The sequence below is a fragment of the Sciurus carolinensis genome, chromosome 6 (genome assembly GCF_902686445.1).
Source record: "Sciurus carolinensis chromosome 6, mSciCar1.2, whole genome shotgun sequence".
In the NCBI taxonomy this organism is placed as follows: domain Eukaryota; kingdom Metazoa; phylum Chordata; class Mammalia; order Rodentia; family Sciuridae; genus Sciurus; species Sciurus carolinensis.
In genome coordinates, this window is record NC_062218.1 from 97,810,112 (window position 1) to 97,881,113 (window position 71,002).

The window sequence follows — 71,002 nt, forward strand, 5'->3', positions numbered from 1 at the left end:
CAACTGAGCGTCCTGTCTGCTAAGAGCTTCGCAATCAATAGGATAGAGGATGACTATTCTCCTCAGGATGCCCTTTTGAAAATACACCCTCCCCAGAGAGTCTGTGCTGGGCCCCAGAGATTCAGAGATAGTTTGTGGGTTGCAGACTCCAGCTCTGGGAAGCTTAAGAGCCACGAATTTAGAAAAACGGAGTAGACCCAGCTATCCCACTCCTTGGTTTATAGGACTTAAAATCAGCATACTACAGGATGCAGCCACATCAGTGTTCACAGCAGCTCAATTCACAATAGCTAGATTGTGGAACCAACCGAGATGCCCTTCAATTGATGAATGGATAAAGAAACTGTGGCATATATACACAATGGAATATTAGTCAGCCATAAAGAAGAATAAAATTATGGCATTTGCTGGCAAATGGATGAAGTTGGAAAATATCATGCTAAGTGAAATAGGCCAAGCTCCCAAAACCAAAGGCCGAATATGTTCTCTGATAAGTGAATGACGATACATAAGGGCGGGAGGGGGGGGGGGCGAAGAATGAAGGAACTTTGGATGGTGTAGAGGAAAATGGGGTGGGAGGGGGTGGGGGAAGGGAAGATAGTAGAATGAGACAGACAGTATTACCCTACGTATATTTGTGATTACATGAATGGTGGGAATCTACATTGTGTACAACCATAGAAATAAAAAGTTGTACCCCATTTGTGTACAATGAATCAAAATGCAGTCTGAAAAATTTAAAAATTTTTTAAATTAAAAAAAAATGAAAATGCAGCCCAACTTCAGAAAGCATAGGTTCTGAGCTGCTTTTCCAATAGTGAGGATAATATGGTATTATCCATTATCTAAGTCAAGAATAGGCAAACTACAACCTATAGGACAAATGTGCCTATTACTTGTTTTTGTAAATAAATTTTATTCGAACCCACAAAAAAAAAAAAAAAGAAAAAGAAAAATGAAGTAGAAGAGCACCTGTAGTCACAGCTATTCCAGCTGGTGAGGCAGAGGGATCTCTGATCTCTTGAGCACAGGAGTTTGACACCAGCTTAGGCAAACGTATTGAGACCGGTGTCAATTTTAAAAACATGGAGCAAGGAGCAGGAAGAAGGCAGAAGGCAAGTTTGGGGACCAGCATCAGAACCTTCATTCTTCTGTTCCTTATCCTTATTCTATGCCATTCTACTCCAGCGACCCTCTGGCGTTTCTTTGAGCCGTTCCTTTTCCGAAGTACCAAATCTTAAAAAGTTGATAAAAAGGAAATGAAGGATCCTGGTCTGCATGGAGTCTAGAAAAAAATAAAAGCAACTCTTTCACCTCATTCAAAGGTGAATGGCTCCAGGCATGATAGCAGCACACCTGTAATCTCAGCTACTGGAGAGGCTGAAGCAGGAGGATTTCAAGTTCAAGGCTAGCCTCAGCAACTTAGTGAGGCCCTAAGCAACTTAGTGAGACTCTGTCTCAAAATAAAAAATTAAAAAGGGCTGGGGATGTGGCTCAAAAGTTAAGTGTCCCTGGGTTCAATCCCTGATACCAAAAAACAAACACCCCCCCCCAAAAAAAACACACACACAAGAACAACAAAAATAATAAAATAAAATTTCAAAAAAAAAAAGGAAACAAAGAAAAAGAAAAAGGTGAATGGCTACAGTATCCTCACTCACTGACTCATGCATGCAGGAAGATGTGGGTGGGTTGGAATGTCCAAAGATCAGATCTAGGAAATGGCAAAATTATCATCTCAAAACAAAACAAACAAAAGCACACCTGAAAAAAAAGTTAACTGGAATTAATTTAAAGTTTCACCCAAGGAGACCAAATCAATTATGATAGCAGCAGCTGCTTAGGCTTTTGGGGGAGTTGGGTGGGTGTGATGATGATGTATTGCCCTGGACAGGAACTGGAAAAGTAAATGCCCCAAATGCCATGCAGTTCCAGCCCTTCCCTGCATAGAGCCCTAGCACCACTGGTGTCATGCCCACTTGGAACTCCAAGAGAATAAGACCTCTCGGTGGAAAAAGCACTGGCCTAGAAGTTAGATATAGGTAATAGTTGGAATTCTGTCACAGATCACTGTGTGACCCTGACCAACTCCATTCTCCTTTGGCCTCAGTTTTCTCACCAATGATTTCCATCTTATAGAATTTTTTGGGTGGGGGTGATATTGGGGTTTGGACCCCCACACATGACCTCACACACATCTCACCTATAAAATGAGATTAGATTTGACTGGTAGTTTCAATTTTATTTCTATCTATCTATCATCTATCTATCTATCTATCTATCTATCTATCTATCTGTCTGTCTATCTATCTATCTTATTTTGCAGTGTGGGGGATTGAACCCAAGGCCTTGCAGTGCTGGGCAAGGGCTCCACCACTGAGCTACACCCCCAACCTGTCTCTGGGATCTTATATGGAGAGTGGGTAGGGGACAAAGGCACATCAGGGAAGGCTCTAGCACCTTACCCTTCTTTGCTTCTTCAGTCAAAGCAGCTCTGCTTTTTTCTGGTTTATATATTGTGATCTACTAAAGGAAAGAAAACCCCACATATTTGAAAACTACTAAACTAATTGACCTCTAAATGCTTGTGTCATTTGTAGCATCAATTACAAAACAAGCCCTTAAAACGTTGCTCTGCAGTACCCCTTTCCCAATAAGCACTGATATTTGATCGTTTTCATTTGATTTAGAAGGCAGAATTTAGCATAGTGTTTGAGGGATCTGAATAAGTTTGCTGTAGGATATAATAAGATAGTGTTTGTATTTAGCACCTTATCTTGCTTGTAGAATGTGCTTAATAAATGCTAGCCAACTATTATAAAGTAGTTTGGTGAAAGAGAAACTTTTGTGTGTTTGTGAGGTACTGGGGATTGAATCCAGGACCTTGCATATGCTAGGTAAATGCCCTACCACTGAGTTACTTCTACAGCCCCTTTTTAAATTTTATTTTGAGAAAGGGTCTCACCAACTTACTTGTGTTGGCCTCAAACTTATAATCCTCCTGTCTCAGCCTCCTGAGTAGCTGGGATTGCAGGACCTGCATCCCTTCACCTAGCTGAGAAATTTTTTTTTTTTTTTTTTTTTTTTTTTTTTTGGTGCTGAGCAGCACTTTTAATTTTGAGACAGGGTCTCACTAAGTTATTTTGGGCCTCACTAAGTTGCTGAGGCTGGCCTCGAACTTGTGATCCTCCTGCTTCAGGCTCCCAAGTCATTGGGATTACAAGCTTGTGCCACTGTGCCTGGCATGAAATCATTTTGTGTGTGTTTTGACATAGGAAATAAGATGTAGGAGCATATACTGGGTGTGTCATAAGGTCATGGATATGTCTAATAGATTCCCATGCCAATATATCTGGCAAAATTACTACAAATAGGAAAGAAGCACAACATTACCAAAAAGGGCTGGGAAACAGCTTTTCCCTACACCCTAGCCCCTGAATCCAGCAGCTAAAGCTGATGATCTTCCCCTTCTTTCAGAAAGAGCAAAGGATGGCAAAAATATGAGAATTGTCCATCATAATCAGATTGTTATATTCTTAAACTTGAGTGACAAGGGAGGCACCCACACCATAAGATAAGTCAAAGGCTTTGTGCTGCAACCCTGTACTTTTGACTAGCTTATATATTCGAGGCAGCAGTGTAATTACCTAGATCCTTAAGGAACCAAAAGTGATCTGTGGCTCAGGAACCTAATCAGTGACATCCATTAGGTAGCTGTATATAAGAAGGAAGTTTTTCTGGTTTTGGGAGACACCCTGCTCTAGAAGATGACCAGCTGAGATGGAGTGCACCTTGGAGTCTAGAAGCACAAGGTTAAAGTCTATAGGTACTCAGAGATATCTGAATATCATGAAGTCAGAGATATCTGAATATCATGAAGTCAGGGGTATCTGACTGAGAGTGAGGGTGCTGGATTGAGAAGTGGTACCATGAATAAAGAAACTAGTTAGGAGCAGAATCCAGGTACAACAGTACTGGGCAAGGCTGGGTATAGTGAACACACCTGTAATTCTAGCTGCTGGGGAAGCTGAGGCAGGAGTATTACAAGTTCAGGCCAATTTGGGCAACTTAGTAAGATCTTGTCTCAAAATCAAGTAAAAAGGCCCGGGAATATAGTTCAGAGATAGAGCAGTTTCCTAGCATGTGCAAATCCCTGGGTTTAACCCCTAATACTGAAAAAAAATAAAGAAAGAAAGAAAGAAAAAAGGAGGACATCCACAAACCCAGGAAAAGACTGGTGAACAGAGTCACAAATGTTTTCTAACAGATTCACATAGAATTTGGGGGGAGTAGCTTGGTTTGGGAAATTATGCACCAAAGTTAGGCCAAGGAGGCCTGCAGCCAGGTTTCCATCCATTTTCTACACTTACTTTAAAAAGTATTTGTTGAACTGTAGTGAATTTTTCCTGTTGATACAGAGGTTTTCAGTGTGCCCTATAAGTCTGAAGTCTGCCTCATCCAAGCCTGAAAGAAAGATACTGGATAAAGGGTCTTCCTGTCCAATGGGGCCTGTGTGCCTGAGCTGGTGTGTTGGTTGCCCTCCCATAGGATTGGGGAATAACTGAGAGGACACTCTGCACAAGCCCTTCCACCCACCAGTTGCTCCTGCTTTAGGACCATGTAGTGCTGTATAGAAAAGGGAGGAAGTCATTTGTAAATGACCACCATCCTGTTGTCTAGACAACAAGGAGGAGATGTGGTCTCAGGGAAGCTGCAAGGGCAGCAGAAGGCTACACTCGGATTTCCTGTTAGAGGTGGGGTCTTGTATTTGCATAAATAAAAGGATCCTCCCCAAAGAACCCCCTCTACATAATTTGCTCAAGAGCAGAATTCAGCATTGAGTTTGTCTTCAACCCCTTCCCAAAGTACAAAGTTACTTAGCAACAGGAAAATCAACATGGCTAATGTGGTACTGCAGTGTCAGCAGTAGGGTGAGAGCCTTTTAATCTCAAAGATATTAATACCAGTTCATCCCTTCTCCCACACATATAAATACCTTATGACTAACAGCTCATATTTGCAGGACATTGTCCAGAGTCAGGAGAAAATTTGTGGCCTTATAATGGAGATGTTAACTGAGTTACCTGGAGTGAAACCCACACCCTTGACCTGATTTGTCCAGTATGTTAAGCATTTGAACTAAATGTCCCAAACAGAATCCAAGACTTCTAGACATTGTTATGTCACCTGGAGGGTTCTATCCCAGTGACAGATTTTTGTATTGGAATTGACTAGTAAGTCATGTGCCATTTGCAGTGTGGTGAAAATCAAATATATATGAATTATATTTTTAAAATGCTGTAGTATGGGCTGGGGTTGAGGTCAGTGGTAGAGCGCTTGCCTAGCACTTATGAGGCATGGGGTTCAATCCTCAGCACCACATAAAAATAAATAAATAAAGGTATTGTGTCCATCTACAACAAAAAATGTTTTTTAAAAAATGCTGTAGTATTGCTACATAGGTTGGATCCTCTAGGAAATGACTGAAATGCTGAGATTTGCATACTGAAGGTTTATTGGTGATGCTTCTGGAAACTACAGCTGTGAAGAGTAAGAGAGGAGGACTGAGCAGGGGGAGAAAATTGAGGCAAGGGGTTCAGGTTTTCACCCCTCCTCCCCTCACTCCCACCAGCTGTTGTCAAGCAACCACACGCATTCAACGACCGACACACTAACGCCAACTGGGGAACAAATGTCTGAGTCCTAAAGTGGGGCCTGGGTGGTACTGCTTTAGGTTGCCTGCTACAATTGTTGATGAGTACTTTACTTCCCAAGTATCTCCGCTTGTTATTTCATTTTACCCTCCCAGTAGCTCGTGAGGAAAGGAGGAAGTCCCAAGTATGTTAAAGACTTGCCAGAGCCACCTAGGACTTGTCTCTGGCTCTCACCAGAGCAAACTCTGTTTAACAGATTTTGTTCATTTTTTCGTAGATCTAGGGTTTACAGAACTGTGAGATATAGAACAAAAGAAGATAGTGAAGGCCAAGTAGTCTAGCAACCTCAGTTCATTATTTATTTTTGGTGCTAAGGATTGAACCTACAGCCTTGTGCATGCGAAGCAGGTGCTGTACACTGAGTTACCTTCAGTTCCCAACCAGCTCACTTTAGTATCTCCCTCCACCCTCCCTCAGCCTCCCGAGCACTGGGATAATAAGCATGTGCCACAGTGCCCAGCTGACTTTAATAGTTTTATGGAGGAGTATTGGGTGCTAGGGATTGAATCCAGTGGCACTTACCACTGACTAAACTCAGGGCCTAGATTTTTCTCTCTCATATCTCTCAGACCACTGAGCTACACCCCCAGCCCCAAACAGCTCTCTTTAAAAGGAAGAAAATGGGCTTTGAAAAGGGGAACGATTTTGTCAAAGTCAAGCTGCCACCTTGTGGCAGAGCCCAGCCTTATAACCAAATTCCCTTCACCCAAAAGCCAGTCTTTATTACCTAAGATGTGCTTGGTACAGTATGCCACACAGGAACAGTTTACACACTCTGCCCTAGAAAAATTGTAGAAGTGGTAGGTTTTTTCATTTGCCATTTTTCCTCCCTGTACTAGGAATTGAACACAGGGCCTCATACACGCCAGGCAAGCACTTCACCACTGAGCTACATCCTAGCTCTTAGGTATCTTCTGTCTCATTTGAATGTTGTTGCTTTGTTGATTTGTTTTGTGGTGGTGCTGGAAATCAGACCCAGTGCTCTGTGTGTGCTAGGCAAGGGCTCTAACTCTAAGCTACATCCCCAGAACTTTTTTTTTTTGGGGGGGGTACTGGGGATTGAACCCAGGGGTGTTTAGCCACAAAACCACATCCCCAGCCCTTTTAATATTTTATTTTTATCAGGGTCTTGCTGAGTTGCTTAGAGCATAGCTAATTTGCTGAGGCTGGCATTGAACACCTAATCCTCCTGCCTCAGTCTCCCGAGCCACTGGGATAATAGGCATGTGCCACTGTGCCCAACTCTCTTTAATAGGTTTTTGGTGCTAGGGATTGAATCCAGTGGCACCTTACCACTGAGTTACATTCCAAGTCCTTTATATTTTTAATTATTATTATTATTTTTTTTAATTGACATTGCTGAATTGCTGAGGCTGACTTTGAACTTGCAATCCTCCTGCCTCAACCTCCTGAGTTGCTGGGATTACAGGCATGTGCCACTGTGCCCAGCACTTTATAGTTTTATTGAGACAAATAAAATGAAACTTTTTGTTCTAGACTTTCTCTCTCATATCACATTGTGAAGTCAAAGCCAGAAGAAGAAAATAGCACATTGTTGCTGCAGATGCGTAAACTCTGTTCTCCCTGTGTTCTAAACTGCAGATGCACAGATGATTAGACACACACAGATGACGTCCCTTGAATTGTTTCCAAACCAATAACGTGGTAGACATGACTATTACTAAGAAAACAGGTATTTCCTTTCTTTTCCCTTCTTTTAAATGCCTTCACAGTATGTCTGCAATCCTTTATTGTGTTTCTAGATCACAAACGCAATGTCTATATAGGGTAGAGTGGGTGGGTTTTTGGTCCCTGAAGACCTGTCCTTGAGGCAAACCTTGCCAGTGCTCATCTCATGCCTAGAGCCAAAATGATACCTATCCACGCTGGCAGAGGACACTTGTATTTCATTCAGCTCTCACACCTGGAGCTTCCTAGTCAAAATGGGTTGTGCTTCCCTTGATTCATTCTACAGATTTCAAACTTGGTTATTGCCCGGGGTTGTGGCTCCGTGGTTGGGTGCTTGTTCAACCCCCAGCACTTCAAAAAACAAGCAAGCAAAACACAACCTTATTATTGGCAATGATTGGTCACTGTTTACAGTTCTTCGTGTCTTTCTTCTGTTGAGTAGATCAGTCTGTTACTTCAACCCCACTTAATAAAACAGGTGAATGTAGGCAGACTGAATAAAAAGTCTCCTCTCCCTCATTTCTTAGAGAGTTTCCCACAGAAGCAGAAAGAGGTATGCATACCTGGCCTAGAAAAAGAAGGCCCCAAATCTTCTAGAATGTTAAAAAATGCACAAGGGAGCCAGGCATGGTGGTGCATGCTTTTAATCCCAGCAACTCAGGAGGCTGATGTGGGAGGATCACAAATTCAAGTCAGCCTGGGCAATTTAGGGAGGCCCTATCTCAAAACACTGAGGATGTAGTGAAAACACTGGGGATGTAGCTCAGTGGTAAAGTGCTTGCCTAGCAGGTATGAGGCCCTGGTTTTGAATTCCAGTAACACACACACACACACACACACACGCACACGAAGAAATGTGCATGGAAACAGAGACCTTAAAAGAAATTAGACTGCAGACCAGAAAATAATTTTAATGCAAATGTAAAGGATCAGTCCACCTTGGTAATTTTCCTCCCTCTTGCTTTATAGGCTATTCCTTCATGTGACTGTAGAAGGAGGAGGAGCAGGTCATACTGCTGTCTGCGTGGGAAAAAGTCTCTCATACTAGAAGCTTGCTCCTGGATCTGGAAGAGTGCCAGTGTCCTTTAGATGTGGGAGCAGAAACAAAACAATAAAATGATTTTTATGTGGTCTGTTGCCTCTACCAATTTCATCTCTTCCTCCTCATGGTCATGGGGCAGCTACATCATCCTTGGACCCATGAGGACCAAAGTCACTTTTAAAGAACCTGCAAAAAATAAATACATAATGAGAAAGGGTGAACTTCTTGGGAGGGGCAGGGTAGGGAAGAGGGGAGAAGAACATGGGTCTTTGAAAGTTATCTCCTTGCTGGCTAGGGAACCAGGCCTGAAAGTAGGAGCAGGAGGAGGCAAAGATGAATTTGGAGAAGGAAGGAAATAGAAAAATGTACCTTCTCTGCTGAGGGGCAGCTTTTGCTATTATTCATGTTGATATTCTTCATGGAGATGAGGGTGATGCTGTCTTTTTCTCCATTGGCTGTGGAACAGCTGGGGCGGGAAGGAAGTTTGGGTTACAGAAAGAAGCTGGGAGGGCCATGGGGAGGCAAGGAACCTGGCGGGGGGGTGAGAGAGGATAACCTTAGACCTTTGCTTCAAAAACATCTATATTTAGGGGGTACGCCACAGTGAAATGAGAGTGAGCTTTGAGGCTCCAAAGACTTGCATTTAAACCTCGGGTTTACTACCCACTACTTATTTGATCTTGATGAAGTTACAACTTCTCTAAAGCCTTGATTTATTTTATTTTGCTTTTTATTTTTTGGTATTGGAGATCAAACCCTGGGCATTCTACCACTGAGGTACACCCCCAGTCCTTTTTGTTTTTTAATTTGAGACAGGGTCTTGCTAAATTTCTGGGACTGACCTTGAATTTGCAATTCTCCTGCCTCAGTCTCCCAAGTAGCTCAGATTGTAGGCATGTGCCACCCTCAATTTTTTAATTATATAAAATGAAGCTATATTTACTTTGAAGAATTGTTGCAAGGATTTGAGATCATATTGCATATTACATACTATTGTGTGTGACCCATCCAATAAGAGGTTCCTAAACTTAGAGGAGAGGTCTTATCTTAGAATCTGCATTCCTATACTTGTCAGTAAGGGGTTCCAGAGTCCTAGTCCTGGAGCTGAAGAGTTCCCATCGGGCTAGGCATGGTGCGTGCCTGTAATCCCATCAGTTTAGGAGGCTGAAGCAGGAGGATCACAAGTTCAAAGCCAGCCTCAGCAACTTGGCGAGGTCCTAAGAAACTTAGGGAGAACCTGGTCTGAAAATAAAACATAAAAAGGACTAGGGATGTGGGTCAGTGATTAAGCACCTCTGGGTTCAATTCCTGGAAACAAAACAAAACAAAACAAAACAAAAAAGAGAGAGAAAGAGAGAGAGAGACAGAGAGAGAGAGAGAGATAGATAGAGAGAGAGAGAGAGAGAGAGAGAGAGAGAGAGAGAGAGATAGAAGAGTTTCCATCCAACTCTTGTCACCTGGTTGTTTTCAGGTCTGCTCCTGGCATTCCCATACCTACCCCTGGCCTCAGGAGAGAGGCTTCAGGATTATGGTGTGTGTGTATGTCAGTGGTGTGTGATGTGTGGTTTGTATGGTGTGTATGTGGTGTATATATATGTGTGAGGTGTACATGATGTGAGGTGTGTGGTGTGGGGTGTTTGTGGAAGGCAAAAAGTATTTTCCTCTTGGATAGGAGGAATGGCTTCAGATAGAAGATGGTTTCTGACAGTCTTACCTTTCAGATAACCCGGAACTCCCTGGTTTCTGGGGATCTGTAAAAGTGCAAGGACATAGATTAGGGTCACATGCTATAATTCAGAAGTCCAGCCTTCCCTTCAAAGCCCACCCAAGGGAACCTTTCAAATTCATCCATGGTGCTTATGTGCCATTCCTTCCCTCAGCCTGAGCTGGGTGTCTGCCTTGGCCTCTGGCTCCAGGTCCCCCATCACAGGGGAAAGACATATACCTTCTGACTCCTTGTTCTTCCGACACTTAAACCGTAGACTGACCACACCGACTAGGATGATCACCACAACCACCAAGATGACAATGAAGCTGATAACACCTGAACAGGGAAAAGAATGGGGTGAAGGAGAGATGAGGGGGACAAGAGGCAGCAACAAGAGTCCAGAATACCCTTACTGGCTAAGTACTATATAGACAGGCTCCAGGAGCAAAAGGACTTTCGCATCTCTGCTAAACAAATGAGCTATCGGCCTGCTACCTCTGGCTGGGGTGGACTTTGCAGCCTAGCTCCTTCCTGTCATAAGAATGTGGAGCCCAGCAGAGCCAAGAAGAGCTGGCTAGAGGGCCAATGGAACATTCCTTCCATTAATGCCTTGCTCATCAGCCAATCCCTCCTGGAACAAATGGGTGAGATTCGAACTTGTGTGCTCAGACCCAGATCCCACCCCCACATCCCAACCTTCCCTTCCTCTCTCACCAAAGGCAGCCACAGTGAGCACCGTCTCAGATGTGGGGCTGGGCAGGATGCTTAAGTCTTCCATTGTCCTCGGGTTGATGGTGACTGAATTGGAAGTAGCATTTTGAGATGTTTCTGAAATAGAGTGGGTTCGATGAATTGGTGAAAGGTGCTGACACAGCCTACCAAAGAGAGCTAGTTTCTTACCTGCTCCCCGTGTAAAAGGCTACAGAGCCACACCTTACAAAAAAGGCTTCTTTCCTGCCACTCTGACCAGATATCATGAGGATAGAGGTTGGAAATGTGGACTGTGAAGATGAGGACTCATCTGAACAGTACAGCTAATTCTCACAGTACTTGGTTCCAGAGGATTCCAGAAGGTTCAGGATGTTTCCCATCACTCCTTGGAGCCAAGAGGAAAGGGATTTATGCTTCAGAGATAGGAAGCCAGCTCAGGCTAGGTAGAGTTGTCTGTGTTTTGCCAAGGGTTGGAGATGAGAGGAAATGAGGGCAACAGAGGCTTATCTTCCAATGCTGATCCAACAGGTTGAGTTGACAGTTAAGGAGAAGTACATGTGCTGGTCCTCCTAAAAGGTGGCATGTCACTCCACTCCTCCCCTGTTCAACTAATTGTGTCTCAGATCAGACTGCTGTCCCATTTCCTTATCTCTCCTCACCCCCCTCCCAAATCTGGAGAGTAAACTATCCAAGAGCCCAGGGACAGTTTGAGAGAAAGGGTCACAAGACATCTCCAACACTCCTCTTTGCTGTGACCACATACAAGACATACCTCCCCTTGTGCTGCTGCCGCCGCCACTTCCGCTACTGCTGTGTGGAGCTTCCGTGCCTGTGCCTGAAACAGGTGGCCACAACAGAGGGTGTCCACCCTCCCCAGCCTTCTCTGAGAAGAATAGCCCTTCCCAACCTTTTCTGCCCTCCAACCCCTTCTTCTCTCCATCTATGCCTTTCTTGGTCCCAAGTCCGGTCTCATTTTGCCTTCTCTGTGACCATGCCCAACTTCCTGTCTCTACTCTCCTCCAGCTCTTTTTCATTATTTCCAAACTAAGGTGCAACTAATGTGGCTCCTGACCTTAAGATTCCAGCACCTGCGCCTCCCAAGGAGGGAAAGAAGAACCCCACCCCTATGTAACTCAGGGCTCTTCACCCCCTGCCCCTCCACCCTGGGTACTCACCAAGTTCTGCAGTGTGCTTCTGTACCTGGGACTGAGTCTGACCCATAAAAATCAAGGAGTGCCCATCTGTGATGCTCGATCTCAGCATTACAGGGTTACTGGATCCAGGGGGGCTTTGTGAGGTCTTCTGTGGAGCTGCTGTGGATTAGGAAACACAGATGGCCTGCTCAGGGCCTCAGCCAGCACTTGCACAGAAAGGGCTGGTTAGTTCAAAATCCTGCTTTTCTTTACTGCTTACAACTCCAGAAGGGGTCGTTCTCTGGTTCACCTCTGGACCTTTACCCTTGATGTTCATTCTGCCTAGAATATGCCCTATCACCCTCCACCCCACAAGCTTCATCTATTCATCTAAGTTCTTATTGGTTTCAGTTTTGGAGGACAATCCCTCTGGGAATCATCCCTGGCCCCCCAAGTCTGAAGTGACTGACATTTGTCTGGCCTCTACAGCACCTTTTACTCCTGTCTATGAACCCTCCCCCCTGCTTTATAATTGCCAGTGTGAGGCTTTGTAGGCTTGTCCCTTCCTCCACAGGTCTACAGTCTCCTATAGAGCAGATGCAGTGTCTGGGTCCTCCCAGTTCCTCTCTGGGTAGCATCTGTAGTCTCAAAGGCAGAATACCTGTGGTACTGGTGCTGGTAAGAAGCTTTGGGCTGCCAGACTCTGAGGAAGATTTTTCTCCTGCAAGGAAGGAGGCAGATGGGAAGTTGGGGGTTGGACAGGTTTAGTGACACTCCACTCCTTTGCCCATCCAAGAACTCTCAGGCTTCAAGAAGGTATGAATGGCTGGTGGAGGGGGAAGGGGAAGGAGATGACCTCCTAGGCGAGCACACTCACTCACCTGTGTTGGGAGATGTTGGCTCTGTGGTCAGACTTAAACCGCTGAAGGCTCCTGAAACAGATGATCTCAGGCTGAAGGGTCTGGTACCTCCTATTTCCTCTGTGCCCTTCTCTTTTTCTCTATATCTGCTATTTTCTGGTCTTTCTTCCTACCCATCCCACCCCCAACCAATCATCTCTCTCCTCTTTCAAGGCATATTAGACTGGGCCAAGCTGAAAAATAGCCCTCTGTGAGCTTAGCCTTAGATGAGTCACTAAGAACTGTGGTCCCAGCCCCAGAGCCCTGAGGTCAGTGCTAACCTGGCCTAGAGCTCCTCTCACCCTTCCTAAGCTTCTGGGTCCAGATGCTGCAGTAGGACCTACAAGTTGGGTCCTACCCTGTGCAATCTGGGTTTTCATAGGCTGGAAGGAAGGTGTATTTGGCAGAGGGCTAAAAGATGAGGGCTTGAGCTCATGGTGCTGGCTTCCACTGACACTGTGACTCAATTGCACCCTCACCACCACCTCATGGCTCAGAGTCTCAGAGTCCCAGAGTCCTTTCCTGTCTCTTAATCCTCCATGGGTATCATGCCAACCTGACACAGTCAGGGGAATAATTTTTTTTTTTTTTTTTTTTTTTGTGGTATTGGGGATTAAACCCAATCTCCAGTATGCTAGGAAATCACTCTATCCAGCCCAGAGAAAGGTTGTTTTAAACTAATGGCATGTCTAATGAGAGAGAGCCAAGAGCCTGCCACGCCTGGACAAGGACCAAGGATTCCAGATTTCTAGGCTACATGTTCATCCTATACTACTGCTAAGGCCATTCATATTCCTCTGTGAAGACTGTCATCATGGTCCCAACCCAAGGGGAGGAGTTGGGAAGGTGAATGAAATGGGTGTGGGGTTTAATGCTTTTATTAGGGCTCTCTCTCTCTCTCCTTCTCTACCCTTCCCAGTCAGTGGTAGGGGCCTGCAATGGAAGCAGGTTCTGAGGTACAGGAGGCAAAGAAGCTCTAGAAAGAGCTACCTACCAGTTTACTTTCACAGGCAGAGGCTTCTTTGGAAATGGTCATTATTGACCAAACCCAGAGAGGAGTCAGTTACTAGGAGTCCCAGGTCAGAAGCCCTCATTAGCCACTTTGTACATTCATGTGTATGTCTGTGGGTATCTGTGCAGATGTGTATGCGCTTGTGGGCCCCTATCCGTATCCTGCTGTGGATGTGGGCCCTCAAAGGTCAGGTGGGGTTTGCTCACTTTCCACAATGAAATCATTCTTGAAACCTGTGAACAATGTGAAAGGAAAACAACGTGGGGAAGTGGAGCCGCCCAGCTGGGTTCCCGTCCGTCCCTTCACTCAGGCTGGCCCCACAGCCCCCTGCCTGGCCCTACTGTTCCCGGGGCCTCTCATCATCAGAGAAGCCTCGAGCCCAAGCCTGGGTAGAGAGAGGCGGCAGAGTGCCAGCGGCCCACCCCAGCCTGTGGCAGCCTGCTGGTCTGTTTATTTTCCTTCAGCCACTGCCTTCCTCCGCGGGGCTATCACTTAGATAGTGTGGAATTAATTGTTTCCAAACCCAAGCTTGCCCAAACCCGGGGCCATGTTTTTCCAGGTCACAATCTAACAACCCCATTCCTTTGTGGGTGGTGGATAGAGAGAGGAGTTAAAACTCAGAGAAACCCCAGGCTAGAAAGAAGCCTTTCTAGCTGGGGGTAACTCTGGGGGAACACTTTAAACCCAGGCGCACCTTGAACACTATCAGTTACTGATCCAGCATGTCTTACATATTATCTAAGGGCTGCGATGGTCACAGTGCACCAATTTCAGCATTTACCAAAAAGAAACCTGTCTAGCACCTTGGAAGGAGTTTCAAAGTCGCAAAACTTCACATTTCCATTGCCTGCCCTCTCTTTGCCTCCTGTCCCCTTCCGCTCCCCCAACTTGTCACTTGTAAAGATTCATCTGTGAGTAGGGGAGGAACTAGGGAGCATCTCTTTTGGCAGGCTAGGTATCTCTGACCACTTGACATGTAGACACCCAAAGAACTCTGGCCAAGGGAATTTCTGATTTTCCAGGTCTCCTTTCCCTAACCCCTCCCTGCTTCATTTCCTCCCAGTCCACCCACTCCCCTAACCCGCTGTTTTTCTCAGCAGCATGTTTAGTAGGTAAAATCATGGATTTTACATTCTGATAAGCTTGGGTTCAAGTTCTACCTTTGTCACTCACTGTCTGACATTTGCCTCAGTTTTCTCTTCTCTAAAATGCTAATGGGGGCGGGAGGGGGTGGGCTGGGCAGGTGTGGTGTGTGGCTCAGTGGTAGGGCTCATTTGCTTAGAATGGTCAGGGTACTGGGTTCAGTCCCCAGGGGCCCCGCCAAAGAAAACTCAAAAGAAAACAAAAACCTCATGAGCTTGTAGTATCACATAAATTGTTGCAAGGAAAGAAAACACATATAAAACATTTAACACCGTGCCTGATAGTCCCTGCTCAATTGATGCTAGACATTTTAATTTTTGCCCCACTTTCTCAAATCCTCTGAGTCACAAGTGGGTCCTGACTCTCTGTATCCACAGTCAAGTCCCATATTCATTTGGGCATGAATACGCTCAAAAGGATTCCTCAGTTTACCAAAACGAAGGAGACAGCAAGTGCCCTGAGCTTTGGGGATGAGAGGCTGGGGAACCCAAGGGGGCCAGTGGCTTAGGTAGAGTGTATACAAAGCCTGGGTATGTGCCAGGGACAGGGCAGTGGTAGGGAAGCTGGGAGACGTCTAGGTCCATGAAAATGCCTCATGAGCCCCCACTGCAGTTTCCATTACAGCCTCCCCCTCAGACCCAGATCAAATCTCTGACTCTGTCCTATGTGTGTGGGTGGAGAGGCCTGGTTAGAATTTTATTCCCAGACAGTGGCTTTCAGAGAAATGTCAGATATCTCCAGGAGGCAGAATATTCTGGTACTCAGGCCCTCTCACCCCACCACCAATCAGGACAGTCACCTCTCTCCATCGAAGCGCTCTTGCCTCTCTTTCTGCTGCTTTGAACACAACCTCACAAATCTTCCACAGAGGGCTTGGGAGGTGGAGGGCATTGACCAAAGGGAAGTTGCTGCCCTGTGAGTCAGAGTGTCCTGGACTTCTCACGGTTCCCGCAACTGCTCCCTAATTAGAGGTCCCTTATGAGCTCCTTCATGAGCTGGCAAGAGCCCTGTCTGAGAGGTGTTGCTTCCCAGTCATCTCCTCTGGAAGTCATCTCATCTAGCCCCCTGGGTTATACACAGCCTCTTAGGTAAATAGTTCTTTGTGTCTAACCTGAGGCCCTCTTACTGTGATTTGAGAATTCTCAGGTCCTTACCTCTTATCAGCAAGGGAAAGAAAGAAAGAAAAGAAAGAAAGAAAGAAAGAAAGAAAGAAAGAAAGAAAGAAAGAAAGAAAGAAAGAAAGAAAGAAAGAAGAAAGATAGATGACCTGTGAAGGCCCAGACACAATTCTGTGCTAGAACAATCTATAGAGTAACCATAGCACCCAGACCCAAGGGAAAGGCTGAATGGAACAGCTGCAGGTTTCTTCCTGCCTGTGTACCTCCTGGAAGGAGCTTTCCAGCCTCAAGCTTGGGCCAAGACAGTTTCTTCCCATATTTCAGGGGGCCCACCTCTACAAGGGACCCAGTTCACCCTGAAATTTTTTCCATAAATGGATTTAATGGTATCTCTGTTTGTCCCTGCCTGGTAATGCTCACCCTGCCCTCCCAGTCCAACTGATCTCCATTGTGGGAAGAGTCTGGAATTTCCCTCCTTCGGGCAGATCCCTGGATGCAGAGCATGTGTATGTGTGTGTCCCAGGGGAGGCATGGGTGGGAATTACTGAGGGAAAGTGGCAGGCGCTCCTTACCTTGGAGGAAGAGCAAGCCCAGGATCACCCAGCACAGCTGCCTGGCTGCGACGGTCCCCATATCAGCCAGGTCTGTGGCCAGCGGGCAGCTGCTCTGTGGAGGCTCGGTCCATAGTGGAGAAGAGAAAGGGAGTACTGGGGCGGGGAGTGGGGTGGGGGTTGGCTCTCCAGGAGCTTCCTGTCAAAGAATAGAAGGAAACAGATTGGGACTGGCTCCAGGGGCCCTGCTCAGCACGCAGCCCAGATGAGGATGTGATGCTGAGCTGCGGTGACCGTGGCCTGGACAGTGCCCCTCTGGTCTGCTCCAGGGCCTGTGCCCGATGAGCAACGACGGCAATCTGGCTGCATCTCTGCCTTCCTTGCCTAGGGGTTCCTCAGGGTCCTCCACACACTACTTGGAGGCTGTCCTGGAGTATGCTCTCTCAGACCAGGCTTTCCTCTCCCAGGACTGAGCTCAAAGCTCAGCCCACCAGCCGCCCATGCTCTGTAGACTCTGAATTCCTCACATTCCTCTTCCTCCTCAGGGCTCCCAATCCAGATGGGACTCCCAACATCTTTCAAGGAGAACTTATAAACATTATTATTCCTAATAGAAAAGCAAGACCACCACAAGCCAAGCATCCCTCCCTCTGCCTCTTGACCCCATTGGAGTTAGGTGTTCCCTGTGCTCTGGCAGCACCCTGCCCTTAGCCTCCCTTTGTCACTCATCTGCATCCATGATATTCTCTCCTGCAGATTGCAGACCAGCATTGTTATTTTTTCAGTATCCCTAGAACCGCGCACAATGCCTCCCATATGGCAAGTTACTGAAGTAAACAGAAAAATTTTAGGAGCATGGGTTCAACCCTAACACCTTGACCAAAAAAAGAGAAGAAGAAGAAGAAGAAGAAGAAGAAGAAGAAGAAGAAGAAGAAGAAGAAGAAATTAAAAACAGAGGTAACTTTTTCTTCTTTTTCTTTTTGTAGTACTGGAGGTTGAACCCAGAGGGGCACTCTACCACTGAGCCACATCCCCAACCCTTTTTCTTCTGTATCTTGAGACACCCCCTTTTTTTTTTTTTTTTTTTTTTTTTTAGGAATGGTTTCACTAATTGTTAAGGCTGGACTTGACCTTGTGATCCTCCCCTCTAGTCATTGGGGTTATAGGTGTGCACCACTGTGCCCAGTTTTCCTTGACTTTTAAGACCTTTACACTTTTGAAGTTTTGGTCTAGTTATTTTGTAGACTGTCCCTTGATTTGGGTTTGTCTTATGTGTCCTCAGGATCAGATTTAGGTTTATGTCTTTGGCAGGAGTATCACAGAAGCAGGACTGTGTCCTATCTTCACATTCTATTTAGTGGTGCATGATTTTGATTTGTTCCATTACTGAGGGTGTTCATATTGCTCACTTGCTTGAGATAGTGTCTACTACAATATCCATTTTCTGTGCCTACTTAACAATTACCATACAGTGATGACTTTAAACAATAGAAATTTTCAGGTGCAGTGGTACCCATCTGTAATCCCACTGATTTGGGAGGCTGAGGCAGGAGGAGCCCAAGTTCCAGGCCAACCTTGGCAACTTCGTGATTTCTTGTCTCAAAAAATAAAGCAGTCTGGGGACGTAGCTCAGTGGTAGAGAACCCATGGGTTCAATCCTCAGCACCTCAAAATAAACAAACGACAGAAAGTTATTGTTTCGCAATCCTGGAGGCCAGAAGTCGAAATCAAGGTGTCAGCGAGGCCATTCTACCTCTGAAGGCTCTAGGGAAGAATATTCCTTGCTTCTTTCAGCTTCTGGTGGCTATTGGTCTTTCCTTGGCTCTTCTCGGTTTATACCACATCACCTTAGTCTGTGCCAACATCTTCACATCTCCTTCTCCTCCATGTCTTCCGTGTGTTCCTTTTTTTTTCCCTGGTGCTAGGGATTGAACTCAGGGCTTTGTGCTTGTGCGGCAAGCACTCTACCAATTGAGCTATATCCCTAGCCCTTCTGTGTGTTTCTTAGAAAGACTATTGCCATTGAATTTAGGATCGGTCTGCATAATTCAAGGACCTTACATCCTCAAAGGCTCTTTTTCCAAAGAAGTAACATTCACAAATTCTGAGGATTAAGATACAGATACATTTTGTGTTGGGGGAGAGGAGGGGGGGGTCACCAATCAGCTAGCTTTTAAAGCTACACTTTTCCCCTTTGTATTATTAGTGGACATTTTGTGGGGAGATACTTAGAAACTATGCAAATATTTTACTCCTCAACAAATTTTCAACTTATTCATTTTAAAATTCGTATTTGTATGAAGTCATTTATGTTTTATTCAATGGATTATAATGCATCATAATAATTTATGATTTTGCTGCTCCAATTGTTCCCTTTTTGGCCACCTGGGAGCCCCTTCAAGCTAGTTTCTGAATCCTGGCAAACCACATACAAAAACATATTAAAAAGATAGTGCACCACGATCAATTGGAGTTCATCCCAGGGATGCAAGTTTGGTTCAAAATCCAGAAATCAATAAATGTAATTTATCACATCAATACACTTAAGGTTAAAGATCATATGATTATTTCAATAGATGCAGAGAAAGCATTCAACAAAATACAACACCCCTTCATGTTCAAAACACTAGAAAAAATAGGGATAGTATGAACATACCTGAACATTATAAAGGTTATTTATGCTAAGCCCATGGTCAACATCATTCTTAATCGAGAAAAACTGAAAGCAATTCCTTTAAAAACTGAAAGAAGACAGGGATGCCCTCTTTCACCACTTCTATTCAACATCATACTTGAAATGCTAGCCAGAGCAATGAGACAGACTAAAGAAATTAAAGGGATACAAATAGGAAAAGAGGAACTTAAGCTGTCACTATTTGCTGATGACGTGATTCTCTATTTAGAGTATCCAAAAAACTTTTAGACCTCATAAATGAATTCAGCAAAATAGCAAGATATAAAATCAACATACATAAATCTAAAGCATTTTTATTTATAACCGATGAAACATCTGAAAGGGAAATGAGGAAAACAACTCCCTTCACAATAGCCTCAAAAAAAATAAAATACTTGGGAATCAATCTAACCAAAGAGGTATAAGATCTCTACAATGAAAACTACAAAACATTGAAGAAAGAAATTGAGGAAGACCTTAGAAAATGGAAAGATCTCCCGTGTTCTTGGATAGGCAGAATTAATATTATCAAAATGACCATACTACCAAAGGTGCTATACAAATTTAAAGCAGTTCCTATTAAAATTCCAATGACATTTCTCATAGAAATAGAGAAAGCATTCATAAAATTCATCTGGAAGAACAAAAGATCCGGAATAGCCAAAGCAATCCTGGGCAGGAAGAGCAATACAGGAGGTATCACAATACCAGACCTTAAACTCTACTATAAAGCAATAGTAACAATGGCATGGTATTGGCACCAAAATAGACAGGTAGATCAATAGTACGGAATAGAAGACACGGAGACATACCCACATAACTACAGTTATCTCATACTAGACAAAGGTGCCAAAAACTTACAATGGAGAAAAGATAGCCTCTTCAACAAGTGGTGCCGGCAAAACTGGAAATCCATATGCAGTAAAATGAAATTAAACCTCTACTTCTCACCCTGTACAAAACTCAACTCAAAATGGATCAAGGATTTAGGAATTAGACCTGAGATCCTGCACCAAATAGAAGACAAAGTAGGCCCGAATCTCCATCACGTTGGCTTAGGACCAGACTTCCTTAACAAGACCCCCATAGCACAAGAAATAAAAGCAAGACTCAATAAATGGGATAGATTCACACTAAAGTTTTCTCTTAGCAAAGGAAATAATCAATAATGTGAAAAGAGAGACTACAGAGTGGGAGAAAATCTTTTCACACACATTTCAGACAGAGCACTCATCTCCAAAGTTTATAAGGAACTTAAAAAACTTTACACCCAAAATACAAAGAACCCATTTAATAAATGGGCTAAGGAAATGGGCAGACCCTTCACAGAAGAAGATATACAGTTGATCAACAAATATATGAAAAAGTGTTCATCATCCCTAGTAATTAGAGAAATGCAAATTAAAACCACCCTAAGATTTTATCTAACTCGAATTAGAATGGCTATTATCATTAGAATGGCTATTATTATTGTTGGCGTGGATGTAGGGAAAGAGGCACACTCATACATTGCTGGTGGAGTTGCAAATTGGTGCAACCACTCTGGAAAGCAGTATGGAGATTCCTCAGAAAACTTGGAATGGACCCACCATTTGACCCAGCTATTCCACTCCTTGGTTTATACCCAAAGGCCTTAAAATCAGCATACTACAGTGATGTAGCCACATCAATGTTCATAGCAGCTCAATTCACAATAGCTAGATTGTGGAACCAACCTAGATGCCCTTCAATTGACAAATGGATAAAGAAACTGTGGTATATATACACAATGGAATATTACTGAGCCATAAAGAAGAATAAAATAATGGCATTTGCTGGCAAATGGATGAAGTTGGAAAATATGCTAAGTGAAATAGGTCAAGCCCAAAAAACCAAAGGCTGAATGTGTTCTCTGATGAGTGGATGACAATACATAAAAAGGTGGGGTGACAGGAGGAAAAGAATAATGAAGGAACTTTGGATGGCATAGAGGAAAATGGGGTGGGAGGGGGTGGGGGATGGAAAGAAATAGAATAAAACAGTATTACCCCATATATATATATATATATATATATATATATATATGATTACATAAATGGTGTGAATCTACATTGTGTACAACCATAGAAATGAAAAGTTGTACCCCATTTGTGTACAATGAATCAAAATGTAGTCTGTAAAAAAATTTTTTTTAATTTAATTTAAAAAATCTAGTTTGAATCCTTTTGCCACGGCTCCATCATGGGTACTTTTTTTACTTTCTAGAATAATGAGATCTTCCAAGTTTATTGTGTAAACTGCCTGGCCCTGGAATCAGCAATTTCTCCAAGGAACCTTCATTCTTTTTGTAAGAGATTCCATGAAAACCACTCTGGACACGGGAAATCACATAAGAGGGTTTATTAAGCAAACAGAGTGTCTTCCTGCAGGGTAAGAGAGAAAATGAGAGGAAAAGAAAGGGAAAGAGAAAGGGCGCATGCAAGAAAGAGTGTGAAAAGCGAGGAGAGAAAGTAAGCTGTGTAGGAGAGAAAAGCAAGAGAAAAGATGGCGGGGTAGCTACCGTGAAGCAGTTGAATTCTGCTGGGCTAACAGGGGACCATTAACGGAGAAGGATACTTGCAAGCTGACTGATGAACCAATAGCTAGCTAGAATATTCACAGACTGACAGTAGCTGGGAGGCAGGGAAATGGCTGCAGTGGAAAGGGTGGGAAAGCAGCTTTGTACATTACATTCCCTCGTTTCTGTTTTTATAAGAAAATCTTTTGTTCTCCAGTTCTTTCCGAAGCCTTCTCTCTCCTTCCTGCCTAAGTGACTGGGGCTGGTTTTGCAGGTGAGATGTAAAAAGTCCCTTCTCCCAGGAGCAGTCTTCAACTTCCAGACTTCCAGAGGCAGATGGTTTTTGTGGACTTTATTTCTTCGATTTGACTGATCCCCCCATCTCTACACTAACTGCCTGGCCCCAATTCTGACTTCATTCACCCCTCTAATTTTAGGAACTCCTTTACTGCTATAGGGAAAGGGGGACGAAGACCGATCTGGCTTCTTTGAGCTGATAGGGGGCAGCTGGGGCAAGCAGTTTGGAGTTCTCTTTTTAGAAATCTGGTCAATTGAGGGGTCCATGGTAGAAGTCTGGTTGGGGAAGAGCAGGTTGTACAGGCATCTGGGGATGGGTGCTTCTATGAGAGAAGAACAAAAAGACATGAGGACTGAAATGAGATTGATACAATATAAATGTTGCAGAATCTGGAACATGCCAATGAATATCATAAAGATGACAGAAGTCAATAATTCCTCATCAGGGGGTGGAAGAACTGAGAAGTTGTTCCCATAACAAGGCCTAGCAAAGTCTGGAGAGGACAAGGCCTTTATTTGGGAAATTTAACATTGTCTAGGTTATCAGGAATGTAAACACAACATTTAAATCTTAATGTCATTGATGTAAAATATCCCTTTATTGGTATAACCTGTGTTTAGTAGAGATCTCTATACTTCTGTTACTTAGGGCTAGATAATCACACTAGCAAACATAGATTAAGCCTACCTGTGTAGTTTAGGAAGGTCTGCAGGCCTTAAGACTAAAAACTTCTGACTCTGGCAGTTTCTCTTGATATTTATCAGGCACATTTGCCTAAGAATCTCTCTTTTGTAGCTTTTAGTCCTTATTCTAGTGGGCTAACACAAGTATACATCTTAAGTTACATTTAACTATTATTTCTTTTAAATGCCCAAGAATGGCTATATTTTGGTTTTAACTGTTTTGCTGGGTGTTTAAGATCAAGCTGGTCAAAGTGACCTGTTCCTGACAAAGAGTCAGCTGAGTTCCCACAGGGGTCACTCATAGAGAACTTAAGAGCAGCTTCTTAGCTCCATTAGAGCCATTGGTTAGGCAGGGTCTCCTTGATGAGGTGGCTTCCCTCGGAAGCATTAGGGGTGTCTCCCTTTTTCCATGACCCTCCTCTGCAGCAGGTGCACTGAGTGGCTTTTCATTCTCTAGTGGCCTCATCAATCTCCTTGGTCAGGAGGTTGTGTGATCCACCCAGAGTTGCAAAGCTCCTTGGAGAAGTCCTCTTGTTCCCTGGGTGCAGGCTGACTTTGAGGGCAAGACCCAAATATGGACTTTTCTTGACCTCTGTATTTAATCTCAATCTCTAAGTTTGATCTTAATCATCAAGCAAGCCAGTCTCACCAGTCATAGAGTACTGGGCTTTAACTCAATGTTTATAACTTTATAGTTATTTACCCCCTTTTATCTAATTGGGGTCTACATTATCTGTCCTAGAGGTGATGGCTTTTCAATTTAATCTACGGTGTACTTCCGCAAAATACCAGGCAACAGTTAGCGTTTACAAGGAAATACAAAATAGAATCACCAACGGTAAAACATTCAGTTTGTGCAATAGCTATCTTTAATTTTGGCTGAGTTATTCATTATATCCCCTGTTTGAGATCACAGTAATCTTTACAACAAACATCAAACTTCTGAACACAACTTTAAATGAGTTAAAGTCTGGCTTACTTTGGAGCCATTCTAATCATGCAGCAGGGTTGTGAGGCAGAGCCTTATCTCAGGTAAGGCGGGGCTTTTCACAAATCTTGGGTAAAATGTTCTAATCCTGAAGCTAATTTTTCCTCTTTTGCCATTACCAGCATGACCAAATTCTCAAGTTCAGTGAGGGGCAAAGGAGTATTAGAAAACAAAGGTTTAAGGGCTGGGGAGATAGCTCAGTTGGTAGAGTGCTTGCCTTGCAAGCACGAGGCCCTGGGTTTGATCCCCAGTACTGCAAAAAAAAAAAAAAAAAAAGAAAGAAAGAAAGAAAATAAAGGTTTAACTGTCCTTTTGTGTGGCAAAGTGGCAAAATGCTTTCATGTTTAACCTTTAAACAAATCAGGCTCTCAATAACTTTTAGAAATATATTTAACAAATTTTACATATATCCTATTGATGACAGGTCCTATAATAGAACATTAAATGATAGGTTTACCATTACAGACAAGTTTAATTTGGAGAATAGCAGCTTGATAAATTTTCAGCTTTAAAGGCTTGTACACCTGGAAAATATGAACACATTTAATATACAAAGAATAATGTTTTTAAGTATGTTACTCCATGGAATAACTTTGTAAATTAATCAGATGTCTCTAACAAACACGTTTGAGTAATCCCATACATGTCAACTCTAATTCACTCATCTTATTGTAAAAAAACCAAGATATCAGACAAGTGTACCAACAGTATTTGCCATCTCTTTCCTGTTGAAGAAAAGTCCTAGAAAAGTTGATGTTAGACATTTCATAAACATCAACATTTTATTAGTTTGACCACCTAGAGACTTGTGAGTTAATTTTAAAGACATTTTACTTCTATTAGTTTACCCAATTTAAATTGAACCTTTTAAATCACATGAATTAAAAGTACTTGGATCCATTTTTTAAATTTTAATTTTTATGCACGCTTATATTTAACACAAAAGTAAAGGCCTTGTAATATTTATCTCCATTGCAATGTAACAGATGTTCAAAAATAACTCTAGAGTTGGATAAAAAGAACTGATTGAAAATCATTAACCTAGGTATGTAGGATCAAAGTTGTGAGCTCAAAAATATAACATTTAAGAAAAACAAAAGTTCTAGAAGAAAAATGATAATGGTCATTAATTATAGCATGAGAAAATGAGAAAGAGAAGGGCAGAGAGAAAACATGAGAAGGGAGAGGAAAAGTATTCTGAGTTGCAGCCCAGGAGAAATTTAAAATGGACACTTTTTTTCCTTTTCTTGGGTTTGAGACTGGTCTCCCACTGAGCCTTCCTCCGTTTACATTTCAATGTTAGCCTTGATTGAGATCTGAAAGCAGCTAACAGGTTCTAGCAGAAACGTGATGCCTAGGGCATTTTAACCCTTTTTTCCTGGTTAGTAATCAATTTAGGTTTGGATGCAAAAAATTGTTAAACATTATCTCCCACTACTTGTGGGGAATGGGGCTGCTATATCATACTCCTTACTGGGACATGCCACTGATGGTTGGGTTGGTTACTCCCTCCACACCGGCGTATGTGGGACCTCATGACAGGAGGACTAGGTGGGCTGGGCCAGGGAATGGAAGGAGAAACAGAATGGGATAAAGGAGATGGAGAAGCAGGGGGAGACAGAGAAGCAGGGGCTGGAGGCACCCGAACCTGCAGGAAAAGCCAAGAAAGGAGAGACTTGAAGATAAGGAATCCCTTTCCATCTGTCCACTTGCTACACAAACGAATTCTGACGGCTTTAAGCCGGGGTCAGGCGAAGGGTTCCCAGGGTTGAAACTGCCGGAATGGAGGACCCAGATCCCTTGGTGGAGACTGATATAGCCGAGTCTGTGGTCAGGGTGTCCCAAGGCCAGAGTAGTCAGTTGGAGATGAGGAGGCAGCACATTGATTGTGTCGTGACACAAGCACCAATGTGTGCCAGGCAAAAGCCGAGTAGGGTTGAGGACCTGACATCAGGGTTTTCGAGTGCGAGTGCGAGATGAGCCTCAACACTGAGAGAGAATCTCCACCATGAGAGAGAATCTCCACCATAAAATCAGGAACCCACCTGGCAGATAAGAGCGACTATAGGGGCCAGCCATAATAAAAGTTGTGGCTGGGGGTACCCCCACACCTCAGCCACCTAAAGGGTCCTGGATAAACCGGCCTAGGGGAACCTGCCTGGAGGACTCACCAACCTGAAGTCCGATGATGAATACAGAGCAGAGCGTCCAGGCAAATGGAAGGTGGGGCTGTGTCCGGTGGGCACTGGGGCTCAGATGGGGTTCCACTTGCTTAAGAGACAGTGGAAGAGCCCATCCCAAGTCACAGCACCAATGTAAGGGATCCCACGAAAACCACGCCGGACATGGGAACTCACATAAGAGGGTTTATTAAGCAAACAGAGTGTCTCCCTGCAGGGTAAGAGAGAAAATGAGAGGAAAAGAAAGGGAAAGAGAAAGGGTGCGTGCAAGAAAGAGTGTGAAAAGCAAGGAAGAGAAAGTAAGCTGTGTAGGAGTTAAGTGTGTAGGAGAGAAAAGCAAGAGAAAAGATGGCGGTGAAGCTATCTTAAGAATCCCGGGTTTCAAGATGGCGGACTAGGGGGCGGCTGCATTTCACGTTGCTCCAGGACGCAAGATTCAAAAGAGGAGATAGTGAGAGACTTGGGACCAACTCAAAGCCGCTGGGTGAGTCTCTCCCATTGGGGAGGCATCCCGGATGGGGCGGTAGTCCCGGAACGCAGGGAACTTTGTGAAGTAGAGTTGCTCGGCGAGATGCCCCTCCCCCCACTGGAGCAGTAAACACGGACAACTGGGATCATTGTAGAGGAGGCAGCTCAGCACAGCGCTTGGACTCGGAGCAACCACTGGGGCTCCAGGCGGCTGCCTGAGGAGGAGCTGTGTGGCGAGCTGTTTAGACCCAGAACGATCGCTTCTGAACACCGGGGGGCTGCCCGGAGGAAGAGGAGAAGCGCGGCAGGTCGCTTGACCTAGGAGTGACTGAATCAGAGCCACAGGCAGTTGCCAGAGGAGGAGCTGTGTGGCAAGCTGTTTGAACTCAGAACGACCTCTCCAGAACACCGGTGGCCTGCCTGGAGGAGGAGCGCGGCGGGTCACTTGGTCTAGGAGTGACTGCATCAGAGCCACAGGCGGTTGACAGAGGAGGAGGCAAGTGGTGAGTTGATTGGACTAAAAGCTACCACTCCTGAACACCGGTGGCCTGCCTGGAGGAGGAGCATGGTGGGTCACTTGGTCTTGGAGCCACCGCTCCTGAACACCCGGGGGGCTACCCCGAGGAGGAGGAGGAGAAACAGGGCAGGTCACTTGGACTTGGAGTGACTGCCTAGGGCTGCAGGTGGTTGGCGGGAGGAGGAGACGCGAAGTGAGTTGCTTGGGCTCCTAGTGACTGCATCGGAAACCCGGCCGCTGTCCAGAGGAGGAGGTGTGTGGCGGGTCTCTGGGTATTGGAGCTATTGTACGGGGCTCCAGGTGGCGGCTCAGAGGAGGGGCCGCAGAGCCAGGCGATTAGGTGCAGAGCAGGGTCCCAGGAGCTAGGTGGCTTCTTGCTGGAAGAGCCACACCTAGACACACCTAGGAGCGGAGCGGAGTTTCCAGGACTGTGGGCAGATTCTCTGGGAGAGGCAGCCTAAGGAGACTCGCCTGCGAAGGGTGAGGCTCCCAGGCCCAGGAGGTAGGTCCGGGCCCCTGGGAACGTTGCAGAGGAAGACAGCCCAGCCCAGGCGGTAATTGTAGATTGAGGGAAACCTCTAGGAAGGGAACTGATCAGCAAGACGTCCCCACCGAGTGAGTCTTCCCTGCCGGGTGAGGTTTTCCCACAGGGACGGTAAAACCAGAGACACAGGCACAAACAGGCCTTGCCTCAGCCCGCAGCCTAGTTCCCCGTTGGATGACCATTGGTCAACAAGTGGAGGCACCTCTGCCCGCTAGCAGGGAATATACGCCACCTGAGGGTCACCACCCCTAGAGAGGCAGCTTCTTCTTGGAGCTCCACATTATCAACTTCCTCCAAGACTTCAGGCTACTGAAGGATAAGAGGGGATATACTAGCAATCTTCAGGGACATTATAAGTCAATAGAGGAAATCTGCAATATCTTAATGACCCACTGATTCCTGAACAATATGAGAAAACAAGGGAAGAAAATGCCCCAAACAAATCTAGATGTTACATCAATAAAATCCAACGACAGCATGGCAGAAGAAATGACAGAAAGGGAGTTCAGAATGTACATAATTAAAATGATTAGGGAAGCAAACGATGAGATGAAAGAGCAAATGCAGGCATTGAATGATGAGATGAAAGAGCAAATGCAGGCATTGAATGATGAGATGAAAGAGCAAATGCAGGCATTGAATGATAGCACCAATCGACAGTTAAAAGAGCAAATACAGGAAGCAAAAGATCATTTCAATAAAGAGTTAGAGATATTGAAAAAAAAAACAAACAGAAATCCTTGAAATGAAGGAAACAATAAACCAAATTAAGAACTCCATAGAAAGCATAACCAATAGGATAGAACACCTGGAAGACAGAACTTCAGATATTGAAGACAAAATATTTAACCTCGAAAACAAAGTTGAACAAACAGAGAAGATGGTAAGAAATCATGAACAGAATCTGCAAGAACTATGGGATATCATGAAAAGGCCAAATTTGAGAATTATTGGGATTGAGGAAGGCTTAGAGAAACAAACCAAAGGAATGAACAATCTATTCAATGAAATAATATCAGAAAATTTCCCAAATCTGAAGAATGAAATGGAAAATCAAGTCCAAGAGGCTTATAGGACTCCAAATACACAAAATTACAACAGACCCACACCAAGGCACATTATAATGAAAATACCTAACATACAAAATAAAGACAGAATTTTAAAGGCTGTGAGAGAAAAGAACCAAATTACATTCAGGGGGAAACCAATACAGATATCAGCAGATTTTTCAATCCAGACCCTAAAAGCTAGAAGGGCCTGGAACAACATTTTTCAAGCTCTGAAAGAAAATGGATGCCAACCAAGAATCTTATACCCAGCAAAACTTACCTTCAAATTTGACGATGAAATAAAATCATTCCATGATAAACAAAAGCTAAAAGAATTTACAAAAAGAAAGCCAGCATTACAGAACATTCTCAGCAAAATATTTCATGAGGAACAGATAAAAAACAAAGAAGCATATCAGCAAAGGGAGGAATTACCCTAAAGGAACTGTCAAATAAGGAGGAACCAAGATGTGTCAATAAATAAATAAATAAATAAATAAAATTTTAAATATGAACCAAATGACCGGGAATACAAATCATATCTCAATAATAACCCTGAATGTTAATGACCTGAATTCATCAATCAAAAGACATAGACTGGCAGATTGGATTAAAAAGAAAGATCCAACAATATGTTGCCTGCAAGAGACTCACCTCATAGAAAGAGATACCCATAGACTAAAGGTGAAAGGATGGGGAAAAACATACCATGCACATGGGCTCAGCAAAAAAGCTGGAGTATCCATCCTCATTTCAGATAATGTAGACTTCAAGCCAATGTTAGTCAGAAGGGATAAAGAAGGACATTTCATACTGCTTAAGGGAAGCATAAATCACCAAGATATAGCAATCATAAACATCTATGCCCCAAACAGTGGCTCATCCATGTATGTTAAACAAATCCTTCTCAATTTTAGAAACCAAATAGACCATAACACAATAATACTAGGTGATTTTAACACGCCTCTCTCACCACTGGACAGATCTTCCAAACAAAAATTGAACAAAGAAACCATAGATCTCAATAACACAATCAATAATATAGACTTAACAGACATTTATATAATATACCATTCAACCAAGAGCGAATACACTTTCTTCTCAGCAGCACATGGATCCTTCTCTAAAATAGACCATATATTATGCCACAAAGCTAATGTCAGCAAATACAAGAAGATAGAGACACTACCTTGTCTTCTATCAGATCATAATGGATTGAAGTTAGAAATAAATGAAAGAGTAAAAAACAGAAACTACTCCAACACCTGGAGATTAAACGATATGCTATTATATGATGAATGGATAACAGAAGATATTAGGAAGGAAATTAAAAAATTCTTAGAGGTAAACAAGAACAAAGAAACATCATATCAAAATCTCTGGGACACTATGAAAGCAGTACTTAGAGGAAGATTTATTTCATGGAGCGCATTTAATAAAAGAAGTAAAACTCAAAAAATAAATGACCTAACACTACAGCTCAAAGTCCTAGAAAAAGAAGAACAGACCAACACCAAAAGTAGTAGAAGACAGGAAATAGTTAAACTCAGAGCTGAAATCAACGAAATTGAAACAAAAGAAACAATACAAAAAATTGACAAAATAAATAGTTGGTTCTTCGAAAAAATAAACAAAATTGATAAACCTTTAGCCACACTAACAAAGAGAAGGAGAGAGAAAACCCAAATCACTAAAATTCGGAATGAACAAGGAAATATCACAACAGACACGACTGAAATACAAAACATAATTAGAAGCTATTTTGAAAACCTATACTCCAACAAAATAGAAAATTTCGAAGACATCAACAGGTTTCTAGAGACATATGAATTGCCTAAACTGAACGAGGAGGACATACACAATTTAAATAGACCAATTTCAAGTAATGAAATAGAAGAAGTCATCAATAGCCTACCAACAAAGAAAAGTCCAGGACCAGATGGGTTCTCAGCCGAGTTCTACAAAACCTTTAAAGAAGAGCTCATTCCAATACTTCTCAAAGTATTCCATAAAATAGAAGAGGAGGGAACCCTCCCAAACTCATTCTATGAAGCCAATATTACCCTGATACCTAAACCAGACAGAGACACATCGAGGAAAGAAAATTTCAGACCAATATCCTTAATGAACATCGACGCAAAAATTCTCAACAAAATTTTAGCAAATCGCATACAAAAACATATTAAAAAGATAGTGCACCATGATCAAGTGGGTTTCATCCCAGGGATGCAAGGTTGGTTCAACATCCGGAAATCAATAAATGTAATTCACCATATCAATAGACTTAAAGTCAAGAATCACATGATTATTTCGATAGATGCAGAAAAAGCATTTGATAAAATACAGCACCCCTTCATGCTCAAAACACTAGAAAAAATAGGGATAGTGGGAACATTCCTTAACATTGTAAAGGCCATCTACGCTAAGCCCATGGCTAATATCATTCTAAATGGTGAAAAACTGAAAGCATTCCCTCTAAAAACTGGAACAAGGCAGGGATGCCCTCTTTCACCACTTCTATTCAATATCGTCCTTGAAACTCTAGCCAGAGCAATTAGACAGACCAAAGAAATTAAAGGGATACGAATAGGAAAAGAAGAACTCAAACTATCCCTATTTGCTGATGATATGATTGTATACTTAGAGGAACCAGGAAATTCCACCAGAAAACTTTTAGATCTCATAAGTGAATTCAGTAAAGTAGCGGGATATAAGATCAATGCACATAAATCTAAGGCATTTTTATACATAAGCGATGAATCTTCAGAAAAAGAAATCAGGAAAACTATCCCATTCACAATAGCTTCGAAAAAAATAAAATACTTGGGAATCAATCTCACAAAAGAGGTGAAAGACCTCTACAATGAGAACTACAGAACACTAAAGAAAGAAATTAAAGAAAACCTTAGAAGATGGAAAGATCTCCCATGTTCTTGGATAGGAAGAATTAATATTGTCAAAATGGCCATACTATCAAGAGTGCTATACAGATTCAATGCAATTCCAATTAAAATCCCAATGATGTACCTTACAGAAATAGAGCAAGCAATTATGAAATTCATCTGGAAGAATAAAAAACCCAGAATAGCTAAAGCAATCCTTGGCAGAAAGAGTGAAGCAGGGGGTATCGCAATACCAGATCTTCAACTCTACTACAAAGCAATAGTAACAAAAACGGCATGGTATTGGTACCAAAATAGAAAGGTGGATCAATGGTACAGAATAGAGGACACGGACACAAACCCAAATAAATACAATTTTCTCATACTAGACAAAGGGGCCCAAAATATGCAATGGAGAAAAGATAGTCTCTTCAACAAATGGTGCTGGGAGAATTGGAAATCCATATGCAACAGAATGAAACTAAACCCATATCTCTCACCATGCACGAAACTAAACTCAAAATGGATTAAGGATCTCGGAATCAGACCAGAGACCTTGCATCTTATAGAAGAAAAAGTAGGTCCAGAGCTTCAACATGTCGGCTTAGGACCAGACTTCCTCAACAGGACTCCCATAGCACAAGAAATAAAAGCAAGAATTAATAACTGGGATAGATTCAAACTAAAAAGCTTTCTCTCAGCAAAGGAAACTATCAGCAATGCGAAGAAAGAGCCTACAGAGTGGGAGAAAATCTTTGCCAATCATACTTCAGATAGAGCGCTAATCTCCAGAATCTATAAAGAACTCAAAAAACTCTACACCAAGAATGCAAATAATCCAATTGACAAATGGGCTAAGGAAATGAATAGACACTTCACAGAAGAAGATCTACAAGCAATCAACAAACATATGGAAAAATGTTCAACATCTCTAGTAATAAGAGAAATGCAAATCAAAACCACCCTAAGATTCCATCTCACCCCAATTAGAATGGCGATTATCAAGAATACAAGCAACAACAGGTGTTGGCGAGGATGTGGGGAGAAAGGTACACTCTTACATTGCTGGTGGGGCTGCAAATTAGTGCAGCCACTCTGGAAAGCAGTGTGGAGACTCCTTAGAAAACTTGGAATGGAACCACCATTTGACCCAGCTTTCCCACTCCTTGGCCTATACCCAAAGGACTTAAAATCAGCATATTACAGAGATGCAGTCACATCAATGTTCATAGCTGCTCAGTTCACAATAGCCAGATTGTGGAACCAACCTAGATGTCCTTCAATTGATGAATGGATAAAGAAACTGTGGTATATATATACAATGGAATATTACTCAGCCATAAAGAATGATAAAATTATGGCATTTGCAGGCAAATGGATGAAACTGGAGAATATCATGCTAAGTGAGATAAGCCAATCTCAAAAAACCAATGGATGAATGATATCGCTAATAAGTGGATCATGACACATAATGGGGGGTGGGAGGGGTTAGTGTTAGGGTTAGAGTTAGGGTTAGGGAGGGGGGCAAGAATGGAGGAAGGAAGGACTGTATAGAGGGAAAAGAGGGGTGGGAGGAGTGGGGGGGGAGGGGAAAAAAATAACAGAGTGAATCAAACAACATTACCCTATGTAAATTTATGATTACACAAATGGTATGCCTTGACTCCATGTACAAACAGAGAAACAACATGTATCCCATTTGTGTACAATAATAAAAAAAAAAAAAAAAAAGAATCCCGCCAGGCTAACAGGGGATCAATAACTGAGAAGGATACTTGCAAGCTGACTGATGAACCAATAGCTAGCTAGGATGTTCACAGACTGACAGTAGTTGGGAGGCGGGGAAATGGCTGCAACGCAAAGGGCGGGGAGAGCAGCTTTGTACATTACACTTTTTACAAGCAGATAGTGAAACTGAGATCTGGTAGCTTCTCCAGGGCTGTTCTCTGAATTCTGACTCACACATCTTTTTTTTTTTTCTTTTGGTACAAGGGATTGAAACTAGGGGAGCTTAACTACTCATCCCACCCTTTTTTATTTTGAGACAGGATCTCACTAAGTTGCTTAGGACCTCACTAAATTGCTGAGGCTGTCTTTGAAATTGCCATCCTCCTGCCTCAGCCTCTGGAGCTGAGTGGGCCACTATGGCCCAGCTCACATATCCATTGTGTGTGTGTGTGTAATACTGGGGATTGAACCCAGAAGCACTCTACAACTGAGCTACATCCCCAGTCATTTTTGTTTTTTATTTCAAGATAGAATCTGGCTAAGTCACCCTGACTGGCCTCAAACTTGGAATCCTCCTGCCTCCGTCTCCCAAGTCACTGGGATTATAGATGTGCACCACTGCCCAACTGGTTCACATATTCTTAATATGTTTACTTATTTGGTCATTTCCTTTTCAGTAGCCACGCTGCCTCACAGATGCCTTCCTCGTCCCACTCAGGTGCTGGCGTGCCATGCCAAGTTCTTCCACCACTGTATGGATACCTTTATCACCTTCCTCAATTGAAGTGTAATTCAGAACTGGTGGTGGTGGCACACACCCATAAACCCAGCAACTAGGGAGGAAGCAGGGAGATTGCAAGTTCAAGGCTAGACTTAGCAATTTATGGAGACCCTGTCTCAAAATAAAAAATAAAAAGAACAGGGACCGTAGCTCAGTGGTAGAGAACCCTTGAGTTCACTCCTCAGTATCAAAAAATAAAATATACAATTCAGCGGTGCAAGTATATTTGGATACTTTGTAACCATCACACTTCAAATAAATTTTAGAATAATTTCATTACCCCAAAAAGAAATCCCACACCTTCTACAGGGTGAGCAGGACATAATGGTACACACCTCTGATCCCAGTGACTCAAGAGGCCAAGGCAGGAGGATTGAAGTTTAAGACCAGCCTCAATAATTTAGCAAGATCCTCTCTTAAATGAAAGTCAATTGGCTGGGTGTGGTAGCACATGCCTGAAATATCAATGGCTTAGGAGACTGAGACAGGAGGATTGCAAAGTCAGCCTCAGCAATGTAGTGAGGCCCTAAGCAACTTAACAAGACCCTGTCTTCTCACAAATACTATGCAAGCGCTTTATCACTGAGCCACGACCTCATCCCCCTAGACCCTATCTTTAAATAAAAAATAAAAAAGGATCAGGGATGCTGCTCAGTGGTTAAGTACCCCTGGGTTCAATCCCCAGTACCTAGTAATAATAATAGAAAATTAAATATAAATAAATAAAAATAATAATAATTTTTAAAAAGGGCTGGCAATGTAGCTGAATATAGAGTGCCCTGGATTCAATGCCCAATACCACAACATGAAAAAAAGTGTAACAAATGTTACAGGAGCTGATAAGAAACTTATTGCTACAGGGTCTAAAGAAAAGAAAGAAGGTGCCAGGCACAGTGGTACATACCTGTAAGCCCAGCAATTCAGGAGGCTGAAGCAGGAGGATCACAAGTTTGAGGCCACCCTCAGCAATTTAGTGAGACCTTCAACAATTTAGGGAGAGCCTATGTCAAAACATAAAATAAAAAAGGGCTGGATATGTAGCCTAGTGGTAAAGTGTCCCTGGATTCAATCCCCAGTACCAAAAGGAAAGAAAGAAAGAAGGCTACTCAAGTATAATGGGTTGAAGAACATTCTGGAAGGAGGTGACACTAGAATTAAGCCATATTGATGATTAAGGCTTAGAGGGTGGAAATGGAGGAAAGGCAATTCACAATACTGAGTGTGGAGATAAGAAAGTGACGAGAAGTTCCACCCTCTTATCCTCTCTAGAGCTGTTTTAAGAAATAGATCCAGTAGTGGTGAATTAGAGAAAATTTTTAAAAAACAAAAAAGTAACCATCAGGATTGTGAACTGAGTTTTTTTTTTTTTTTTTTTAACCCAAGGCCTCAGGGAAGGCGTCTGTAAGAGCTTTGGTACATGTGTCTCGAGGAGGTGGGAGGCAAGGAGCAGTGACTAAAGCCTGCCTGGACTTGGGACAGCCTCCAGATTCCTACTAGCTGATGTCTAAGTGGATCAGAGTGGGAGGCAGAGGAAGACTAGAGCCCTTAATTGCATGGGCAAGTGATAGCCAGAGGCTTCAGAGTCAACCAGCAACAATTCTCATGTAATTCAAGGGTCAGTTCAGCTCAGGGAACCTGGGCTCAAAGGATCATGGAGGGCTCAGTGGACTCCATGAATGTCAGGGTGTGGGCAGCTTGGTTAAGAGGCAAGGAACCAAGAGGCTATATCCTGCTTCACTGAGCCGCTGGGTGATGGGGATTCCTTGTCTCTCTACTGGAAGGGAGAGTGGTGCTGAGGTTGAATAGAAAACAAAATATAGGTAGACAGCTGGGCACTGTGGCACTTGCCTGTAATCAATCAAAGCAACTCTGAAGTCTGATGCAGGAGGATCATAAGTGTGAGGCCAGCCTCCACAAGTTAGTGAGACCCTGTCTCAAATGTAAAAGGACTGCAGCTGTAGCTCAGTAGTAAAGGGCCCCTGAGTTTAATCCTAGTACCATGAAAAGAAAAAAAAAAAAAAATGTAGAAAGGAGACATAAAGAAAGAACAAAGAGAAAGCAGTGTGGAGATTCCTTAGAAAACTTGGAATGGACCCACCATTTGACCCAGCTATCCCACTCCTCAGCCTATACCCAAAGGACTTAAAATCAGCATACTACAGAGATACAGCCACATCAATGTTCATAGCTGCTCAATTCACAATAGCCAGACTGTGGAACCAACCTAGATGTCCTTCAATTGATGAATGGATAAAGAAACTGTGGTATATATATTTACAATGGAATATTACTCAGCTATAAAGAATAATAAAATTATGGCATCTGCAGGCAAATGGATGAAATTGGAGAATATCATGCTAAGTGAGATAAGCCAATCTCAAAAATCCAAAAGGCAAATGATCTCACTGATAAGCGAATGATGACACATATTGGGGGGTAGGAGGGGGGCAAGAATGGAGGAAGGAGGGACTGTATAGAGGGAAAAGAGGGGTGGGAGGGGTGGGGGGGAAGGAAAAAATAACAGAATGAATCAAACATCATTACCCTATGTAAATGTATGATTACGCAAATGGTATGCTGTTACTCCATGTACAAACAGAAACAACATGTATCCCATTTGTTTACAATAAAAATAAATGAAAATTAAAAAAAAAAAAAAAGAAAGAAACAGATATCTATGTGAGCCAAAAAAAAAAAAGAAAGGACAAAGAGGGGTTGGGGCTGTGGCTCAGTGGCAGAGCACTTGCCGAGCATGTGTGAGGCATTGGATTTGAGCCTCAGCACTACATATAAATAAATGAAAAAAATAAAAATAAAAATCCAGCCAAGAGAGGTGGCACAGGGAGGCAGGAAGTTTACCAGTTCAAAACCTGCCTAAGCAAAAGTGAAGTGCTAAGCAAGTCAGTGAGACCCTGTCTGTATAAAATACAAAATAGGGCTGGGGATGTGTGGCTCAGTGTCAAGTGTCCTTGAGTTCAATCCCCAGTATCCCTCAAAAATAAAAAAATAAATAAATAAAAATAAAGATCCATCAACAACTAAGGACAAAAGAAAGGACGAGAAAATATCTCTTCATTTAAAAAAATTTATTTTTGGTATTGAGAATTGAACCCGGGTGCTTTATCTCTTAGCTACAATCCCAGTCCTTTCTATTTTTAGTTTGAGACAGGGTCTTGCTAAATTGCCTGGCTGGCCTTGAACTTTCAGTCCTCCTGCCTCAGCCTCCTGAGTCACTGTGGTTACAGGAGTTCACCACTGTGTCCAACAAGGAAATAAAATTTTAATCTGCGGTTTGACATACCTTTCCAGGACTGCCACTCCCTGAGCCAGTCTCTCTCCCAGGCAGGTAACTCCCAAATTTCTGGGAAATCTGTAAATCTTAAAGTTAGTATAAATTGACTCTCTTAGGAAAACTACCTTTCATACACTGTTAATTAGCCTAATAAATAGAGATGTGACCTTTTAAGAAACTTATAATTTAGGGGACTTTCCAATATTTTCTGCTGGTCAGATGATGAAGACCTGGACAACTCAGGAACACTGAGAAGAACCAGACTGAAGCCAGCCTAGCATACCCTCTCATGTCCACCCCTCACCAAGTTTCCTTTAAAAGAAGAGTCAGAGAAGTCTCACTCTGTCTGCATTCTCCTTGAATGTGCATTACCTGCTTTTCTTAAATAAATCTCTGTATATGTACTGGTGTGTACTGAGATTCTTTTCTGTCACATGCACCAAGGACCCCACTTACCTGAGTTTGACTCAGAAACTTGTTCCACCCTCTCTGGGAACGCTTTGGAACCCTCTTCCAGCGACATCTCTTCTCTGCTAATAACGCAGGTGCATCAAGCGGTATAGTGAGGAATGGCTGGTCCCAAGAAGTCTGCTGGAAAAAATCATCTTGTAAAAACTGTCTCTGAACTGGGTGTGTGGCACACACCTGTTAATCCCAGTGACTCAGGAGGCTAAGGCAGGAGGATCACAACTTCAAAGTCAGCAATTCAGGCTGGGGAGATAGCTTGGTTGGTAGAGTGCTTGCCTCACAAGCACAAAGCCCTGGGTTCAATCCCCAGCACCGCACCAAAAAAAAAAAAAAAAACAAAGTCAGCAATTTAGTGAGACCCTGTATCAAAATTAAAAATACAAAAGGATTGGGAATATCGTTCAGTGCCCCTTTGTTGAATCTTCAATACTGGAAAAAACAAACAACTGACTAGAGAGGACACTGTTGGACACTTTTTGTGATTTTGACACATTGAATAAAACACTTTTGCAAATGAAGTTACATTCAAATAAATGCAAAGAGACACAAAATTCATATTTGTAAAAACCAAAGGGAGAGAAAACCCAAAAGAAAAAGAATGCTTTTGCTGGATGCTGGGGCGCATGCCTATAATCCCAGCGACTCAGGAGGCGAAGGCAGGAAGACTGCAAATTCAAAGTCAGCTTCAGCAATTTAGCAATGTCCTAAGCAACTTAGTGAGAACCTATCTCAAAATAAAAAATGAAAAGGGCTGGGGATGTAGCCCAGTAGTAGTGCCTCTGGGTTAAATCTCCAGTACCAAAAAATATAATTAATAAATAATAAAAGGACTGGGAATATAGTTAGTGATAGAGCCCTTACCTCCCATGTGGATTCAATTCCCAGTATTATTTGCATAGTAATAATAACAGCAACAATAATAAATAAATAAAAAGTGAAAATGGATTTTCTTTTACAGTACTGGGAATTGAACACAGGGGTGCTCTAACACTGAGCCATAACCCCAACCCCTTTACTTTTCACTTTTTATTTTGAGACAGGGTCTACCTAAATTGCTGAGGCTGACTTTGAATTTGTGATCCTTCTGCCTCAGCTTCCCAAGTAGTTGGGATTACAGGCATGCACACCGCATGCCCAATTAACTAAAAGTAAAAAGAAAAATTTTTTTTCTACTGGGAATTGAACCCAGGGGTACTTAACCACTGAGTCACATCCCCAGTCCTTTTCTTTATTTTATATTTTGAGAGGAGGTCTCACTAAATTGCTTAGGGTATTGCTAAATTGCTGAGGCTGGCCTTGAATTTGCAATCCTCCTGACTCAGGTTCCCCAAGTGCTGGGATTACAGACGTGAAGTAAAAAAGATTTTTAAAATAAATTTTAATTCTTAACATTTTAGAAAGAAATGTAAGAAAACGACTAAGAGAGGGACAGAGATAGGAGTTGGTCCATAGATATTTAGAGATTTGTTATATATACAACACATTATATAAGGAGTGTGTGGTACTCTACATTTTCCTTTGCGTTTGAGGTATAATATATAAAGAGAAGATCAAAGGACAGTAACTTCAGGAAGTAGGTGGGGGTGGGGAATGCATGTCCTGATGTGGGGGCGGGGGAGCTGGCCAGGGGCTGGGATCTGATGGAGGAGGGGTAGGCGGGCTGACGTTGGCAGGCAGCCTTTAAGGAGGTGCCAAGAAGGAAGATCAACGTACTATCAGAGTTAACGGCTGGCCCCGGGTAGCCCAAATGTTCCCGGAAGCGCAAGCGCGGGAAAGAGTGGTAAAGTTGTGTGCAGAGGGTGTGTGCCCCATGAGCCCTGCAGACGTGGCAGCTCCGGGTAGGGGCTGAGCGGGGGCAGCCAGCTCTCCTTTGCCCAGCTGGCCTCCAGTCCCAAGGGAGCCCTGCACCAGTCCCGGACAATGCAAAAGGTAGACTCTTGCTCATCCCTTCCTGCCAGGCTGGCCTGACTCCCTGCAGGGGCCCCAAGCCTTTCCCGGTCCTGGGCTTCCTCCCCCACACACATCCGGTGCTGCTTTCCTGCCCTCTGCCCTGGAAGCCCTATGGTTGGTCCCTGAAAATTCAAGGAGGGGCGGTGAGCATTGGGCTTTCCACTTTATGCAGAGGGACACATGTGGGAGATGGGATTGAAAGGACAGTGTGACTGAGGGACTACTGGGGCAAATCGTTCCTGAGCCTCAATTGCCTGCGGGTGAGGAGGGCCAGGTTGAGGACGGAGGGTGAGAAGGATGCCCCTCCCACTAGGGCCTGCGGCAGGATGGTCCTGCAGAGGAGGGGGAGGCTGGGGAGGAAAGGTTTCTCAGGCTTGTGATGACCTCACTCTGGGGGTTACAGTTTTGAACTTTGCTTCCTTCACTATCATCCAGCAGGGTAGAGATAGACAGGTGGGGATTATGTTCCCATGCTTTTGGTAGAAACCAGAGAGCCTGACGGGTAGACTAGCACTGGATCTCCTCAGTTCGTCCTGGGCAGAGCCAGGAATCCACCCTGGATACTGCCCCCTCAATCCTCCAGAACTTGACCCTAAGTCCTAGAAGCAAGGGGTGGGGGCGTAGTATGGGATGAGGCACCGACTGCAAGCTTCTGGGGCTCTTGTGCTCTGTTTTCTCCCCCCAGAGCAGCACCTTTCTGCCTTCCAGTGAGTGGGGAGTAGGGAAGCCTAAGAGGCTGGACAATGACTCCCTTTCTCCAGGGAAGAAGCAGCTGCTCACTGCCCACCGCCTAGGTCGTGGAACAGCAGCCCATAGCATGCGCCCATTCTTTTTTTTTTGTACCAAATTTCTTTATTTGAAGGAATGGTACAAATAAAAGAACGTAAGTGGATGTTTTGGTACAATTTGTAGAAAAGGTGAAGGTAACCCCAACATGCATGCACTGCCTTGGTGACCAGGGAAGTCGCTTCCATAGCATGCTCCCATTCTTGACCCAGGACACAGGACCTATTTAGGAATCTTTCTGAAGACCTGGGAAGAGCAGGCAGGCAGTGGGAGGGGACTTTGAATCAAACTATTGGCCAGACTATCATGATGCCCTTCTCTTCAGTCCTGAGTGACTTTAACTTGCTCCCTTTCTGTTTCTTTGTCTCTGTCTCCATCTTTATTTCAATCTCTGTCTTTATCTCTTTTTCTTTCCCTTTTCCTTTTTGTATCCTTCCCTCTGTATCCCCCTCTGTCTACTGTCTTTGTCTTTTATTTTCTCTTTTTATGTGTGTGTTACCTCTGTGTGTCTCTGTCTCTTTTCTCTGTCTCCTGGTTCCTCTCTGGGGCTCTTTGTCTCTCTGTTTCCTTTGGGTGTTCATCTCTTCTATTTTGGTCTTTTTCTTTGGAGGGGGTCACTAAGAATTGAACCCAGGGCGCTTTGCTTCTGAGCTATATCCCCAGCCCTTTTTGTTTTTTATTTTGATACAGGGTCCCACTAAATTGCTGAGGCTGGCCTTGAATTTGTAATCCTCCTGTCTCAGTCTCCTGAGTTGCAGGGTTACAGGCAAGCGCCACCACTCCCAACTCTATTTTGGCCTTTTTCTGTGTGTATGCCCACTCCAACCTCTCTCTCTGCTCTCTTCCCCTCCCAGGCCGATAACGGTGTGCTGTTGCGTTCTCCAGCCGTGAATGGGTCCTTGGGGCAGGAGCCCCAGAGGCAGCTTCCGGAGGTGTTGGGTGGAGCCTGGGAACCACTTCATGGAGATGGGCTGCCTCCGCTCACCATCATCGTTGCCGCCTTTGTCCTGCTGGCAGTCTGTATTGTGGTGGCAGTCCACTTTGGGCCAAGGCTACACCAAGGCCACGCTACTCTCCCCACAGAGCCACCAGCCCCAAAGCCAGAATATGGCATCTACCTCATCCACTGGAGGCTGCTGGGCCCCCAGGACAGTCACAAAGAAGACCAGCAGGGACCTCCTATCCCTGAAACCTATCCTACTCCAGAAGGGCCCAGGCCCAGCATTGATGAAGTCACATATCTGTAGGAGGGAGAAGTTAATCTGATCTGGCTCAACACAAGAAACTGAACAGAGAATTAGAGCAAAAGCAAACTGGAGTCTGAGTGTCAGAGCTGTGGATGGGCACACTGGGCTCAGCCAGAGCTGCCTTCCCCATATGATTCTGAAAAGAGCTCTTCACGGACAGGAAAAATGAAAGAAGCTTGAGGGCAGGGCCTTGCACAGAGACATGCTGCTGCAGGCGTTCCCGGGGTCTAAGGCTGCCCTTACTTACAAAGACATGCCTCCCACACGGACCTCCTGACCCTAACCTGAGTCCCTGCTCCCTTCTTGCACCCTTAATCTCCCTCCCTTTTGTTGAAAAGGGAGGGAAACTGTGAAAGATTCCACCACTCATCCCAATCCCAAGCAGGAATGTGAGACACTCCATGGATTCCCTGGATCCCATGAAAGTCCAGTTAGGGAGAGCTACAGCAAAGAACCCATGGTCTGCCTTTTCTGAGACTCTGAGAATTCAGGGATTCACCCATGGGGGGGCGGGGCAAATCTTTAGTTCAGGGCCTAGGTCTTGTTGACAATGTCTAAAGCCTTTGGAAATCCCAAGCACCATTTATAGTTCAAAGATCGCCTTTGAATGGCCTCCACTGACTCTGTCTTGCCTTTCCAAGGTGTGATGGGGTAATTTGGGGATTCTCATCACCTCCCATTTTCTGTGCACATGAACCTGTTAAAATAAGCCTAGAATTTACCACAAAACATTTCCAACCCCAGGCACAGTAGCACATGCCTGTAACCCTAGCTACTTGGGAAACTGAAGCAGGGAGATTGCAAAATAGATATCAGCCAGAAAAATTTAGAGAGACCCAGCCTCAAAATAAAAAATGAAAAGGGGGGCTGGGGAGATAGCTCAGTCAGTAGAGTGCTTGCCTTGTAAACAAAGAAAAGAAAAGAGCTAGGAATGTAGCTCAGTAGTACAGCATCCTGGGTTCAATCCCCAGTATTAAAACAAAACAAAACAAACAAACAAAAAACACTCAGATACAGGTACTAAGTGGTAGAGTTGGGACCTTATATCTATCTCTCTATTTTATAGAGCTGGGCAGGGATGGAACCTAGGGCCTCACACATGCTAGGCAAGCACTATACCACTGAGCCACATCCCAGACCTGGAGTCAGGATTTGAACTTGGGGCCATTAAGCTCTACAAATTGGTCACCATGCTGGGAGTGAGTAGAACAAGGTCAAGTTGGGGAGGCCCTTGATTCTGGGCTGGTTTCTGGTGTAAGAGTAACTGACATGATGAAGACTCTCAGGTCTTGGAGGCAAGGTGACTGGGACAACTGGAGAGGGGATAGTTTCCCCCTTGACTCATTTGGCTCTATTGTCCATAGGGACAGCTGGTTTCCTCTGTGTGGAACATTTCTCCAAAGTGATACTGCACTCAGAAATGCCTACTGAGCATTTGTGATAAAAAATAAGAGTGGAGGGGCCATAGTTGTGGCTCAGTGGTAGAGCACTTGCCTAGCATGTGTGAGGTACTGGGTTCCATTCTCAGCACCACATAAAAATAAATAGATAAAATAAAGGTATTGTGTCCATCTACAGCTTAAAAACAAAAAAGGTAGAGCTGGGTGTGGTGGCACCTGCCTATAATCCCAGCAGCTCAGAAAGCTAAGGCAGGAGGATCCCACCACAGTGGCTCTGTTCTGATGATGATGGGATAATATATGGCATGGTGACCAGCTGTGTTGTTCAAGACTCTCAGGGGATGTCCCATCTCCTCACACAAATTCTTCCTCCCTGATCCTTTTGCAGGCTCTCTCATCTGGGGACGTTTCTTCAGTGGACCCTGCTTCTTTGCCCAGGATGCTACTCATGGCATCTGTGTGCTGGTTCAGCCAAGCCCCGGCCCCTGCTCCCCACGCCAGTCATGGGAGATACTGAAAGGGCACTGAAAGGGCAGGGCGGGTGGGGAGTTACTGCCCAACCTATCCCCTCCACCAACTGGAAGGCTCTGTCCAGACTGAAATGGCACCCATCCCCCAAGTGCCCTGTGTAGGATGAGGAGAGGTGCAGGGAAGCATGCTTGTACTGCAGATCAGAACATCAGAGCAGATAAACCCCAATTTCTTGTATCTGTCAGAGCCTAATAGTAAAATGACAATATACTCCAAGTGGGTAATCTGAGGAGCTCTTTTAAAAAGAATATAGAAAGGACTATTGAGAAAGGGCAGGACGGAAGGAAACCACAAGAGTGAGGCCTCCACCGAGAGCCAACACCACTGCCAGGGGTACGGGAGGAGGCAGTTCCAAAAACCCGGAGATGGACAAGTTTGCTGGGAGGGTCACCTGTCAAGAGGGCCTACAGTGACTTTTGAACTGCCAGGACAGAGCTGGGATAAACAACCCAACTTCATCCTCTTCCTCCTTTCATGTTTCCGCTGAAGCTCCCCATTGACCAAACGTGACCAGAAGTCCTAAGACAAGGGAGTCTGTTGGTGCCAACCAGACAGGTCTGTCCCAGGGCACTGGAGGATCCAATGGAAGATAACTGGCATATCCCTTAAGTTTGCCTGGCATTTAGAGTTTAGACAAAACTTCTACACATGAACAGTCCTCACAATAACCCTGTGATGTAGGGGAACAATTATAATCCCATTTCATAGATGAGAAGACTATGGCTCAGAGAGGTAAAATGGTTTGTCCAGGGATATAGGACTCATCTGGAGATGCCAAGTCCAGAGACCTTCTCTGGAAATCCTCTCTGGGAGGAATGGCTCTGCTAGACATCCAGCAGCTGAAGAAAGCTTCAATCCTCTTTTTTGAAGGCTCAGGCAAGGTGACCCTGGGCCTCAGAAGACATCAGTGCGGAGCGGGAGAGGCTGTTCCATATCACTGATGAGGAGCCTGGGCTCCTGGGACAGTGTGGAGGGACTGGGCATCACTGAGGTCCCTAAGTTGCTCATAGTAACCTCCTCTTTTTCCTCCTGCCGCATGTGCCGGAGAACTTCCTGCGACAGTGAGAAGCTGCTCCCCTCTGCAGGTTCTGGAATGGGGACATGGGGCAGGAGTTAGGACCTTAAACCCACTGGAACATCCCCAGAGGAACTGCTGAGAAGATCCTCCAATCCTCCCTACCCACTCTTCCTACCCTCCCAGAACCACTGGGGCTAGAGGCTCAATGGAATCCTAATTAGAAGTGGTTTTAGAGGTTGTGGAATTCCATTCTCTTCCTCTTAGAGATGATGCTAAAAAAGGTCACATAGTCAAGGTAGAGCTGAGGCTGCAGCCCTGGTCTCTTGTGCTCCCTATTCTCTAGCCAGGGAGTCTTCTGCTTCCCGTGGCATCCCTAGATAAAATGAGGGACTCCTAGATCCCACCTCTTCAGGCTCCACCTAGGGTCAACAGCCAAGAACCTCAGAAGCAATCTAGTATCTCAGGTTGGTGGGGGAACTTTTCCCAGGAAGGAAGGGGCAGGATTTGACCTCCCTGACCACTTGGGATGGCTCAGGAAATGGAGCTGCCATATGTCCTTCTGACTCTCTGGGGACCCCAGGACCCTGACTCCTCCTGCCATCCAGTCTATAAACCCCTCACCCTGGTAGACAATGAGGCGACAGTTGTTCTGACACTCAGGGACTTCTGCCAGGATGTCCTCAAGGGTTTGACAGAAGAGTTTGGCCTGTTCAAGTCGATCCTCCCGACTAAAGCCAGCTCTGGCATCCTGTGACATGGCGAACAAGGTCTGCAAGGGGGTGGCATACTCCAGGACACAGGCACCTGCCTGGAGAAGGTGAAAGGAAGAACAGATTGAGTTTCACTCTAGGCAGACAGACTCTGAACTGCAGTGGTTTGGGTTGAGGCCCCCTTCCCGCAGTCTGCAGAGACAAAGTTCCGGGAGGTAGCCACCTTGACAGTGTCTGTGCTGTTCTGATCTGCCTTCACCTGACACCTCCCTCCTGAAAGGAGGACGAGGTGGGGTAAATTTTCCTTCACAGATCCTTCTCTTATGATCCCAGGGCAAGACCTACAGCACTAGGTTGTCAATTGCTCCAGTTGGAAGTTGAGTCTGGGTGCTGGACGCTGGGGTCCGACTCTGGTCTGGGTTTCCCCACACCTACAGGAAACTCTTCAGATGATCTCACAGCCTGCATTTAGGGAAGCTTGGTGATCAAAAGCCCAGAAGAGAGGCTGGGGATATAGCTCAGTTGGTAGAGTGCTTGCCTCACATGCACAAGATCCTGGGTTCAATCCCCAGCACCACCACCATCACACACACACACAAAAAAGCCCAGTATACTGAAGCTGAAATCATCCACTTTTTCACTGTGTCTCTGAGCCTGTTTCCTCATTTGTAAGGTAGGGATCATAACAGTCCCTACCCCCAGAGTCGTAGTGAGAGTCAATGGGTGGTAATATGATCCACTCAGAATGGCATCTGGCATGCAATAAATGCTTAAGAAATGCTGCTTACTATTATCATTCAGAACTGAATCTTGCCTAGCCCTGGGACCAACTGAGGCTTGGAGAAGCACCTTGAATTTTTATCAGGTCTTGGTCAGGGGCCAGAGTATTAGGGGTCTTCCCAGGGACCCCCCTACCTCCTCGTGCACTTACCGGCTGCCCATTCTCCAGAAGCTCATAGACGCTGTTGGAGTAAACCCGACCCTTGATGCCAGCACGGTCAGCACTGTGCTGGGGCAGCACATTCAGGAAGCGAATGTTGGGGTCAGCTACACTCAGGTCATCAGGCACTCCACTCTCCAGTGGGAAGAGGATATATAGCCGTTGGCTCCCTGTGCCCCGTAGCATGTTGTTGTGGAACTGGTTATAAGTTTGGATCCGAGCCCGGAGTCCTGGGTAGGAAAGTCCAAGAAATCATCTCTATAAACCCTGTATCCCATGAAATTCAGGACAAATGGTCATTGGCAACCTTAGTCTGTGGGTATAAGAGATTTGAGGGTCTAGTCCACTCTTATTATTTGTTTGTTTGGGGACTGGAGGTTGAATCTAGAGGCATTTTTTTTTAGTTGTATATGGACACAATGCTTTTACTTTACTTATTTTTATGTGGTGCTGAGGGTTAAACCCAGTACCTTAGGCATGCTACAACTCCAGTCCCAAGGCTCTTTACCACTGTATGACATCCCCAGTCCCTTGTTTGGTTTTGTTTTGTTTTTAGGTAATGGGGATTGAACTCAGGGACATTTAACCACTTGGCCATATCCCCAACCCTCTTTTGTATTTTATTTAGAGACAGGGTCTCACTGAGTTGCTTAGGGTCTCACTAAATTGCTGAGACTGGCTTTGAACTTGAAATCCTCCTATCTCAGCCTCCTGAGTTACTGGAATTATAGGCACACCACTGTGTCCAGTTCAAGTTCAATCTCATTGTACAGGAGGCCAGTGAGGGGTGGGGAAGAGTACTTAGGGGTCTTCTTCCTACTCCCATCACCCTGTTTCCCCTTCTCCTTTTTACAGACTTCAGTGCCAACCCCACCCCTTCCCATCACAAATTTCAGAGCTCCCAGAGTTGGCCAGAGCTCCAGGAGGTGACATTGCTAACATTTTTTGGCAGACAGCCAGGCCTCTAACTCCAGAATCATCTCCTAGCAGAAACCCTGGGGCCAAAGGCAGGCAGTCATGAGATGTGGATGAGATGCGGCCTTGGCCTGTAAGTCACAGGAATGAGACACATGGCTCTACAGTGGAGGGGTCAAGGGTTCAGATCTGGACAGAGCTGGGGTAAAGTCCTGTCTCCTCCACTCACCAAGCATATAACAATGGACAAATCACTAATCTCCCAGAATCACACTTTTCTTATCTCTAAAATAGGGATGAGCCAGGTTTGGTGGCTGACACCTCTAAGCCCAGTTACTTGGGAGGCTGAGGCAGGAGGATCACAAGTTAGAGGCCAGTCTCAGCAACTTAGCAAGACCCTAAGCAACTTAGCAAGACACTGTCTCAAAACAAAAAATATAAAGGGCTGGGAATATGGTTTGGTGATTAAGTATACCTGGGTTCAATCCCCAGTACCAAAAAAAAAAAAATAGGGATGATGACTATCTCTTCCTCATAGCATATGAGTTAAAAAAGAAAAAGACATGGCATGGGGTAAATATTTATCAAAAACATTCACAGATGACCTTGGGGAAGTCACTGAATGACTTACAGCCGCATATTCCTCATTGCCAAACAGGCATAACAACAACATTCTTCAGATTCTCTGAGAATCCAATGATTTGGTAGACACAAAAATGCTTTGAAAAATATAGTGAGTTCTAGAAACACAAGAGGCTATGTGTCTTATGGTGTCTAGAAACGAGTGGAGAGAGGGCTGCCCACCTGGCAGGATCAGTCGCAGATACCCGATGTAATATGACCATGCCAGCCCCTGGGCCACGTTGAAGTTCCTCTTTTCACAGACCGCAGAGACTTCAGCTGGGGCCAGGCCCTGTAGACAGCAAGATGGGGCCAGAGCTCTCCTCTTCCGAGAAGCTTTCTCAACCTGCTGCTCACTTCTCTGCCATTGCTGAACCCACCATCCCAGGACATCACAGGCTCCACTCCCAGCCCCACCCTTTGAACTAGTTTCTCAGCACTAATCAGGCAGATCACACAAGACCGTGCCCCTACTCGACCAGACCTTCTATCTCCCTCTGCACCATACCTGGAGACCCAAGAGGATGTTCAGGGCCTGTGAGAGGCCCAGGAGGGCAAGCATCCAACTGAGGGGCTGGCCAGGAGTATTTGGGAGGAAGCAGTAGAAATAACAGGACAGCAGCAGCACGGCCCCACGGCGGATGGGACAATCCACGCAAGCCCTCACAGCCTTCCAGTAGCTACCCTGGTACCTGCAAGGACAGCCCAGCCCCAGACCCCAGCCCAGTTCAGCCAGAGAGGTTCAGGGAGGGACTAGAAGTCCAGGGAGTAACACCAGTTGGGTACCCAATTGCCACAAGGATTGTAAGAAGTCACCTGGAATGGATGTGGCACAGCTCTTCGGCCAGACAGCAGATCCCTTTTAACAGCAGTCCCAGCTGCAGAGAGGCCAGGTGGAATACTAGGTATTGAAGAGTGTATTCTGGTGGCTCTCTGAGGCCCCAAAGTGTCACCAGGCAGATCCCCAGCAGGGCCAAGGCCATATGCTGGGCCCGGTGACCCCTGGGATGTGGGATGGATGGATGCATTCTGGAGCATGGCATCTGTGGGCACCAAGAAATTCATGACCATACTCTGTCACTCTCCTGCCTTTCTGGGACTCAGGCCCTGACTGGCACCTCCTCCAGTTTCCCCTCTCCTGGAGCCCAGTCATTCCCACAGGTTGCTCTTGAAGACCTCTCCAGGGGATGGCTCAGGCACACAGCATCCCACAGCCCCTGTCTAGGAGAGATTTGTTGCAAACAGAGCAGGGTCTGCACACAAGCACTCCACCCAGCCCCAGTGAGACCACAGGTGTGGTAAAGAAAGCAGGCAGAAGCCAGGTGCCGTGGTGCACACCTGTAATCCCAGAGATTCAGGAGGCTGAGACACAAGGATTGCAAGTTTGAGGCCAGCTTTAGCAACTTAGCGAAGCCCTGTCTCAAAGTAAAAAAATGAAAAGGGTTGGGAGATGGATCTCAGTGATAAAGCACCCCTGGATTCAATCCCCGGTACAATTAAAAAAAAAAAGGAATGAAAAAAGAAAAGAAACGAAGCAGACAGTGACTATCCCAAGATCCAGACCCAAAAGTGTCCTGTGTACCCAACCCACTGGGGGACCTTTGGAGACTTGGGCTTTCCTGTCCCCAGAACATATACCAGGGAGGACTTTAGTCAGCAAAGTGGAACATCGGAGCTCAGGGAGTGGGGGTGGCCTTTGGGTCTCACATCTGGGACCCAGGATCCTAGCCTTGGGGCTCTGGCTGGGCTGCTCCTGACCCTTACCTTCTGCCTCCCACACACAGGTTCTTTCTGATAGATGACAGGCGTTGAAGGGCAGGCGCAATGGCTACCAGCAGCCTGGTAGACTCTGGGTACAGCCTAAAAATAAAACATTCAGAACAACTGAAGCTTTCTCAGCAATGCTCCAAGTCTGGCACCTTGCCAGACCTCAGTTGTAGGCGCTGGGGAGAAGGGTATTTCCTGCCCTCCAGTAGGGAGGAAGAACCCTGTGCCCAAAGCTCTGATGAGCCAGGTCTGAGTCTTGGGGTGGGGGTAAGGCTTGAGAAAACCCCTTTGCCTACTACCCCAAAACTGAGTGGGTTCAGAAAAATCACTCACTCGTGAGGTTCAGTAGCACACAGGTATGAAACCAGCAACTTGGAAGGCTGAGGAAGGAGGATCACAAGTTTGAGGCTAGCCTCAGCAACTTAGCAAGACCCTGTGTCAAAATAAAAAAAAATAATAATAAAACTGGGAGTATAGCTCATTGGTAAAGTGCCCTTGATTTCAATTCCCAGTATAGAAAGAAAGAAAGAAAGAAAGAAAGAGAGAGAGAGAGACACATACCTGCAGTCACAACCCTGTACATCAGGTTCCTCTCACGTCCCCAGGATCCAAGACACTCTACCAACACCCAGCAGGGCTCCACACAAGGGCCAAAGGCAACACAAGCCACCCAGGAGACATTGCAGGTTAACTGAATTTCCAGTTGTAGATCCTTTTCTTCTGAAGACTGGGATGCCAGGAGTGGGCGGGGAAATAAGCAGTTACTTCCTTCTTAGCAAAGGGCTTGGTGGGAGAGGCCTGCAGGCAGAAAAAAGTGATGTTTTGGCTCTGCACACAAGTGGCCACGCCTGGGACTTCACAGAGAGTGCTCAGAAAAGCAACGTGGATGGTGATGATACTAAAGCGTTTGCCTTGTTGCAGCCAAGTGCTACATATATCATTCTGCTTAGTCCTGCCAGACACCCTGTCAGGTACCTATATTCTATCTCTGGGTCCCTGATGGGTGGTGAAATAACTTACCTGAGAGAGGAAGCAAGGACTTGAGCCTGGTGGGTTGCTCCAAAGCCCAGCTTGCTCTGTGCCTTGATTTCAAGGGCAGGAGGCGAGTGTGGGTGGAACCAAGTTTCATGTGTGCTTCCCTTGGCCTAGGGAGCCACTCCGGCTGCTGCCTGGCAAGCTGCTAGATTTAAGGACTGGACAGGCCTGGGGTGTTGTGTTAGGGTAGCACTCACAGAGTAGCAACAGTCATTCCTGTCCAGGTCAGAGGGTCCTTGCCTGGGACTTCCCCGCATCAGAAGCAGACACAGGCAGCGCTTGGTGGCGCACACCTGTAATCCCAGTGGCTTTGGAGGCTGAGGAGGATCGCAAGTTCAAAGTCAGCTTCAGCAACTTAGCAAGACCCTGTCTCTAAATAAAATATAAGGGCCAGGGATGTGGTTCGTTGGTAGAGTGCTTGCCTTGCATGCACAAGGCCCTGGGTTCAATCCCCAGCACCAATAAATAAATAAAATATTTTAAAAGGGCTGGGGATGTGACTCGGTAGTTGAACCCCACCCCTCCCAGCTGGGTTCAATCCCTTGTACCAAAAAAAAAAAAAAAAAAGAAGCAGGCACAGGAAGAGTCACACTGTCATAACTCTGCCAGTGCTGGCAAAATAGGAAATCTATATGCAATAAAATGAAATTAAACCCCTATCTCTCACCCTGTACAAAACTCATCTCAAAATGGATCAAGGACTTAGGAATTAGGCCCGAGACCCTTCACCAAATAGAAGAAAAAGTAGGCCATCATGTTGACTTAGGACCAGACTTCCTTAACAAGACCCCCACAGCACAAGAAATAAAAAGCAAGAATCAATAAATGGGATAGATTCAAACTAAAAATTTTTTCTCAGCACAGGAAACAATCAATAATGTGAAAAGAGAGCCTACAGAGTGGGAGAAAATCTTTTCCACACACACTTCAGACAGAGCACTCATCTTCAAAGTTTATAAGGAACTTAAAAAACTTTACACCTAAAATACAAAGAACCCAATCAATAAATGGGCTAAGGAACTGGGCAGATACTTCACAGAAGAAGATATACAGGTGATTAACAAACATATGAAAAAGTGCTCATTATCTCTAGTAATTAGAGAAATGCAAACTAAAACCACCCTAAAATTTCATCTAACTCCAATTAGAAAGGCTATTATCAAGATCACAAGCAATAATAAGTGTTGGCGTGGATGTAGGGAAAGAGGCACACTCATACATTGCTGGTGGAGTTGCAAATTGGTGCAACCACTCTGGAAAGCAGTATGGAGATTCCTCAGAAAACTTGGAATGGACCCACCATTTGACCTAACTATCCCACTCCTCGTTTTATACCCAAAGGACTTAAAATCAGCATACTGCAGTGATGCAGTCACATCAATGTTCATAGCTGCTCAATTCACAATAGCTAGATTGTGGAACCAACCTAGATGCCCTTCAGTTGATGAATGGATAAAGAAACTTTGGTATATATACACAATGGAATATTACTGAGCCATAAAGAAATAAAATAATGGCACTTGCTGGCAAATGGATGAAGTTGGAAAATATCATGCTAAGTGAAATAGGCCAAGCCCAAAAAAACAAAAGGCTGAATGTTTTCTCTGATAAGTGCATGACAATATATAATGGGGGGTGTGACGGGGAGAAGAGAAGAATGAAGGAACTTTGGATGGTGTAGAGGAAAATAGGGTGGGAGGGAGTGGGGGATGGAAAGATAGTAGAATGAAACAGTATTTATTACCTATGTATATGTATTGATTACATGAATGGTGTGAATCTACTTTGTGTATAACCATAGAAATGAAAACTTGTACCCCATTTGTATACAATGAATCAAAATGCAGTCTGTAAAAATAAAAAAGATTTTAACAAAAAAAAATACAGATAACAAAGAAGAAGAAGGAGGAGGAGGAGCGGGGGGGGGGGGTAGAAAAAGAAGAAGAAGAAGAAGGAGGAGGAGGAGGCAGCGGCACAGGAAGAGTCACACCATCAACACCATCACACTTCTGGTTTCCCAGGAGCAACTTGACTTCCTGGAAACTCTCTGGTTTCTGAAAATTATTTCATAAGAATGTAGGGAATTCCCTATGCTTTCTGTGTATAAGTGGCTCACATAAAAGTCTGGAAGGATAGGTGACTAAATGATTACTCTATGCAGTAAGAATTTGGGTGATTTTTATTCTATTTTCCCCTTTTGCTCATTACATTGAACATATATTGTTTAATGTTTAAAATGTGCAGTAAAAAGAAAATCTCAACTTTGTGTCTATCTTGGGAATGCCTTCCTCTCTCTCTGTCCTCTCTCCCCTCTGCTCCTGTCTCCTGCTGCTCTGGATCCTTTCCCTGCATTTGATCTTTGTCTAATGGAGGCCTTAAAGACACAGAAGGTCCTGGGGCCAGGTCCCTTAGGAAAAGTAAGATGTAGCCTGGATGTCAGAAATAGGGATGATGGAGGCTGAGTAATCAGGGAGGCCAGCCAGAGCCTGTGGGTCGGGCCAGTCCATGAGTTTACCTGGCCTGACTGGAGAAAAAATCCTAAGGAGAGGACAAGAGAGAGATCTCTGAGGAGGCAGAAGCCCCACTCTCTGGGTCTTTAAATGTGAGGTAGGGAGTTTCTTCTGCATAGCTTTTATTGATGCATGCCATGCACACGTCCTGTCTTTTGGCTTTGTATCAGGGACGGTGCTAGGCATGTGATAGGATTACTGGTGACTGTATCACAGATGGGCTCTTGTAATCATGGGGCTTTCAGTAGGGAAATGGATACAACATTAGTATCCAAATAAGTAATAAATGTAGATGGGGTGAGGGCTATGAAGGATACATTGAACTTGTTATTCTAAGAGGAAGTTGGAATATCCAAGTCCAGATTTCCTTGAAAGTGTGCCCATTTAAGCTGGTCACTAGATAGGGCTCCTGGGAATTGAGCTCAGGGGTGCTCTACCACTGAACTATATCCCCAACTCTTTATTTTTATTTTGAGACAGGGTCTCATTAAGTTGCCAAGGTTGGTCTTGAACTTGTGATCCTCCTGCCTCAGCTTCCTGAATCCCTAGGATTACAAGCATGTGCCACTGCACCCAGCTTCTAGCAGGTTCTTGTGCCACAGAAAGGAATTTCAGGATGTGTCAAGAGACCCAAGAGATTTATTTAGGAAAGAAAACAAAGGAGCAGGATATGCATTCAAAGAAAGGGGAAAATGTAGGCACTCAAGAATGGGATGCACTTTGGGGGGTATTGGACTTTTGTGGGGAGGGGAGTGTGGCATTGGAGAATGAGCCCAGAGATACTCTATCACTTAGCTACACTCCAAGTCCTTTTTTTGTTTCGTTGGAGATTTGGGGGTACGGGGGATTGAACTCAGGGGCACTTGACCACTGAACCTCATCCCCAGCCCTATTTTGTATTTTATTTAGAGACAGGTTCTCACTGAGTTGCTTAGAGCCTTGCTTTTGCTGAGGTTGGTTTTGAACTTGAAATCCTCCTGCCTCAGCTTCCCAAGCCACTAGGATTATAGGTGTGGACCACTGTGCCCAGTTCACCCCAAACCCTTATAAAATTTTTTAAAATTTTGAGATGAGGTCTTGCTAAGTTGCCCAGGCTGGCCCCAAACTTGTAATACTCCTGCCTCATTCTCCCAAATAGCTGGGATTAGGTTGCTATGATTTGAATATGGTTTATTCCCTCTGAAACTCATGTTGGAGTTTAATCCCCACTGTGTGGTAATAAGAGGTTGGTAATTTAATCCAACTGTAGTGTCGAGAAATGGAGCCTCTAGGAAGTAATTAGAATAGATAAAGTCGTCAGGGTGGAATTCCCATGATTGAATCCTGGTGACTTCATAAGGAGAAAAACTGGTGGAGATACACACAGGCTCCCTAATTCTTGCCACGTGATGTCCTGTGCCACCTTGGGATTCTGCAAGCAAGAAAGTCATCAACATATGAGGCAGAATCAAACTTGAGCCACAATCATGAGCAAAATAAACCTCTTTCCTTTATAACTTACTCAGCTTATGGTATTGCATTATTTGTAACAGAAACAAACTAAGACATAGGTACTGGAGGTTAGGACTTTGACATATTTGGCATATTTCTTTGGGGACACAATTCAATTCCTAACAGGATCAGTGATGTAAAGAGAGGACCAAAGAGTGAGTAGAACCCTTTTCCACTGTGGCCAGGGCCTCAGAGCCTGGGAAGCCTCATGACAGCTGCTTGCATGGAATTGTCCTCAACACTCAGACCAGCTCTGTGACAGGCAGGTTGCTTGCAGCTCTTTCAGATTGACCATCTGGTTATCCAGAAGGAAGCTGAGGGCTATGGAGGGAAGTCAGGTTCAAGCTGCAGACTATCTGGCTTCCAGACTACTACTTTCAAGTCAATGTCCTAGTAGTTACTTCTTCCCTCCAGACACCCCAAAGTGCTGGTCTGGGCAGTCTCTTGTTTCTATTTCCAGCCTAGTCACAGCTGCCAGTCTTCCCTGATACGTCATCAGTGTTCCTAGAAAATGAATAAGCTCCCACACACTCATTTAGGGGAACTGGGCCCTGGACAGGGTGTGAATACTGGGAGGCCTTTGGGCTCTCAGAGGCACTTTTTTTGCCCACAGCACCTAACACCCCTTAATTCTGCTAGATCAGGGACATTGGGGGGATTTTAATATCAGTTGACTACAGTAGACCTGTGATCCATTCTGGCTTCTGCATCTCCTAGCTATGTGACCTTGGCCTGGTTATTTAACCTCTTTGAATCTCAGTTTTTCACACCTAAATGGAGATAGTAATACTTTTTTTTTGACAGTATTGGGGATTGAACCCTAGGGAATTTTACCACTAAGCTACATGCCAAGTCCTTTTTTATTTACTTATTTTTATTTTTATTTTTTGATTCATTGTACACAAGTGGGGTACAACTTTTCATTTCTCTGGTTGCACATGAAGTAGAGTCACACCCTTTGTGTAATCATACATGTACATAGGGTATTGATGTTTGTCTCATTCCATTAGCTTTCCTTCCCCCTCCCCCCTCTGAGCCCTTTTTTATTTTACTTTTATTTTGATACTGGGGATTGAACCCAGGGGCACTTAACCACTGAGTCACATCTCAGTTTTTGTTGTTGTTGTTGTTTGAGACAGGGTTTCACTAAATTGCTTAGGGCCTCACTAAGTTGCTAAGGCTGATCTCAAACTTGGAATTCTCCTGCCTCAGCCTCACGGGTTGCTGGGATTACAAGCATGCACCACCATGCTCAATGTTCAAACTTTTTAAGGAGCTTGTTAAAGTCTGTGAAAGCTTCTGCTGAACCTTTCTCTGTAAACTTTCCCATAGTTCTTTTTCATCTCCTGCAATTTCCCTTTCTCTTTCCTTTTATTTAGCTATGCATTTCTGTACAAGTTCCAACTCCTATTAGTCTGTTCCTCAGAACTACTCCTAGGAGGTCCTCAATGTCATCCTCATCCACAGGTTAAAATTGTTTACAATTTGATTTTTGCAACTTCCTCATCCTTGGCAAATCCTTTGAAGTCATGGATGAACCTCTTGAATGTCTTCTCCCAGATACCATTCATATATTCTTTGGTGATATATGAACACCAAGCCCAAGCAAAAACAAACAAACAAACAAACAAACCTTTTTTCCCTGCCCCCAAGTGCTGAGGATTGAACTCAGGGTCTTGCATAGTGATGGGCTGACAGATCTGGCTCCATGAGAATGTTATAGGCCAGACTATGGGGGAAATGACTAAACAGACTCCATTTTGCTCTGAGACTCCATGTTATGTAGAAAATAAGCTTCTCCCATGGGAACACCCCGCCTCTGTACCCATCATCAGTTACTTAGCATGACATATTTAGCAATACAAAATGACAATTCTTATGTAATGAAAAATTGCTCTCTTTTGAATCCTATTGCTCCTAAGCAATGTACCATGTGAACGTGAACAGTGATTGTGTGGATGTTAGTAACAATTCTCTAGTTTGTACCTAGTAAGGTTCATTTTGACCCACTTCCCCTTCTGTTGATGATCTCATGATGTTAGTTTGTAATTTTGAATTGTAGCAACAGACACTTATGACTGATGTGATTTTTGGTATAAGAACCCCTACAACACTATGGTCGGGGCTGTTCTCCCACTAACCATTTTTTGGGGCATTGTGTGAGAAAGTCAGCTGACCGGCTTAATAAAGACTCTCAAATCTGGACTTCTCAGTGGTGATTGGTCTGTTCTTAAGTTGTGCCCCATAACAGCATATACTAAACACGTGCTTTTCCACTGAGCTATTACCTCAGCCCCAGAGCAAAGTTCTTGGTGCAGTCATAGACATTACAATTTTCTCAGCATTGCATCAGTGTGTTCCTCTGTTGTAGCAATACCCTAGGAAAGGCTATTTTCAGGTAGTAGGCTTTAGAAGCTACTCTGAGTCTTTGATTGATTGGTTAGATCGAAGAGTTGGTGTTTGGAGGGAGAAAGAGCACTTCACTATTAAGATGAAGATCACCAGTAAAGGAAGGATGTGCAAGAACATTGTCAACATTAAGCAAACTCTTGAAAGTTTCTTATTCTCCAAACAGTACCTCTCCATTTCACTGGCACAGCAGTTAAGGAGGGTATCTTGGAAGAGGAGCTGGGTCATGTGAGACTTCTTATTGTTCCTGTAGTAGACCAGCATTGTGCTTTATTGATGTACCTGAAGGCCTTGAGAGTCTTACCATGCCAGATCTTGAAAGGTTTCAATTTGTAACCTGTAACATTGCTTCCGGGCAAGACTATTATCCTGTCCCTAAAAGTTTTGAAAGCAGCTGGGAATGGTGTCTCATGTCTGTAGTCCCAAGTATTCAGAAGGCTGAGGCAGAAGTATCGCAAGTTCAAACTTAGTGAGGCCCTGTCTCAAAATAAAACTTAAAGGTCTGAAGATGTGACTCAGTGGCTAATCAATCCTGGGTTCAATCCCCTGTACAAAATATTTTTAAAAAGGAAGAAAGAGAGAAAGGAAAAAGGAAAGAAAAGAAAGGAGGTGAGAAAGAAAGAAAGAAAGAAAGAAAGAAAGAAAGAAAGAGAAAGGAAAGAAAGGAAGGAAGAAAGAAAAAAGGGGACTAGGGGTAGAGGACCTCTGGGTTGAATACTGAATGCCCAGTATCACAAAAAATAAATAAATAAATAAATAAATAAATAAAATAAAATAAAATAAAAGCCTTGAAACCTGACATTGACTTGACCTCCTTCTGCATGAAAGTCCATTCAGGCATCTATCCAGTACAGCAAGGTTTCATCCATATGAAGAGTAATTTTCCTTGCAATCAGCTTATCTAGAATTTCCCAAAATTCTTCAGCTGCCTTCAAATCAGCATTTGCAGACTCACCACTTACTCTCACATTATATAATGAATAATGATTCTTGAGTTATTTGAACCCTAGAGCTAGAAGAAAATTCAATATCAGAGGAAGACCAACCTTTTCTTTCACTATCAGAAGGACTTTGCTTTGGGCTGAGGGTATAGCTCAGTTAGAGTACTTGCCTCACATGTGTGAGGCTCTGGGTTCAATCCTCAGTATCAGTATTTTTTTTGCTTTGGCTGTGATTATCATACTAATGAGAGATATACACTTCTGGGTTTGGTCTTCAATCCAGGACATTACCCATTTTTTCATACCTCCCTTCCCAAAGTTTTATTAGTCTCATTACCTTCAGAAGCAGATTCTTTAACAGGTTAACCTTTTTGTTTTTATCTTCAAGATCATAGCTATGTGGAAGGACACATGCCTAATTAACAATGACCATCACTGATTTTCCAAAAGTCTTTATTTTATTTTTTATTTATTTATTTATTTTTGAGACAGGGTCTCACTAAGTTGTTTAGGGCCTCATTAAATTGCTGAGGCTGACCTTGAACTTGGGATTCTCCTGTCTCAGCCTCCCAAATTGCTGGGATTACAGGCATGTGCCACCACACTTGGCCTTTTGTAGTCTTTAATTATTTCTAATTTCATTTCCAGGTCAATCACTTAAAATGGTCTTTGACTGACAGTAATGAATTTTGTACACATTGAAGCCATGATGAACAAAACATGAGATTAAATCAAAGATGGGAGAAAAGCCTGGTTCAAGGTTGCATGCCTGTAATCCCAGCAGCTCGGGAAGCTGAGGCAGGAAGATCATGAGTTCAAAGCTAGCCTTAGTGAGACCCTGTCTCAAAATCAAATATAAAAAAAGGCTGAGGATATGGTTCTGTGGTTAAGCACCCCTGGGTTCAATTCCTGGTACCAAAAAAAAAAAAAAAAAAAAAAAAAGAATACAAGCAAGAGAAGCCATAAATGAGATGTATGAGGCTGATCTTGTTGTAACTTGGCACACTGTTTTATGGTAATTTTTTTAGTAAGTAGGATTATACTCTAGAATTATGATTAAAAAGATAGTTTAATGCTGGGCAGAGTGGTGCACATCTATAATCCAAGTTACTTGGGAGGCTGAGACAGAAGAATCTGGAGTTTGAGGCCAGCCTGGACAATTTAGTGAGATTCCATCTCAAAAAAAAAAAAAAAAAAAAAAAAAAAAAAAAAAAAAAGAAAAGAAAAAGAAAAAGAAAAAGAAAAGGAAAGGAAAGGAAAGGAAAAAGAAAAAGAAAAAGTGATTCCATAGTGTCTTTGATACTCCTCCCTTCAAAAGGTGGAGCCTAATTCCACTCCCAGATGGAAATAGGTCATAAAAGGCATTGTAGTTTCATCTTCGTTCTCTCTTGGATTATCTGCTCTGGGGACAGTCAGTTACTATGTCATGAGGCCACTCAAGAAACCATATGAAGAGGTCCCTACCAGCAATCAGTAATATCTTGCCAGGTGTATGAATCAGTCACTTTGGCAGGAAAACCCCAACCTCAGTTAGACTTTCGGTTCACAGCCCTGGCTGACATCCTGGTTGCAATCTTGTGACAAACCCTGAGCCAGAACAATTTAAACCTCTCTCAAATTTTGAATCTGAGCTGGGTGTGGTTGTCTCCTTCTGTAATCACAGCAACCAGAGAGGACCACTGCAAGTTTGAGGCCAGCCTCTGCAAGTTAGTGAGGTTCGAAGCAATTTAGCAAGATCCTGTCTCAGAATAAAAGAGTGGGGAGTGCTGTGGCTGTGGCTCAGTGGTTAAGCACCCCGGGTTCAATCCCTGGCACCATAAATAAATAAGTAAGTAAATAAGTAAAATTGTTGAATCTGAGAAGCTGTGAGGTAATAAGTACTTTTTGTTTGAAGATGCTAAGTTTGGGGATAATTTGTTACACAGCAATAAATAAAATTGTACACAGTAATTAGAGATTTTAGTTTTGTTTATTGTATTTTAAACGTTTAATTAAAATGAATACGTATGGAAATGGGAGCAGTGGCACATGCCTTTAATCCCAGCTACTTGGGAGGCTGAGGCAGGAGAACTGTATATTTGAGGTCAGTCTGGGCAACTTAGTGAGCCCCTGTCTCAAAATAAAAATAAAAAGGACTAGGGTGTTATTTAGTGGTAGAGTACATGCCTAACAGGAGTAAGGTCCTGGATTTGATTCCCAGCACTGCAAAAACCAACCAAACCAACAAACAAAAAAGTCTGAGATAAAAGCAAAAGAATAAGAGAAAAATGGAAATAAAGCTTAGCCAAAATAGGACAAGTCAAAATGAGTGTCCAATTTTGATTTGAAATCAGGAAGAACCTTCTAATAACATGAGCTGCCTTGTGAAGAAGTGACATGGAGAATAAACATGAAGGACATGGAGAATAAACCCCAGTGCACTTGCCCTATCTGCAGCTTTTCCCCTACCCTCCTTCCTGCCATGTGAGTGAAGGGAAATGTCTGTGGTAAATTGAAGCTCTTGTCATTCAGAAGCTCAGGACTCAGCATGAGGGGAGGCAGGAAGGGAATATGGGGAGAACACAAAAGAAACTCACACCTGACCCCACCTGACTGACCCCAGTACAACAGGCCCCAGGAAACCTCCCTACCTGCCCTCCTCCCACCCTAAATAAGCCCACCAAAAGTAGGTGACCAACTCATTCCATGACCTGTCTCTGCTAAACCCAATAAAACTCAGACCCTTGTTTTAGCCCACCGACATTTTATGTCCTAAAAAGTGCCCCTCCATTGCTTAATAAAAAGCGTCACTGAAAAAAGAAAAATTACTGATCCATCCAGATCTGTCCCCAGTTGTTATTTTTGCTTTCATTTTGGTACTGAAACTCAGGAACAGGAGCCTTTGGGGTTCTTTTTATCCCTCCCTATTCCAATGAACCTCCTCCACTTTGCCTTTTTGCCCAAAAGTCATGTTAAGCTGCAGATGAGACCTGGGAAGTGACAGTTGATTGTCCAGTACTCCTATGATTCTCTAAGGTCAGGAAAGCCCCCAGCCATGGCACGTGAGGTCATGGCTGAATTCTCAGGCTGTCCTTCCCCCTACCTTCCTTCCTGCCACACAAAAGGAGACACTTCGCACTCTGTTGGATATGGAAAATGACAAACCCAAAATAGTGAAGCCTGGGAATGAAAAGAAGGGAGTGAAAAAGAAAGCCATACATTGATAGCAGTGCTCCTTTCCCAATACATTCCTTCCCAGTGACAAAACAAACCTTGAGGAGTGTCAGTCAAACCTAGAAAGGCAGTCTCTGGGAAGAGCCCAAAGCATTGATCCCTCCCTAAACAAATCCGTTTCCAGATACCAACCACTGGCCCCAGGCCCTCCATAAGGCCCAGTAAGATAAATCCCAGAGACTGACAGATGACCCCAGACTCCATATTTTGCCCAGTATAACATACCCCAAATTCCTAAGTGCCCAAACTGACACACTCATTAATTAAGTCACTTCTTAGCGTAACCAATATAAGCCCAGTCCCCTCCTTTGTTCAGTGACTCATTTTCCAACAGGAAAGTGAGTCCATTAGAGGTATGAAACTCTATTCATGAATAAACAGCTGAGGTGGTCTGTGAAGTTTGTCCTTTTGTGCTAACACTCTCCAAAGTCCACTTTGGCTAAATAGTGGCCCATATGCCACCTGAAACTAACCCCATTCTTGGGGTAGGTTTTTGCTGCCTCATTGCTATGTGGACAGAGCAAGGATCTGTATCAGGTCCTTTATTGATGTTGGAGGCCTCCTCCTCCTAACCCTCTCCTCTCCAATGCCTCCCTGTACTTCGATCTCTTTCCCACACTTAAGACCTCAGGATCTGAGGCTGCTTTCTGCCATTTTGTTCCCTCATTCAACATGGCCTTCTCATTCTTTGGAAAGGTAAGATCCCTTCTGGTCTCTCACAGAGGTGCCCTGCCCGAGACCCTTGCCTTTTGGCTCATCTGGACCCTTGGGGTCCTCCACCCTTGAGATTGTTGAAGGGGATGCCCTCTCATTCTGTGGTGGAACTCTATTCATTGATAGGAGATGTCATGGGATGCCTTGATCTCAACTGACACCCAGTCAAACCTCTCCAACATGGGGGCTAACAGGTCCATCCCACAGGACGCCCCCTTTGGTTGTCTCATTAAAATCCTCAGAATCCTCCACCTCCAATCTGACCTCAAAAGCAAACACTTTATTAGGCTGAGTACCCAGATCTAGCCCCAATTTAAATTAGACAGCCTAAATCAATGGCCCAAATTTGGGACCTTTGCCCCCCAAGTTCTCTAGAATTTAGACAATTTCCTCCAATGAAATGGTAAATTGCCTGAGGTGCCCTATCTCCAAGTTTTCTTTTACCTCTGCTCAATCCTTGTTATGTCAACCTTGCTCTGATCTACAATTAATTCCCGACAGCACCCTGCTCCATAAGCCCCCCAGTCCTCTTTCTCATTTAACTGCCCCTGAAATAGAAGATGAACCACCCACCTTACAAGTTCCAGGGGCCTTCTGTCTCCTCATCTCAGCCCCCTCCCCCAAGCCCGAAAACCCCACTCCCCATCTCCCCTACCGTCACCTTCCACCACATGTTCTGAAACTCTTCTTCAAAACTATGTGTTTCTGGGGCTGGGGAGATAGCTCAGTCAGTAGAGTGCTTGCCTTGCAAGCACAAGGCCCTGGGTTCGATCCCCAGCACCCCAAAAAAAAAAAAAAAAACAACAACAACAACAAAAAAAAACTATGTGTTTCCCCTGTGGAAGTTAGCCAGGGCTGAAGGGGCAGTCCCAGTCCATGTTCCCTTTTCTATAACAGATATGGCCCAAATTGAGGACAGATTAGGTTCATTTTCTGAAAATCCTACTAAATTTAGAGAGGAGTTCATATGTCTGACTCAGGCCTATCACCTTACTTGGGCAAATGTTTACTCTATTCTCACTTCCACCCTGACCCCTGATGAATGGCCCACATTTGGCAAGTGACTAGAGAACATGCCAACTCCTTCATACCCCAAACCCTCATACTAATCCTATAGCAGATTCTGCCCACCCTATGACTGTTCCTAATTGGATATACCAATCTCAAGAACCAGGGTCACTAGACTCCAACACATGATTACTTGCCTCCTTGAGGGCATGACAAAAACTCTCATATTCAGGTTAACAAGATTAGGGAAATCATTCAAGACCTGGATGAAAACCCCTCCCTGTTTTTGGCCCAACTTACTAAGGCCATTACTAAATATACTACCCTAGATCTCAACACCCCCACTGGTTCTCTTTCTCCATGTTCAGTTCATTGGTGGTTCTGCCCCCAACATCCAAAAAACTTCAGACAATTAGAAAAGGTCCTGAGACTCCCCAGCAGCATCTTTTAGATGCTGCTTTCAAAATGTTTAACAGTCAGGAAGATGAGGCCAAAAGGGAGAGAGAAAAGCATCTTAAAGCTAAATAACAACTTCTGGCCTCAGTCATCCATAACCCTAAAAAGACCCTGCTGCTCTTGGCCCCACCAGAACCTCTAATACACCACCCAGGGCCTGCTTCCGATGTGGGCAGATGGACAGGACACTGGGCAAAAACCTGTCCTAACCCAAGGCCCCCCACCTAGCCCTGTCCTAACTACGGACAATGGGGACACTGGAAGATGGACTGTCTTCAGGGAAAGACAACCCTCCCCTTGGTACATCCTGCTTCTCAAGAGCCATACACTGAGTTACTGGACTGAGAGGGCCCAGACTCCACTGCCCCTATCACCTCATGTAATACATCCAAGGAACCCTGGGTTACAGGGATGGTGAATAGCCAGGCAGTCTCTTGTGGTTGATACTGGAACTAGTCTTTTCCTTCTGACACAATGGCATGGACCTACTTTTAAAACAAATACTCTTACTACGGGGGTCTCTGGGACCCCTGTATATCCTCTAAAGACACCTCCCCTCTTTCATACATTTGAACCCCTCTCACTATCCCACTCTTTCATTATTATACCAAATTGCCACATCCCCTATTGGGTAGAGATCTCCTTAATAAACTGAAGGCTTCCATCTCCATTCTCCCTTTACAGTTTACCACTATCTGTCTAGTACATTCCAGCCTGGACCTAGTCCCCATGCCCCTTAAGCCTCCTGATCATCCCTTACCAGCTGGGATTAACCCCACAATCTGGGACACCTCTCAGCCCAACATCACTGAGTATCATCCTCCATCCAAATCCAATTAAAAGACCCCCCTCACTATGTTACCCTTCCCCAATACCCTCTAACTTACTCAGCTCTCAAGGGTTTAAAGCCCATTATCTCTCCCATTTATTACAGGCTCCTCTTCCTATACCAACCCACTCCCCCCACAACTCTCCCATCCTCGGGGCCAAAAAATCCAATGGACAATTTTGGATAGTACAGGATCTCTGAAAAATCAATGAGATAATTGTCCCCACCTACCTGGTAGTACCCAATCCCTACACCCTTCCTTCCCATAGCCCTTCCTGCACCACCTATTTTTCAGTATTAGACCTTAAAGATGCCTTCTTTACCATTCTTCTCCACCCCATCTCACACCCTCTTTTTGCCTTTACCTGGACTGACCCTGACACGAATTTCTCTCAACAACTCATCTGGACTGTCCACTGCAAGTTTTCCAAGACATCCCCTATTACTTTGGCCAGGATCTCCAGCATGATCTGGCCACCCTGAATTTGTCCCCTAGCCACCTTATACAGCAGTATGTTGATGATCCTCTGCTCTCTAGCCCTGCAGTAGAGTTCTCAAAACATCATACTACAATTCTCCTCAATTCCCTAGCCTCCTGAGGATAGTAGGTCTCTCAATCTAAAGCCCAGCTCTGCTCCCCTCATGTGCAATATTTAGGCATCCTCTTAATCCCCACCACCCATACCACACCCCCAGAAAGACATCAGGATCTAAAGGATATTCCTTCACCTTCCTCTAAAAGAGGCATGCTTTGCCTCTTAGGCCTTTTCAACTACTTCCATATCTGGATACCGAAATTCTTTCTTACAGCTAAGGCCCTATGTAAAGCCTCAAAAGATCATCTTTCTGAACTTTTTCTGCCTCCCCACTCCTTTTCCTCCACCATTTCCATTCTTCAAAACTCTTTCAAATCCTCGACTCTTCATCTACTAAACCCTGCAAGTCTTTCTTCCTCTCCCTCCACTCAGAACATGGACAAGCCCTAGGAGTTCTTTACCAAAAGGTGGGGGATACCCCCATCCCATTGCTTTCCTATTCAAACAGCTAGACTCAGTCTATCAAGGCTGGCCCCCGGACCTCAAGATTTTAGCTACAGAAGCCCTCCTCATCCCTGACGCCAGCAAATTTGCCCCGTATCAACCTATCACTGTTCTAACCACACACTCCCTCTCAGATCTCCTCAGTCATCACTCATTCCTCTCCCTCCCCACAGCCAGAATCCAATTACTGCTTGCACACCTCTTGGATCCCCTGACCATCTTCCAGCAAGCTTCCTCATTAAACCCTGCTACTCTTCCCTTGGCAAAAAAACCCTTCTGCTCCTGTGAGTTTGCACTCCTGTCCTGACACCCTTGACTTCTTTTTCTTTTTAATTTTTTTTTTTTTTTTTTTTTTTTTGGACTGGGGATTGAACTCAGGGGCAGCAGTTTGAGCCAAATGGGTCGCTTCTAAGAAGTTGTCCCTGTATGAAGTTAAGGATACAGCGGAAAAAGGTTATTATGAGAAAGGTGACTATTAAAGGAGATATAAGGCAGGAAGTCCACTGTTTTAGCTACCCCAAAGAGGACCACCCAGAATCAGCCAGTTCTTGCCTCCATTGTTCCAATTGGTCCTGTAGTTACTTAACCTTATCCCCTACCAGTCCTGATTGATTGACACAGAAGCAACAGTCTTTCCTGAGGAAAAGGCAGAGGTCACCACTAGGAGAACCTAGTAGGCCCCAGTGATTTTGCAGGATGACAGATGCCAGGGAATCCAACTGAATTTTTAAAGTCAGTACAGAATTGGCAACTTGTTGGATATCTTCAATAACCTGTTCTGACAACTTTTTATAGTAGTGAATAGAGGTTCCTAATCCCGCTGCTCCTGTGCCAATCCCCACAGATGTCTCTAGCCCTGTGAGTAAGGGAATAAACTGAAGGGCTCTCTTGTGTCTGGTGTGCACCATTATCAGGATAGGCAAACTTTGGTTGTTAGGTAAAACATAAATCTGAGGGGTAAGGAAGACCAAGGTACTGAGGCCAGTCCAATTTTTGGCAGGCAGGGGTAAATGTGAGCCTTGCAAATGAAAAAAATGCCTCAGAATTTTGCAGGGAGGCACCAGGGTTGTAGCACCAATACAAGTTTAGTCTTAATTTCTTTTAAGAACTATTGTCTTTTCTTTTAAATGCCCAGGTATTGTTGTGGGAATCAGGCTAGAAGTGGCACTTGAAGAGTGTGAGAAACCAAATTTTATTTTACACCAGCAGGCCCAGAGGAGATCAGCACTCCAGATTCTGAGCTCTCTTTACCAGTTTTCCACAACATTTATAGGCTATCAAGTGTCATAAATTTTCTAGTCTAAAATGATACATGGTTGTATCATTGGTTGAAGGTTTCAAAAAATGATACATGATTGTGCATAAGCGCTTTTAGGTGGAAAGTGTTACAGATGCAGAGTGGGATAAGGGGACTCACTCCTCTTACAAGGCCTTTGGTAAATCTCTAGCCTTGGGCCCTGAGCCTTCAGAGAAGCATTTACACTTCAAAGGAAAGTAGTTAGCTCCTAGGGAAAGTCCTTTACAATCCAAAAGGTAGGAGGGAATGGAGCTAATTAGGTTCCCTGAAAACCACCTGGTGGGAAAGGGGAGGAGAACTCTCTCCCTTTGCCAGGCACTAATTTTCACAGACAGTGTCCTTTGTTTTGTTTCCAGGCCTGGGTTAGCTACCCACTACAGTATGACTGTGGTTACAACTGTTTTTGCTAGGTATTCAAGACCAAGCTGGTCAAATTGACCTTGTTCCTACCTATTGTTAAGAATCAACTGAGTTCTCTCAAAGGGTCACTCTTGGGAAACTTGAGAGCAGTCTTTTAGCTCCTTCAGTGCCATCTTCCAGAATAGATCAAGGTCTTGCCGATCACATGGCTTCCCTTGGAAGCATCAGGGATGTCTCTCTTCTCCAATGAGCCTCCCCATTTGCAGCATGTGCACTGGTCAGCATTCTGTTCTCAGTGATCCCCCTCACTGGGAGGTCATGTGGCTCACAGTTGCAAAGCCCTTAGAGAAGTCCACTTATTCCTTGGTTCAAGATAACTCAGAAGGCAAGAACCAAGTACTGGCTATTTTCTTTCTTGACCTTTTTACTTACTTAACTTTAGTCTCCAAGTTTTGGTCTTAAACATTCAGTAAGCCAGTTTTACCAGTCTTAAAATTAGAGTATTGGGTTTTAACTTTAATGTCTATAACTCTACAGTTATTTACCCCTTTTATTTAGTTAGGGTCTATATTAGTACTGGAAGTTAGCCTTACATCCTGTCTACAGATAATGGCCTATTACCTCAAAATAGTTTAGGTTGTTTTATTAGAACTTGTACTTTTGTAAGGCACTAACAGACAACAGTTAAAGTTCACAAGGAAAATATAAAATGAAATTAACAAGAGTAAGAAACATATTGAGTTTGTATAAAACCATGAACTAACAAACAATTTTTATAATTCCAAACCTTCACTTTAAACTTTAGTTTGAAAAACACTAGCTTGGTAAAATGCTCTTTTAAACCTTATAGTTTGAGTACACTGATATTCTTAGATTAACCAACTTTAGCTTTTAAAGAAAAATTTTGACTCAGTAATGTAGTATAATACTCTAAAATAAGAGGAGTTGTTCAGAGTTGTACAAACCCTAATTTCTTTAAGACTAGTTCCTCTAAAGAATAAAACTTAACAGACACAAGAAATTATCTTGATAGGTAAAAGAAGATTAATGTTTTATTCTTTGTTACTTTAACTCAGAGAGGATTAAACTTTGGTTTATACCAGTACATTAATATTTGACCTTAGGGGAAAAAAAACTTGGATAGTCTTAACTGATTATGCTAATTATATATATAACCAACCTAGTTACACACAAACTTTTTGAAATTTACCCTCCACACTTTTGTAACTTACTTAGACATTTAACTTAACCATACAAAAGACTTTCTTATCCAGAAACATTTATATTCCTTCTACTTTCCAAGCTAAAATATATTTCTGTATCTAGAACCTTCTTGTATCTCTTTCCTGGTTGTTGACCATTTTCTTTGGTTTTTTTTTTTTTTTTTTTTTTTTTTTTTTGTGTGGTGCTGGGGATTGAGCTCAGTGCCTTGTGCTTGCAAGGCAAGCACTCTACCAGCTGAGCTATCTCTCCAGTCCTGACCCTTTTCTTAATTTACATTCTGAAACGACCCTTATACATTTCTGAATTTAGACAAATTATTCCACTTTAATAATATGAAATACATTGTTTTTAATGGTACTTTAATTGAAGCCCAACTGAAACCTCTTGGACTTCAATTAAAGAATCTTGGCTCTTAGTAACCTTGTTTAGTGAAGACAAAGACACAAGGTAATCTTAAAAAATATTTTTCCATTTATCTACTTATGAAAATACTTGTAATGTTTAAATATAATACCTATGGAATTTAAGAGGTCAAGAGTACTTGAGTTTATATTTAGAAGTTGATGTTTTAGCACATCAACTTTGTAAATTCATCAGATGTTTCTAACAAACACATTTATGAAGATTAATCCCATTGATGTTAAATCAAATTCATTTATTTCTAACTATAAAAAACTAAGATATCAGACAAGTGTAGTGAATATCTCTTCCTTGTTGAAGAAAAATCCTAGAAACAAAGGCTATTACATTCTAGACATTTTATAGAAATTAACACTATTTTTGACCACCTAGAAAAAGTTGTGAGTTAGTAATTTTAAAGACATCTTTATTTCATCTGTTTACCTAATTTAAACCGAATCTTTTAAACATGTGAACTAAAAGGTATTTGGATCCATTTTTCCTTTAAATTTAATTTATGAGTGATCATTTATCTGTATGCCAATTTTTTTTGTACTGGGGATTGAACTCAGGGGCACCTGACCTCTGAGTCACGTCCCCATCCTATTTTGCATTTTATTTAAAGACAGAGTCTCACTGAGTTGCTTGATGCCTCACTTTTGCTGAGGCTGACTTCAAACTCATGATCCTCCTGCCTCAGCCTCCCGAGCTGCTGGGATTACAGGCATGAGCCACCACGTCCAGCTCTATATGCCAATTTTGATATCATATACATGATATATGGACACAAGCACATGTACAAATGATAACACAATACACGGGTGTGCACATATACACAAAACACACAAGAAACAAAGATCTTGTGGCTTTTTGTATTTAGATCTCCACTGCAGTGCTACAGATGCTTATTAAAGCCTCTATTAGACTGACAGCTAACCCCCAAAAATTTGACCTCTGAACAAAAACAGTGTAAAACTCTCTATAATTAGATAAAATAAGACTGACTAGAAAAATATATTAATTTAGGCATGCAGGGTCAACTGTGAATTCACCATAAAACCATGAGCCCCAGAAGATAGAATTTAAGAAAATAAGAGTCCTAGAAAAAAATAGCACAGCTGTAATTAGTAAAGGAGCATGCAGAAAATCTTTATCAGATCAGAGTTTACTTTTGGCTGAGATTAGAGTTTGGATAATGAAAGAATAAAAGAGAGCTCTGAAATGCTTAGGTAAAGATTCTCAAGGTAAAGAAGACTTGACCATTTCGTTTTCCCTCCCTTAGGATGGTCAGATAGTGAGCCACAAATGACTTGGAATTAAAAGTGGCACATATTTTTTCCTCTGGTCCCAAGTCCTGTAAGCTTAGCAAGCTTCCACAATTTGTATTTCAATGCAAGCCTTGGTGAGATAAAGATCTGGTAAAAGCCAAAGGAATCCACTGCTGGAGTTACACCTCATGCCTAGGGCATTTTGATCATTTTTCCTTTGTAAGATCAGTCTCTTAAGGTGTGGTCCTGTAATTCATGTTTCCTCCAGAGACCAGTTTTATTCCCTGGTCGGTAATGAGTCCAGGTGTGAGTGGGGTCTGTCAGTTGGTTTGACTAAGGGGATGGTGTTTACCAATGTTGGAAATTACCTGTCTGTTCACCATCCCTGTAACTCAGGGTTCATCTGAGGTGAAAGGGCAGTGGAGTTTGGGTCCCCTCATTCCAGTAATTCAGTGTATGGGTCTTGGGAAGTGGGTCGTACCAAGGGGAGAGGTGTCCTTCCCTGGCGACAATCCTTCTTCCAGTGTTCCCATTGTCTGAGTTGGGACAAGCTTGGTGGGGAGCCTCAGGTTAGGACAGCCTTTTGCCTAGTGTCCTCTCTACCCACATCAGAAACAGGCCCCAGGAGGTGCATTAAAGGTTCCGGTGGGGCCACAAGCAGCAGGGGCTTTTTAGGGTTATGAACAGCTGAGGCCAGAAGTTAATGTTGATCTTTGAGGTGCTTTCCTTTCTCCCTTTTTGTCTTGTCTTCCGTATTGTTAAAGACTTTGAAAGCAGCATCTAGAAGTTGCTGCTGAGGAGTCTTGGGACCCTTTTCTAACTGTCCAAAGTTTTTCATGGATATCAGTTGCAGATCTGCCAATAAATTGGACATGGAGAAAGAGGATACTGGTGGGAGTATTGAGGTCTAGGTTGATATATTTGGTAACAGCCACAGTAGTAGGATTTTCAGAAAATGAGCCTAATCTGTCCTCAGTTTGGGATGTATCTGTCATAGAAAAGGGAACATGAACTGGGATCATTCCTTTAGCCCCTGCCACCTCCTGGAGAGGAAACATGTGCTTCATTGGAAGAGCTTTTGATTGTGTAAGGGAAGGTGATGGCAAAGGGGAGGG

At 43.8% G+C, this 71,002-nt stretch overlaps 3 protein-coding genes across 5 annotated transcripts; 1 reads left to right on the top strand and 2 right to left on the bottom strand.

Annotated features, from left to right (window-relative positions):
* Window positions 1-8,288: 8,288 nt before the first annotated feature.
* On the bottom strand, window positions 8,289-16,891 carry Ecscr (endothelial cell surface expressed chemotaxis and apoptosis regulator). Its single transcript, XM_047554934.1, has 10 exons — window positions 16,742-16,891; window positions 12,879-12,929; window positions 12,659-12,718; window positions 12,040-12,177; window positions 11,637-11,699; window positions 10,868-10,981; window positions 10,391-10,489; window positions 10,160-10,196; window positions 8,815-8,911; window positions 8,289-8,631 (listed from the first exon to the last, which is right to left on the bottom strand). The coding sequence occupies exons 1-10, from the start codon at window positions 16,800-16,802 to the stop codon at window positions 8,623-8,625; spliced, it is 729 nt and encodes a 242-aa protein (XP_047410890.1). The 5' UTR covers window positions 16,803-16,891; the 3' UTR covers window positions 8,289-8,622.
* A 22,711-nt stretch (window positions 16,892-39,602) lies between these two features.
* Window positions 39,603-42,385, top strand: Smim33 (small integral membrane protein 33). The gene is made up of 2 exons (XM_047554893.1): window positions 39,603-39,737; window positions 41,399-42,385. The coding sequence occupies exons 1-2, from the start codon at window positions 39,729-39,731 to the stop codon at window positions 41,789-41,791; spliced, it is 402 nt and encodes a 133-aa protein (XP_047410849.1). The 5' UTR covers window positions 39,603-39,728; the 3' UTR covers window positions 41,792-42,385.
* On the bottom strand, window positions 41,182-50,436 carry Sting1 (stimulator of interferon response cGAMP interactor 1). Of its 3 annotated transcripts, none has more exons than XM_047554889.1 (9): window positions 50,255-50,436; window positions 50,027-50,126; window positions 49,691-49,786; window positions 48,743-48,969; window positions 48,435-48,618; window positions 48,110-48,218; window positions 46,382-46,620; window positions 45,362-45,548; window positions 41,182-44,810 (listed from the first exon to the last, which is right to left on the bottom strand). In XM_047554889.1, exons 4-9 carry the CDS (start codon window positions 48,967-48,969, stop codon window positions 44,617-44,619), a joined length of 1,140 nt encoding a protein of 379 aa, XP_047410845.1. In that variant the 5' UTR covers window positions 49,691-49,786; window positions 50,027-50,126; window positions 50,255-50,436; the 3' UTR covers window positions 41,182-44,616. The 3 variants fall into 3 exon arrangements, with proteins under 3 accessions (XP_047410845.1, XP_047410847.1, XP_047410846.1); XM_047554891.1 differs by having other exon boundaries at window positions 48,743-48,804; window positions 50,255-50,435; XM_047554890.1 differs by lacking the exon at window positions 50,027-50,126.
* Between the last annotated feature and the right edge of the window lie 20,566 nt (window positions 50,437-71,002).

Excerpts from the sequence above, each read along its gene's own strand:
- Ecscr (XM_047554934.1), bottom strand. The coding sequence starts at position 16,802 with ATGGGGACCGTCGCAGCCAGGCAGCTGTGCTGGGTGATCCTGGGCTTG. Across the intron at positions 12,178-12,658 it reads TACCAGCACCAGTACCACAG|CAGCTCCACAGAAGACCTCA; the intron begins GTATTCTGCCTT and ends CCTAATCCACAG. Across the intron at positions 10,490-10,867 it reads GCTCACTGTGGCTGCCTTTG|GTGTTATCAGCTTCATTGTC; the intron begins GTGAGAGAGGAA and ends TTCCCTGTTCAG.
- Sting1 (XM_047554890.1), bottom strand. The coding sequence starts at position 48,969 with ATGCCATGCTCCAGAATGCATCCATCCATCCCACATCCCAGGGGTCAC. Across the intron at positions 48,219-48,434 it reads ACATCCTCTTGGGTCTCCAG|GGCCTGGCCCCAGCTGAAGT; the intron begins GTATGGTGCAGA and ends TGCTGTCTACAG. Across the intron at positions 45,549-46,381 it reads TTCTGGAGAATGGGCAGCCG|GCAGGTGCCTGTGTCCTGGA; the intron begins GTAAGTGCACGA and ends CACCTTCTCCAG.